Source organism: Aulostomus chinensis, chromosome 11 (genome assembly GCF_037954235.1).
Source record: "Aulostomus chinensis isolate RoL2024-O1b breed Wild chromosome 11, RoL_Achi_v1.0, whole genome shotgun sequence".
NCBI classification, from domain to species: Eukaryota; Metazoa; Chordata; class Actinopteri; order Syngnathiformes; family Aulostomidae; genus Aulostomus; species Aulostomus chinensis.
In genome coordinates this window covers 6490243-6559904 of record NC_141330.1, presented here as the reverse complement: position 1 = coordinate 6559904, position 69662 = coordinate 6490243, and the positions used below count along the sequence as shown (strand labels likewise).

At 42.3% G+C, this 69662-nt stretch overlaps 6 protein-coding genes and 2 long non-coding RNA genes across 12 annotated transcripts in view; 1 reads left to right on the top strand and 7 right to left on the bottom strand.

The window, feature by feature from the left end:
- LOC147253018 (uncharacterized) overlaps window positions 1-12278 on the bottom strand; it is a 173716-nt gene extending 161438 nt beyond the window's left edge. For both annotated transcript variants that reach the window (XR_015118398.1, XR_015118399.1), the window contains exon 1: window positions 12144-12278. This is a non-coding gene — a long non-coding RNA (uncharacterized LOC147253018). The remainder of the gene's footprint in view (window positions 1-12143) is intronic.
- Window positions 421-1611, bottom strand: LOC147253019 (uncharacterized). Its single transcript, XR_015118400.1, has 3 exons — window positions 1567-1611; window positions 1297-1458; window positions 421-909 (listed from the first exon to the last, which is right to left on the bottom strand). It is a non-coding gene; the product is annotated as an uncharacterized LOC147253019 (long non-coding RNA).
- A 9841-nt stretch (window positions 12279-22119) lies between the features above and the next one.
- rragca (Ras-related GTP binding Ca) lies at window positions 22120-34950 on the bottom strand. The gene is made up of 7 exons (XM_086217995.1): window positions 34552-34950; window positions 31275-31478; window positions 29173-29372; window positions 25638-25752; window positions 24808-24950; window positions 24468-24616; window positions 22120-24086 (listed from the first exon to the last, which is right to left on the bottom strand). Exons 1-7 carry the CDS (start codon window positions 34732-34734, stop codon window positions 23932-23934), a joined length of 1149 nt encoding a protein of 382 aa, XP_086074121.1. The 5' UTR covers window positions 34735-34950; the 3' UTR covers window positions 22120-23931.
- Window positions 34951-35860: 910 nt separating this feature from the next.
- Window positions 35861-38159, top strand: LOC147253016 (c-Myc-binding protein-like). Its single transcript, XM_086217996.1, has 5 exons — window positions 35861-36029; window positions 36571-36643; window positions 37294-37342; window positions 37468-37597; window positions 37714-38159. Exons 1-5 carry the CDS (start codon window positions 36015-36017, stop codon window positions 37759-37761), a joined length of 315 nt encoding a protein of 104 aa, XP_086074122.1. The 5' UTR covers window positions 35861-36014; the 3' UTR covers window positions 37762-38159.
- A 203-nt stretch (window positions 38160-38362) lies between these two features.
- gja9a (gap junction protein alpha 9a) lies at window positions 38363-41793 on the bottom strand. The gene is made up of 2 exons (XM_086217994.1): window positions 40603-41793; window positions 38363-40388 (listed from the first exon to the last, which is right to left on the bottom strand). Exon 2 carries the CDS (start codon window positions 40367-40369, stop codon window positions 38867-38869), a length of 1503 nt encoding a protein of 500 aa, XP_086074120.1. The 5' UTR covers window positions 40370-40388; window positions 40603-41793; the 3' UTR covers window positions 38363-38866.
- A 1596-nt stretch (window positions 41794-43389) lies between these two features.
- On the bottom strand, window positions 43390-49606 carry rhbdl2 (rhomboid, veinlet-like 2 (Drosophila)). 4 transcript variants are annotated; one of them, XM_086217993.1, is made up of 9 exons: window positions 49179-49606; window positions 48299-48454; window positions 47842-48088; window positions 46651-46799; window positions 44887-44999; window positions 44581-44681; window positions 44318-44378; window positions 44161-44222; window positions 43390-43621 (listed from the first exon to the last, which is right to left on the bottom strand). In XM_086217993.1, exons 3-9 carry the CDS (start codon window positions 48070-48072, stop codon window positions 43442-43444), a joined length of 897 nt encoding a protein of 298 aa, XP_086074119.1. In that variant the 5' UTR covers window positions 48073-48088; window positions 48299-48454; window positions 49179-49606; the 3' UTR covers window positions 43390-43441. The 4 variants fall into 4 exon arrangements, with proteins under 4 accessions (XP_086074119.1, XP_086074117.1, XP_086074116.1 ...); XM_086217991.1 differs by lacking the exon at window positions 48299-48454; XM_086217990.1 differs by lacking the exon at window positions 48299-48454 and having other exon boundaries at window positions 47842-48083.
- A 1244-nt stretch (window positions 49607-50850) lies between these two features.
- akirin1 (akirin 1) lies at window positions 50851-60454 on the bottom strand. Its single transcript, XM_086217989.1, has 5 exons — window positions 60077-60454; window positions 53796-53942; window positions 51737-51865; window positions 51529-51600; window positions 50851-51418 (listed from the first exon to the last, which is right to left on the bottom strand). The coding sequence occupies exons 1-5, from the start codon at window positions 60279-60281 to the stop codon at window positions 51408-51410; spliced, it is 564 nt and encodes a 187-aa protein (XP_086074115.1). The 5' UTR covers window positions 60282-60454; the 3' UTR covers window positions 50851-51407.
- Window positions 60455-62765: 2311 nt separating this feature from the next.
- Window positions 62766-67295, bottom strand: cnr2 (cannabinoid receptor 2). Its single transcript, XM_086217113.1, has 4 exons — window positions 67268-67295; window positions 65407-65452; window positions 64655-64715; window positions 62766-64522 (listed from the first exon to the last, which is right to left on the bottom strand). Exons 3-4 carry the CDS (start codon window positions 64689-64691, stop codon window positions 63450-63452), a joined length of 1110 nt encoding a protein of 369 aa, XP_086073239.1. The 5' UTR covers window positions 64692-64715; window positions 65407-65452; window positions 67268-67295; the 3' UTR covers window positions 62766-63449.
- Between the last annotated feature and the right edge of the window lie 2367 nt (window positions 67296-69662).

Sequence of the window (69662 nt, the reverse complement as noted above, 5' to 3'; positions counted from 1 at the left end):
GCGGGACGTCTATTAGGTCGTCAAAGTGAATCTGATTCATGATATATGACAACATCCATGTGTAACAAGGCAGTGTTTCATTTTTATTGAGCATTTAAGAGTGGATTCCATGAAGTAAAGGGCAAAAGGTAACTTGTTATGTATGAAAAAAAAAATCAGAGACGAATTAGAATTTAAATAAAAAGTCAGACAAGACATGAAAAAAATTATGTAATTATTTAAGTTAATGACCCCACACACATATTTATAATATATATATATATATATATATATATATATATATATATATATATATACATACACACACACACTCACACATATACATACACATACACAGTATACATATATATACACACATACATACACATACATATACACACTGTATGAACACATCACTTGCAATTGTTAATCATTTCTTTTTGTCTTAATCATATTATATTGTATTAATCATGAATATTCATTATCAATAACAAGCAACTTGTTTCTGTCAGAGCCTGCAAACTTTGAAAAATGACATTTTGTCACCGAGCTGGAACAATATTAACTATACAATCACAAGACCAATTAACACATCCAAACTGTCAATATTCATTCAGTTATTATATCTATTTTTACAAAGAAATTGTGCAAAAAAAAAAACAGAGACTTTTAAAAGATTTCAGAGAGAAAGGAAGGCAAGAGGCAAATGCTGTCAACATCTCTATTTGTCTTTCCTAGTGTGACACATTCTTTATATTCCAATCGAGAAGTGGGCAGAGACACAACACAACCTCATGAATTCAAATGGCAGAAGCCCGGAATGCCAATGTTTTGGTCCTTCCTGCTGCTACCAATTTATATTTTCCATATGGGTCCTTAAACGACAAATGGAAGTCAGCCAGTGCCCTTCTTTCCCTCCTTGCTTCTCCCCTGGAAACAAAGGTGGTCAAAAGTCAAGGAAATTTTGATTCCTCAGCTCAGCACACCAAGGGCACCTAAACACAAACCAAACAGCTCCCACAATGCCTTAGTGCTAGCAAACTTGGACTCCCTCCCTCAGCGATCTGCTAGTATTCTAAATGGTAATTATCACACACCCGCACACACACACACACACACTTGCCAGCATGCATACACACTGCCGGGACTGTACAGATGAAATGCAAAAGGCAAAGAGAAAAAGAAGAGGAGGTACGGTGAAAAATTGAGGAAGTGTAGCAAAGCAAGAGAAAGCATGGAAAAGAAGAAGTGGTGGATATGTAAATGCAGAGTCAGAGAGTTCAGGAGGAGAGAGGATTTATAATGTGCCAAGCTGACCTGGGGGCTGTGGGGCTGAGTGTCCAGGGGCCAGTCGGGGGATGGTGGCCATATCTCAGCGATTATCATTACGTTGAGGGGGGAGGTCTTCACCGTCTTTTACTCAACCCCCCCTCTTCTGACTCAGACTCCATTTCACTCTCAGGGCAAAGGTGAGGCAGCCTGGGGAGTGGTAGAAGGTGAAGGGTAACGCCGGGCGAGCGAGGGGTCGGTGGCTGTCGTTAGCGATGCAGGTTGACCTGCTCACCCGTAACTTGAAGTTTTACTTACTTTTTTTAGTGTGTGTTGTGCACAGTCTCACTTTCTCACTGCTACTAGACAAAGCTGGAACAGAAAAATGTACCCTCCTGAATTTTAATGGGTCAAATGTTTCATTGAAGGAACACCTTGGACACATTCTTCTGCTTTTAACTTGGAGGATTTCAAACCAAGAAATATGATAATGTCAGATCATCTCTGAATAATTATTTATGTATCTTGCTGACTATACATGGCTGAAAAGAACACACTCTTCAAATGATGTATCCTAGGACTTTTGCAGCTTCAGAGGTTGTGTATCCCAGCAGGACTGATTAGAGATGACATTTATCACATTTCATCTCATCTCATCCAGATCTCTCCAAACAGTTCTACAGATTCTGGAAATGGTGAAAGACCAGGGAAGAGAGAAAAGAAGGGAGTTCAAGTGGGAGATGAGAAGGTAGAAGGACCCTTGCCACTTAGATCATGGGATCAAACACACATGCCTGTCTGAAACACATGGCACTTTCCACAGATTAAAAATCATTTCAGTTTACAAAAGCCTTGCACCACAAAAGGTGTTCTTTTCACAGAGACGAGGCCGCCTGTGCAAAGAAGAGCCCCGAACTGTTTTATTGTCAAGCTCCATCTTTTCTTCTCCTTGCTGCCAACAACACCACCTCTTTATCAGTGCAATTACACCACAAACAGACTCATCATTGGCCCAACTGTCCTCTCCGATTGCCTCCATTTCCACAAGCAACCTAATTAGTCCTAAAGAGAGAAAAGCCGATGAGCTGAGTAAAGAGGTAGAGAGAAGAAAAGACCAGCTATCATGTCCATTTGTTTGGGTTTGCTACAGAAATTGTATGTGTATGGGTGTATTTTTCCTCTCTCTGTTTTTCTCCTTTTTGTTGTGGTTGTCCTCACTCTTTCTATCTCCTTTTTTCCAGAGAAAGAAAGCCTTCAAAGGAGCGATTGTGCAGAGCGGCTGAAGTGGTCTGTTGGTAAGCGGACAGCAGAGCAACACAACAAACATGGCTGGCACTAATCAGGGCCCCGGCTAATGTAAACAATGTCATTTTTTGCCCTTAATGAGCCAATTTTCCGCAGATATGAGAGGGCTAACAATTGGGGCAGCGCCTTTGATGTGATTCATCTGAAGGTTTGTTTGTGATCACTTGGCACTTTTTGTTGGAAGCCCTGCGCCCAGCTGCTTTCATCTACCCCTGAAAAGGGAGAGCCACGACTCACTTGGGTACGGGGGGGGGGGGGGGACAAAAATAATAATTTTCTTTTCTTTCCCTTTTTTTTTTAAAAGACAACCACCCTCCTCCCTTTTATTATAAACTAGTCCTAATCAGATGACCAGCCCCCTCCTTCTTGTTTCCCTCCCATTTAGCCCCACACACACTTGTGTGAACACAGAGCGAAGGAGCATCATCCAGAAGGGATAAAAAAAAAAAAAAAAAGGACCATCGTGTCTATAGTGATCAAATAGCGAACTCATTAAAAGGCGCCCTGGTGTGCGTTCGGTGGACACTGACAGGGACTTCATTAACATGGTGCTGACAAAAGGTGAGACAGACCAAAGAGGCAGCCGGCAGGCCAGGTGTGTGTGCCGCGGCGCCTTTCAAGATGGAACCACAGCCAGAGGCAAGCGGGCTGGGAAGCACAGTCCATCAAATACTGACCAAAAACAAGCTTGTTCTGGTGAGAGAGAAATAGAGACAGGCTGTAAGACAGATAAATAGTTTTTCAGAGTGGAAAAAAATCCTCCCATCTGCTCTACGTTGACTATTCCTGACAAATACCTTACAAGCAATCATCCACTTTGTGAGGTAGGTCACAAAGCAACTCTTTCCAAATAGACCAGTAAAAAAAATGAGTGATAATCATAATAAAGTGAACTTTTCAAAGTCCAGGAAAAGGCCACAAGAACACACAAATAACAGAGGAGAGGGGTGAGAGGGAGGGATATTGATGTAATGAAGGTAGTCAAAGGTAGTGACCAAAGGCAATACATGGGCCCATGTCCAGGCCTATTCCAATCAATCACGAGAGCTGAAGTGAACTCAACTCCAGGCTAGTCAGTCAGCCAGGGCCCCATTACACACACACGCGCGCGCACACACACACACACACACACACACCTCTGCCTGCCTCTCTGGTCATGAGTCAGGGGCCCTCCGGGAGCCAACCACAGACACATACACACATAAACACACTCTGCACCTGCTGGGCCCTGCAGTTACCAGCTGTCAACTCCACGTGTTCTGTGCCGTCTGGTGTGTGTGTGTGTGTGTGTGTGTGTTAAAAGAGTAAAGGGTTGCAGCAAAGTTATATACCTCAGCTGGGCCATGAACAGAGGATGAAAATGAAGAGGGACTTTTGACAGCATTTACCTGCAATCAACTAACGTGTAAGTGAAAACCTAACCAAGTATGAACATTGGCATATTTGATAGACTTCTGTGTTCATGATAAATGGATATGAACAGATTTGTTCTAACTTGTAAGAAATCACCAAACTTAAAAAAAAAAAATCCTTTACATCAGACTAGCATAGAACGATTAAGCCAATTGATCAAAGAGTTGTTTGTCAACAATTATAACACTTATTACCATATAATAAGTAAAAATGTTAAATGGCAACTGGTTACAGCTACAAATGTAATATTTAGCCGTTAGTCACAATTCAAAGACATTAAGCCATCAGTCACAATTTAAAGACATAATCTATGTCTTCTTTGTACTCAAGTCACTTGTCTGCAAATGCTGGATGCGAATTCTGAATTAGATAACAACAGTGCACCAATGACTGTTCTTAAAAGACAGCAAACTGTATTAGAGCTCTTGTGTTTCACTCGCTTTTATGAGTGATTCATTTCATCACTTTTATATACCATCCAGCACTTCCTTTCAAGTTAATGGTTGCTCTTATTTGATCCCAAATTGTGAAGCACTATGTAAAGCCAGTTTTAATATGAGCTCTATTAATGTATCACTGAAGTTTAATAATGAGGAATGAGATATTACTGCTGTATTGGTTTACAATATTTGTTAAAGGCAAACAATAAATAGCATGTTAGATTAAATGTTGTGGTGCTGCAAAGATGTCCTACCATCATGTCATCTGCTGGTGACTCCAAAAATATATGTCTTCTAATTTCATTTAATACTGTTTAGGGAAAGAAAAAAAAAAACAAAGGCGACTTTCTGCCACTGACTAATAATATACAATAAAATGGCAAAAAAAAAAAGAATAACCGATGCACCGTGTAACAGTAACAAATAACCATTAACCAAAAAAATTGGTGGTTTTGGTGGAAAAATCTGAGACACATTATCGTGTCGGTCTAGGGCATGACCTTAATCCTGCGCTCCCTCCCCACCTCTGTTATGGACATAGAGATAGGAAGCCAGGTTCTGGCAACAATGAAAAACATGTCTGTTTTGGGGGGAAAAAAAATCAATAATGTGTTGTGATGTGAAACTGATTCCCCACTGGATTTGGCTGTGCTCTGTGAAAGCCTATTCTCTGTGTGGCCCTGAGGTAAATAGTGTACTTTGTTACAGTGTGTAGCAGTAAGCCTTGGAGACCTGTGCACCGATTAAGCCGTACTGGAGCAGATTAGCCCAGGCCATGTCATGGCAGGCTGAATCAGCCCTGGCATGGACAGGAAAAGGATGAAGAGTGGGGTATACCAGAGGGAAAGAGAGGAAAGAAATGGATCAAAATAGAATAAAAGAAACAGAAACTTGACATGAGGACAGGGAGGGAAGAGAACATATGAGGGTGGAGCAGAAAATGTGACAAAAGACCGACAGAAAAATGACATTTGTGTGACTTTGTCATACAGAGCTTGTGCACACATCATCATACAAGGCGTCATTCGTATACATTTTCACATCCAGAGACGACTAGATGCGTAGCGAACCCAAACACATCACTGTGTCAGTGCTGACAGTAAAGAGAAAGACAGTAGGGATGGCTAACAGGAGCGACAGAAGAGCGGAACAGGATGGAGCGAGTATGGAGAGACAGGACTGGGGTGGAGAGAGTGACAAATCCCCTGTTGATGGCTATTTACAGGCTATTCCCCCTCACTACTGAAACCAGAGGCCTCAACCCCCTTTCTCATTTTCTCCTCTTTATTTATCCCTCTTGTCCCCTTTGTGGTCAATTTGTCACTTTTGCATAATGGTGCTATACTGAGGTGCGGAGGAGAGTGAGGGGCTGGTGGGAATGGAATAGCAAGGTGAGCAGATGAGAAAGTGGGGATGGTAATGGAAGAGAGGACAGAGGAGAGTTGATAGCATCAATTCCTTCTTCAATCTCTGAAAAAAACATCTCTGACCACCTTTCCTACACCCCCCCAACCCCAGCTCTTGTTCCGTCCCCCTTTGCCCCTGTCACCCACCTCTCCCCTCCATCCTTCCCAATCGCACACCATCCCTCCTCTTTTTCACTCTCTCCCATTTCTCTTCTGCCCACCCCTCCACCCCCTTGTCTCTCCAGGAGGCAGATGTCAATCATGTGCATCTCCCACAATCCCTCTGGAGCTCATTGTGCCCGCGGTCGCTGGCGGAGGCAGGCGTTGCGAGGCGGCAGAGAGCCGCAGATGGAGAGAGCGCTGTCAATCATTGTCACTAATTATTAATTTCTGTCACTCAGACCCCCGTGGCAGCCACATAGCAGGGGCCTCTCATTCCCTGCCTCTCCCTTCCTTCTCCATCCTCCTCCTCCTCTCCACTTATTCAGCAGTCGGTGTGTCCCTCCCATGTTCAGTCCCTCTCTACCTCCCTTGTCCCTCGTTAAAGTCTCTGCCTCTCATTCGCCTCTGCCTCGTTCGTTCAGGTCGCCTGTTGTCTCTCTCCACTCTCCTCCCTCGCTCTCGCCACTGCGAGGGTGAGTTGATTTGGTATGCCACTGTGGCCACAAAAAGTTCAACCTTTCATTATGTGGTGCACGTGTACTCGGAACAGCCCCCTCTCTCCTTCTCTCCGCTCCCATCACCAGGTCAGTCCCCTTGACTCCCTGCTCCCTTTTAATTGTATTCTGCCCTCCACCCCCCTTAGTCTCTCATTTTCCCCATCTGACCCCCCCAACATACCGTGTCTGACTTTCCTCTAATTCCTCAAGAATCCCAAAAAGACATAAAAAAGACCTGCTGGGCTTTTTTAAAAGCATTGACTCACCGGGTCCCTGCTAGGTTCTGATTTGATTTGATGAACTTGGTGTTTTCAATTTGTACACCTGCGCTTTCACCTGTGATGTCACTGTGATGGCGGCTAATGAGGAATGCCTGACCCTCATGTAGCTGTGACTGAGCACTGGGTCGGTCCACTCTGCTAAAGGTTCTGATCCGCTCCCACCTTCACCTCATTACCAAAGGTGGTGGGCTGGGAGGCAAAGACAAGAGACAGGGAGAGAGACCAAGTGAGAGTGTGAGAGAGCTGGTGATTAGGAGAGCGAGAGCGCGCACACACACACACACAGCTCCACATTCATGATATTACATTGCATACACACAGCTCCACATCTAAATATTCCAATGCCATGTATGCACACACAAACGCACGCTCACTTCTACTAAGCCACAAAATGCACCTACATCTCATCATTATGCATAAACTCTGTGTGCATTCCTATTAAATTCCCAAATATCCTTAAACATCATATATTTATGCCTACGTGCTTTTTTCAGTAATGAGTACCACAAATTGTGGATGTTTCATGGATGATATTTCTTGCAATATGAAAAAGTTGTATTGTTAATTGAATGTGGATCCCCATTAGCTGCCACCTTGGCAACCACGACTCTTCCTTGGGTCCATAAAGGTCCCATGAAATTAAAAATGCCTTTTTCTCATTTTAATCCATTGATTTGTATGGACAACCTTAAATACGTACAAGACACTGACAGTTTAATTCATTGTTAATGATTCATTTATCTCTTGATATGTACCAAATGTGTCAAAAACATTTATTTTTACACCAAAATCCCTTCCTTTTCTGTTTCTTTTTAAACAATGAAAACGCTTGATGACTCAACCTTCCCTCAGGGGTGTACACATTGTGTCCTATGAAAATGCTCTCCCAGTCATGTGACACACTTGCGGCCTCATGAGACTTTTTGACAGACACATTGCAAAAGAAGTGGCTGATAAATGCTAAATTGTTTAAAGTGTCACACGACCCTGGTGATATGACTCGTTTCACTGTCACAGTTTGACCCATTTGGTCTGATCACATTTGGAAAGGGTAATTAATTTAACCACATTCGGCAGCAGAGAGCGAGCCATAAGCAGCCAGTTTGGCTGGTGGCGGCCTCTCGTGCACATGTTCCCTTATGTGAAGACAGACCCAAGTGTATTCACTGTCTCTAGATTTACACATAGCTGGAATGACATGGACACAGTCAGGCATACCCACTTCTAAGCACACTCACACTATATTCATCTTCTGCTCCATCTCCTGCAGGATTACTATTTGCAACAGACCTATGCTGTTCTAATGAGGACCAGAGTAAGAGGCCAGCTGGACACCAATGATCCTTCACCTCCTTCCATCAATCCATCTATACATCTCTCTGTCCAACCCGCCACCCACACACCCATTCTTCTGCCCCATAATCCTTTGCTGGCCTCACAGTCCTACTCTGCATACAGCCATTAACGCCCCTCTGCCCCTTACCTTCTGTCTCCTTGCACTCACCAGTTCATCCAGCATCCTCCCTCCCAGTTCTTGTCTATCTACCTTCTTTCCCCACCGTCTACTCTCCTTCTTGTTGCTCTCTTTTCCTCAGCAACTGTCACTTTTCCTTTCACTTTTTCTTGTCTTTACCACATTTCTCTTCCTCCATCTCCTCTTTCTCATCTCTGCTTACCCTGTCACTGTCTTTCTCTTCCCATTTGATTGTCTCTTTACTCCCTTTATCTATCCATCCCTTTCACCATCGTCAGCCTCCTTTTCTTCAACCCTTGTTTTGTGTGTGTGTGTGTGTGTGTGTGTGTGTTGGCATTCAGCACCTCAGTGGAGACAGGGTTTATTGGGGTAATGCATTTATCACTGCTGCGATCCAGGGCCTCACCTCCTTCTTTGAGCCAGTGAGTAATGAAAATGGGATCACTTCTGACAACACTCTGCATCACACACAAAGTCCTGCACAAATGCACTCCTGCACACACAAACACAAAAACACATATCCATGCTTGTCGCTACAAAATGCTCAGATTTAAGCACACGAGCTGCTCTCAAACGCCAAGACAAACCAAGCCTCCACATAAACAATGCTTGTATCATCATCGCCTCCTCATGAATCTGCAGTTTCTTGGATGGCATTTTGTTTATTCTCTTACATAGCACTACTGATTCTCTGCGTTTGGAATAATTGCAGTGAAAACAGTTGATTTATCATTGATTTGCCAATTACACAGGAACGACACAATCCCTGTTCCCCTCTAAATCTCTATAAAACAACATATATTTAATTGTTGTAAAGTCAAAATTATATTATTTTCTCATCTATCACAACAGGTTCAGTTGCCACAACCCATAGGAAAGCTTTCTTCAAACTTTAAACTAGGGATCCCACCAAAGCATTGGTGTCAAAAATTACACCCGAGGTTGTACAAGAAAAGAGATGTTCACTTATTAGGTGTCGAGCTCGGCCCTGCCTGCGATCGTCTAACCTTTGCTCTGTCAGAGTAGCTGTGATGCTGACCCTTTCCAAAGCTATGCCGTCTATCAAACCCCGTTAGCATGCCTGTCACCTGCCGTGTGACTTTAAGCCAGACACACTGAGAATAACACATTAATGTTGTGCAGTCCACATAATGATTGATAACAATTATAACAGGTTGCTAGCTGGCCTGCAGGCATGCTGAGAGACTTTTAAAGATTGAGAGCAGCCACGAAACAAATTTTGAAACATGAACAGAAGCCTCACACATGGAGGTTTGGATAATAAAAGGATCACAAACACACAGATAAAAGATGCAATACAACAACACAAGGAAAAATCCCCTTTTTTAACTCACACCCAAGCTTTGTTTTTGGTGTAAAACTGGTGACAGTGCACCACAGCTTGACTCTGCTGCGCTGTTTAATTACTCATCCCAAAAAAAAACCCATCTCATTATAACATGATGTGCTTCCTGGTGCTTCAAAACATGGTGAAAAATGCAGAAACAGTTTTTCCAACGAAGTATGAATCAAAAGCTTGAAATTTTACTTATTCTATATACTGTACATATTCAAATGACTAAAATGGTTTATTTTTATTAAAACAATCGTTGGGGCTGTGGGTGATGGGTTGGTGGACTGTCGGTGCAGTAGCTGAGTTATGTAAGCAGTCTGTACTAAGAATGAGTAAACCACATAACAGCGAGCCTATCTGAAGCTACTCTCAGTCCGTCACAGGTTTTCCATAGATGCAGGGTTTCACTCTGACAGTAGATAAATTACAATCATGTCACCGTATACATCATTTACTATGGCATTTCTGTAATGCAATTTCTTGTAACATGTCAGCTGGCACAAACAAGGGGACTTATATAAGTGATGAGAAAATAACAGTTGATGTTCATGAAGGGATGTCCTGTTAAGTGAACGGATTTGCTCTGATCCAAAGCAATTTATAACTTCACCCATTCACATACAACAGTGGCAGGCAAGCGAAACCATCAAGAACAATTTTGGAATTTATGAAAGTGAAATTGATTGTTAAAATATTGTCTAAAGTAATCCCCACAGCCTTAACTCAACTGTCCCTGATCGTCTTCAATAGCCCCAAACCACAAGATGAGCACTATAACTTGTGCATAAGTTATAGTCTATTAAATTTAAAACCAGAAAATTCCAGAGGAATTTAGAGGCAACGTTTCCAACTATTTCAGCAGCGATCTTTTTTTTTCTAAAGAGACAGAAAACAAATACGGGTCAAGTGCTAATGGCCAGGGGTGCCTGTCTAGTCCCATTTGATCTGGTAGTGTCAGGAGAGTGGGGGAGGTCTTTACCAGTTTAAAACGATACCATCACCACAGGTACTCCAGCTCGGCTCTGACTGGCCTCGACAGAAGAAAACACCACTGCGGCAAACAACTCAAGCACCTCCTCCGCATCAAAGTTGAGAGGGTCAGATCAGCAGTGACAAAGTTTAATCGTAGAAAACAAAACACTGTTAAAACTCCTCTTAAAAGCAGGCTATGGTAACAGAGGACAGCGTTGCTAATACACCAAGTGGTGCGTGGAGAGCCCAAGTCAAAGGACTGCTGACTAATGTGCCGAAATGGCTGGAAATGCTCTGTGGTACTGCAGATGGCAGAGGTATTTGTTATTCATATGACCCTCAAGGTGCATCCACAACGCTTGTGTGAAAGTGTGTGTCTGCATATGCACGTGTGAATGTCTATGTGTCTATGCTTTAGTCTGTCGGTGTGTGTCGTGTGCTTCATCCGCACTGTTGCGGATGCCATTAATGCTTACCGCTGATCGCCCTCCTACATTTAAATAACAATAGTGTAGTCAGAGAAAGCATTGGTGTGAATCCAACCCACAAAACACCCAGGAGCTGCAGGCCCCACTCCTATACTGTGTGTGTGTGTGTGTGTGTGTGTGTGTGTGAGTTAACGTGCATTTGCCTGTGCTCAAACATTCACACGTGTATCTAAGAAGAAAAAAAAAAACAGTAAAACAGAAATGGAGTCGGTGAAGAAGAAGGGAAGACATCCAAAGACAGAGAGGGAGGCTAGCAGGGAAGACTAAAATACACAGCGTCAGTGTGTGATGCAGATCGGGTGTGTGACGGGAGACTGGCGGTCCAAGGAGCTGGCACATTAGCATGTACTGGTAGTCCTGGATCACTGTGCGGATGAGCTGCATGTCTGATCAACTCAACACAGCACTGAGTCACAGGTGGACGGAATACTGACTGGGTTATACCTTCAGTACACACACATCATTTCACTTAATGGTGATAAAACTGTTGAAATGTTCATGCGTGGTCCTGACGGTTCATTTTCTAAGGCAAAATATTTATAAAGCTTGTTTGGAGCTGTTGTTTTCAAATGTACTTACTAAAACTAACAACGATGTAAAAACATGACATGATACTGACCATCATTACTCATTTATTTATTTTCCTAACTGTTTCCCTGAAGTCACTTATATCAGTGGTATTTCAATAGGCTTTACCTTTCCTTAATACACATAAAACATTTAGGGGCAAGTAACCCCTGGGATGAGTAGTCACTAAAAGAAGGAATACAGCTTCCTTTAAATACAGATATTCAATATTTCATTCACCTTTTAACAGAAATATGCCATGATGGAAAAAAAAACAAATAAAAATAAATGAACCCATATAAATAAACACAGCTGATAATCCTTCTGAAGCGCTCATCAAACCACTTAGCTGTTGTATGCTAACAGGTCTGGGCCATAGATGTATGGTTTGGTCAACCAAAGCTTAGCTAGTTGTTTTTAAGCTAACTAACCACTAATAAGTTATAGCTGTGGGTTCAGCAAACATGTTCCGATAATTATTGCCCCAAACTAAGTGAGTTGTGATGAAGTTTCCTCAGATAAATGTATAAACTCACCGTGAGACACCTGAACGTCTGCCTTCACCTCACCATTTCCGTTAGGACGCCATCATTAACTTCAGCTGCGCACCGGACGGTTCGGTTCTCGCCTCTCCGTTGTACATTACTTCCTTGTTTTCACGGGCGTTTTCCCGCCGAGCCTGCTGACATTTGGCAAAGAGAAAGAAATCAAGGTAAACTCACCTAGATGTGTGACGTCACTTCGGGAGGAGCGGCGTTTTGGCAAGGTTGAGTCCAAGGTTGAGTGAGACAGTCGCCCCCTTGTGGCGTTCAAAAGGATAACGTGCCACTTTGTAGGCGTCCATGTATCAGAAAGTATTGGACAAACCCGAAAAAAAAACAATTTTCTTTAATAAATGTTCATGTTTTAACTTGTATCGCTATTATAATTTTCGCAATAATTATTTATTTCTGCAAATCTTTATTGATTGACCCTGATAGGCCTACTGATTTCTATCCATCCATTTTTTACCGCTTACCCTGTTAAGGGTCATGGGGGTGGAGTGGGTGGCTGGAGCCTATCCCAACAGCTTTCAGGCAAGAGGCAGGGTTCATCCTGGACAGGTCAACAGACCATGGTAGGGCCAACACATAGAGGCAGACAACCATTCACACTCACAGTCACACCTACAGTCAATTTAGAGTATCAATCAGCCTCGTCCCCTCTTGATGTCTTTGGGCTGTGGGAGGGTGCTGGAGTACCAGAGAGAACCCACACAGGAACAGGGAGAACATGGAGACTCACACAGAAAGCTCCCCTGCTCCAGCCGGGCCTCAAACCTGGAACCCTCTTGCTGTGAGGTGACGATGCTGACCACTGCACCAGCGTGCCGCCCCCAATGCTTTAGCAATAATGAAAAAAAGGTTTAGTTTATAAGAAAGTTGATCATATAAAAAGTGTCGATCTTGTTTAGTAAATTAATGTGCAAAAACTACATTAGAAATGAGTGTTAAGGAAATCATCTATTCATTTTGTCCCCACTTTGCATTTATCTGTCAGTGTTCGCACTCTCACATTTGTGTGCCACATGTCTTATAAAGTGCAGGTGAGTGGCCAGCTAGTAATCGGAGGATTGCAGATTCGCTTTCAGCTTCCCCCAGAGACAATGTCAACTAGTTTTTGAGCAAGAATTTCAGATTGCCCCTGATGACTAGGGTGCTGCTTTACTTGTCCAGCTCCATCATTAATGAGGCAACCCTGTGAACCACATACAGGCATAAAAGTACAAAAGTAAATCGAGTTAATTGACATTATATGATTACATAACATCAAAAAAAATTGTCTTGTCCTTTCTTGAACAAATAGAACGATGCATGTGTTTTGTGGACCCGAAGGTGCACCAGTTAACATAATTGTCAGAAATGTGTATAATTTTGTACATCTGTGGTAGCAAATCTTGTATTCAGGATGCAATACAAATCCAGCAAAATTTAAAAATCTGTTGACATAATTCCTTCTCATTTTGTTCTCACAGCTTTGCATCTTTCCATCCTATTTCTTTTCGTCATCCATCCTACACATGTCTGGCTCCAAAACCAACAAGCACACACATACAAACACGCTCAGAGTTGGTCCCTTCTCACCTCTCTTCAACACTGACTGAAAATGGCTGTCACACCCACTCGCTGGCATGTATATGCTCTCGTATAATATACTGACATGTACTGAACTTAGAGATTATGTATACAGTCTGGTTGATCCTATCCCGTTTTTTTTTTTCTCGAATAAAAGTCATATCACCGTGAAATAAAAAAAGATATAGTTGATGTAAAGAAAGCTCTGGAAGTATTAGATGTCCCCCTGACGGTGGGTAAATAAATTGATGGTATTTACACTATATTTTTTAAAAATTCCAACAATTTGAGCAAGAGCGCACTTGACAAGTCGAGAAGAAAAATGTAGGAGGGAAGTAAAGTAAAGCTGGGATTCCGTGGGTGTCAATGAGTTGAGAGACTTTAGAGAGAAAAAAAAAGACAGAGACAAAAAAGACTGAGAGGCTGAGCCTAATAAGAACCAAGAGACAGTGTGCCGGTGTCTTGTGGCGTCATTTGAATACAGGGCAGCAGCAGCTGGAGTCTGTGTCGAACAGCTCTGCTCTTCACACAGCATCACCATCAGGAGAGCATAGAGCTGCTAGTACTTTGCTGGAGTCTTACACTGCTTCACGCACTCCCGCAGACCAACCTGTGTGTGTGTGTGTGCGTGTGTGTGTTAGAGAGAGAGAGAGAGAGCGAGAGAGAGAATAAGTCGGAGCTCCATGGTTCTCATTACTCAGCCACTGTAATGTGCTCGCCTTTCTAGCTCACCGTATTGAGGCTGGTGTTCCCACTGTTGGCTTACAGAAAAGGAGAGGACCAGCCTCACCCTTGTTCTGAATGTATTAGCACACATCACATTTTCAATCTAGACTTCAGCGCAGGTTCCCCAGCAAGTCAACTGAATAGTAACAAAGTGTATGCATGCAAGTCTGCAATGCAAGTGTGTGCGCGACGACGGAGAGAAAGGTTGCGACAGAGTGAAAGGTTGCTGCAGAGTTAAAAATACCCCTACTCCTGCTCGCTGCTGATAAGTTGGGTTATGAGAAACTGCCGGGGCAGACAGCGGGGTCATTAGCATGACCAAATTGAGAGGTTGAGAGGAAAGAGGGAAGGAAAGAAGGAAGCTAGGAGAGATGGAAAGTAGATGCCCAGAGGTTTCTAAAAATTTTCTGGGAGCAAGCATGCAGTTACACTCATAATCCAAAACATGATCCTCCAACCTTTCACCCTCTTATCCACCGTCTGATTTTCATCTTGGCAAATTTGAAACACTCCTCCTCTTATCTAGAAATACTCTCATGCCCTGTTTCTTCTTATTCGTCGTGACCAGCGGAGGAGTTCCTGTTCCATTCCCTCAAGTCTCTGTACACAAGTCCACTAAATCATCTTTAAGTCCACTTCCACCCAAAATTCTCTGAGGCCTTTTTGACAGCTATTACAACACTAGTCTACAGCTATGGAGTAGTTCAACACCAAAGAGCCTGTTTATTGTTTTAATAGCAGCTACTTCACTATTCTTTTAGCTGCTGTTGCTCCCTTTAGGAGCATTAAATCAGGAAAAATAAAACTGGAATGGCTAAAGGACATGCCTGGGCTGCAAAACATAAAAAAGCCAACCATTAATGGAAACACTAATAAAAACTCTGCAGTGTTGTGAGGGATTTCCTGTTGAAATATTAGAAGCTTGTTAAAGATGCAAGAGCAGATTCATGCTCAGATTTTGTTTTTGAAGAATTATCCGGGGTCCTTTTCAGTGTTATTGACTCAGTCTTCAACCTCTGCGCTACTTACGAAGTGAAAGCTTCCGCTGGAAAATAGGAGAGAATGTTTTCATATTTTTTGTTGACCCCCATAAAAGTGGCTTTACAGAACAGACAGGTGACAAGTTAAAGAAATGCCAGAAGAAATATAATGAATGCGGATGCTTGCGTGCAGGGCACAAGTGGGCGACCAGATATCATTTTTAATGGATGTTTGATTTTGCCTTAATGTGTTACCATCATCCAAAGACAAAATGTTTTGGAATAATCTATTTAATCCTCCAGTCGTGTTCCAGACACTCACAGAAGCTGTTGTTGTTTTTTTCTCTTATTAATATCTTTAATTCCTAATCTGTTTTGAAGTTATCTCCCAGGAAGCCGTTCATACTTTACAGGATGTAACACTGTGGTAGCTTTACATGTAAAGGTTTATATTCAAGAACTTAATTCACACAATGCTTTATGAGCTTTTAAATTGAGATATAAAGATTTGTTTTTGTATAGGTTGCAACATGGAGAATATTGAATATTGAGAGAAATTTTTTTTTTTTAAAAACTGCTGTGTCCCTTGAATAACAAAAGCCTACAAAACCGATTTTTCACCAGCTAAAAAAGTTAAGTGTGCACTGCCTGGCACAACATATGCCGCATCAGGTGCTTACAACTGTCATACAAGTTGTTGTGTTTCCAGTAATCTGAGAGGAAAAATAGCGTATTTTAAGTTTTACACCAGAGACGTTTCAGTTTAAATGTTGTAGACGATCAGCCTGATGGATCAGGACTAATATCTCTCTGGCCACTGCCACCTTTCCTTACAGAACATATAGAATAGTCACTTGAGGTTTTACTAAATCTGGCCACAGTTATAAACGGTGAAAAATGAAGTTGTTTTTTTTCAGAATGAATAAAAAGAGCACGTTTTTGTTTGTTTTTGGTTTATTTTTTTTCCTCCCTGGGCGGCACAGTGGTGCAGGGGTCAGCACTGTGGCCTCACAGCAAGAAGGCTCCGGGTTTGAGCCCCGGCTGGAGCATGGGATCTTTCTGTGTGGAGTCTCCATGTTCTCCCTGTTCCTGCGTGGGTTCTCTCTGGTACTCCAGCTTCCTCCCACAGTCCAAAGACATCAAGAGGGGACGAGGCTGATTGATACTCTAAATTGACCGTAGGTGTGGCTGTGAGTGTGAATGGTTGTCTGTCTCTATGTGTTGGCCCTGTGATGGACTGGTGACCTGTCCAGGGTGAACCCCGCCTCTCACCTGAAGGCTGCTGGGATAGGGTGTGATAGGGATATGAGTATCAATGAAAACACAATCGGAAAGTTAATACTTCGACTTGTAGGTGCCGATGATGTCAACTGTGGTGGATCTGTTGACTAAATCAAAGGTGAAAACAGTATATAAAACTCACTGGGCCTCATCCATGAAACGTTCTTATCCATAAATTTGCACATTCACACTGTAGGTTTTATCACCTCGATTTAGACTTACAGGCAGGGAACAAAGCCTGATCCAACGTGTCTCTCTTGTTGCATGAAGGTTTTTGCAAGTTTGGGGGACTGCCACTCACAAGAGGTGCAAAAATCGGTCAGGAGTTCCGAGTTGGTTTAAAAACTGTGTAAGAACAAATGTTGGAGATGCCAGGCATGCTGGGCAGAGAGGATGTTCATCATTGAGACGCAACAATGCACGTTGGAATAAGCTTTCACTTAAATAACAACTTCTTTAGAAAAGAAATGTTGATGCTTGAGCCATGTGGGTCATGAAAGGTTTGGTTATGAAATTTACACTTAACCCGAAACTCAACAATCTCACGCTGAACCCGGCTACAAGCACAAGGTTCATCGCTGTCTGGTTTCTCCTCTAATATTAATGAGCAAGTGAGACAGAGAAGTACCCTGATTAGTCTGGCAGCATCAGTGTCTGACACTCAGCGTGGCATCCACAGCTCAGTGTGTGTGTGTGTGTGTGTGTGTGTGTGTGTGTGTGTGTGTGTGTTACGTGGATTTTCAAGCATTTGTGTGGCTGCCAGTCTTTTCCCTCTTTGTTGCTTTTTTCATGCTATCCCTCTCTTTCTCACTTTCTTCATCATTTCTCTCTCCTTCTCTAAGCTCCAAAAACTCTGATCCTTGCGTTCGCTCAGTCTGGCAAATGACTGCAGGGGCTGACAATCCACTGTCAGCATGCGCCGCCACAGTCAATAACACTGTCCCATGTCACCGCACTACACTGGCTAAAGCTCACATTTCTTATCCCTCCAAAAAAAAAAAAACTGCTCCATAACATCGCTTCCCTGCCTTTGCCAATCCTGCTAAACATGTTGCCATATCCCCCACACCCCCCCCTCCCAAACGCCATCCTGACATGTTTTTGGTTCTCCAAATGACCAGAACATCCTTGGGTGAAGTGAAAGCTGCATATTTTAAGGCCAAGTGTAGCACTCAGAGATATTTGGGACCAAATGTGATGCGCTTTTCACTCTGCCCCTGAATTCTAAGCGAGTGATGGGTGAGTGATCTGACTGTCTTGCTGTAACAAGATGGGGTCATGTAGGCTATACTCAAATACACACATGAATTGCATACGCGCATATACAGGCATGTATGCATGCATGCATGGGTCGCAGTGAGCCTCAGACAAGGGTTACCAAGAAATTGTACTCTCCTCGATAATCCACTTCTCCACTATCATGTTTCATCAACCTCACAGTGAACACACAGGCCCTCCACACTACGCTCTCACACACACACACACACACACACACACACACACACACACACACACACACACACACACACGCACACGCGCGTGCCCGTCTGTCAATGTCAGGGTCCGTGTCATCCGGCTCCATTGTATCTGCATGAGGCTGAGATAATGGCATCTGTCGCTGCCCCTTTTGTCAGTGCTGTCCCCGGCCCCGGCCCGCTGCTGGTCCCCATTAGCTGGCTGCTGGCCCGCCGGCCCCTCTGCTCCACGCTCTGCTGCCTGAGCAAAAAAATACGGGGGACGCCTGTCCCTTCCTCTAAGCCCTACTTTGGTTATCCTTTTCCTCTGACTTCTGTCTTCACCAGTTTATTTTACTTCACTGCTGAAAGTTGTTTGGTAAACTGAGGAGGCGCAACTTGAAGCAGGGAGATTCCTAGACCAACTGAAGTCTTTCCTGGTCACTTCTCTTTTGCTGCAGTGTTTTCCAATTCTAAGTTTGAATTGTGACATGAGAGGGGCAACCAACATTTCGTCACCTTCTTAAAATAATTGCTAGTTTTTTGTGTTTGTATTTGAAAAAAAAAAAAACGACTCAGGCGATTATTTTAAGAAGACGACCATGTGTAACCTTCACCAAGGAGGTAATGTGATCACTGGTCTTGCTTTTTTTTCTGTTTGCAGAAAAACTTTAAATGTGGAGGAGAGATTTCAGTGAAATTTGAGAGATTGCTCCTTCTCCTAGGTTCTATCAATCAATTTGGTTCAGGGATTGATTCAGAACCGGATCCAGATCCGATGACCTCATGTTGCCTCAGTGAAGGTGTGCACTGTCCAAGTGCCCTCTGGTTTTCATTTTCAATTCATCTGCCTATTCTTTTCTTAACTAATCAATTAATCATTTGCCCAATCAAACTTCATAGTAGGGAAAAATTCTTCTTAAAGATTTGGGTCAGAGAAAAAAGAAAGATATTTATGGAATTATTACACCGTACAGCAAAAATTCCTTCAATTGTGAAACTTCCCAGCCCCTGCCCACAAAAATAAAGGTGAGAGAGACTTGTAACCCCCACAATCCATAATGCTTGAAGGGCATAAAGGCACACCCTTTCAAATCTAACCAATGATTACTTAAATTGTTGTAAACTGTTTTCTTTTAAATGATGTTTCGAATGTACTTAATTCCTGGAAATCCTCTCGCGACCCCTTCATCTGTCGCTTGCAGCCGCTCGAGGGGTCCCGGCCCCCACTTTGAGAACTGCTGAACTAATCAATGAACCAGCTCCCATCAGCTCTAATACGCTTCATTTCATAAGAAAAAAAACCCAAAACAATAGTCTTTGATGCAATAGAAAGAGATTTTTCAGGAGAGGGGTGTCGTAAAAAAGAAATGTGTCACAGAAATGATTCCCATTAGAGATGGAAACAGAAATACATCAAAAACAAAAAAACACAATGAGGCAGAATATCACTGTAGAAAAGTAGTTCCTCCATATTCAACAGCTAATGTGTTGAATGAGAACATGATGTAATTTTACAACTCTTGTCTTTACCTTCAGGCTTTTTCCTGGTTGTTTGCATTTTGAGATTTAAGTCAAGTGAGAATCTAGAAATTAGAAAAGGTAATTATTGCTTGTTGTAGACAGAAGTAAAGCTGCTCCGTCAACATCATGACAATAACGTTGCCAGAGGTGTGACGCTGACAGCCTTGTAGTCCAGGAACACCAGGCAATCTCTGAGCGGTTCATCTCTGTAATAACTTCCCCTCAGTGCTGAATAATTACACTCTCTGGAGCTGCATCGCTTTACAATACAACAAATGAAGTCTGTATCACATCTGTCAGCCATCTGAAATGTCTCACTTACTGAAGTCATTTTCCCCTCATCTCTCATAAGCATGGCTAATAAAATGTAAAGAGAGATAACACGCCACTGACCGAGTTTTATTAAGAACATGCCAATATCATTGTTGTAATGATACATCTAAGATGAAGGGCGGACCGACGTGCGGAAGTGAGCGTGACATCACGTGCAATAGAACCCTCTGCTCCCTTTATTTCATTACTGCTTTTACTTCCATATGAGGCACGGGGGGCAAAGCAGCGGTGAAGATGACGTCAGAGATTGAAACAGTTGTGCCAAATGACAGGAGCACTCTTTTCTACCCAACTTCTGGGCAGTTTCCTCTTTAGAAGTTGTCCAAATCTCCATGTTGCAGCACTTTGAAGCAGAGAGAGGCGTTGAGTAAAAGACGAAGAGTCAAAGAGTGGAAAACAGCCCCACCTAGCGGCTGACATGAGTCCACGTGTAACAGAAAAGACAAAACATAGTCGAGGTGCACTTTGTATTGATATTTCCTGATTGGAGGTTTGTCTGCCTGACGTTCGAACTCTTTTTTGTCATTTAGCTTCGACTGGACTCTGATTCAATGCTATTTGGTGAACAATGAAAAAGAAAGTAAATTCAGTGTGCACTATGTATCATCATCATCATCATCATCATCGTCATCATCATCATCCCAGTGCTGTCTTGCACAATGAGTCACACACTCTGGCCTTTGCTGGATCTTTTTTTTATGCTATAAACAAGAAAATCTGCAAACAAGAAACACGCAAACCATAAACCATTTTTAATTCCTTCACATGCAATTTCTTGTCTCTTTTCAGAAAGTTGTGTTTTCACCTGTGTGTTCGCAGGATTAACTTGGCGGAGTTTCGTAAAACTTTCAGGAAAAAAAAGCATTTTATGGGCAAATCAAAACCTGAGTTCATATGCTCTTTAGCAGCTGTGACATTATTCCTGAGATCTTTCAAAGCAATTTATTTCGTGCTTCTGCTGCTCTGATGGTTGAATTTTCCCTGCCGGGGATCCATGAGTTTCTTTTTTCATCTACAGTAAACTGACAATTACGAGTTTTTAAAAAAAAAAAAAATCCGTTTTTGAGTCATTTCCCTTAAGCCCCCGTGCATGCTGAACTCTAGAACCAACAAGATGACCTTCAAAACAACATAAAAGTGACCTTTCCTCCTCCTCTGAATATGAAGTGACATCCAAATCAACAGAGCATCAGGTTGACTGGCCTAACCTATCTGCCATTAGCCTGTCACACTTTGCTTTAATTCACCATCTTTCAGAGTGTCACACTTTATATTCCCTGGCATGGGAAGGCTACATGTGGATGCATAATTTATCTCAAATTAGCGCCCATTTGAGTAAGCATCAAAGCAAGACGGCTAAGGTTGGAGCAGAGCTTAAGGAAACCATTGGTCAGATTAATGCGGGAGATTTTTATAAGAAATTACCGGCTTAATGAAGTGGATAAAAAAGCTGTCAGTGTTTTATTGCATCTAAATTGTGTGGAAGTGGTGTTTAGCTGTCTCGCATGCGCGCCACATAATGGATCGCGACAGTAGCTGTGAGGCTTATTTAACTTAACTGGTGAATAACTTGCATGGTGGAGCAGTCCTGCCAGTTGTTTTTAAATGCGCTAAAACAGTAAAGAATTTGTTTGCCTCGCTTCCATTTTAAAACCTTATGAACAATGTAGGTTCACATTGAAAAAAAAAAAAAGAATACCATTATAATGATTAAAAAAGTAATGTTAATTGTTTAAGATATTGAATATTAACACATGCTAAGAGCTATATTTCATCAATATTGAGTAATCTAATTTGTTAAACCCGTAATGCAGGTTCTAACAAATGAAAATGTCTTCTTTTCATTGCTGGTAAAGAAGCTGCTGACACTTACGGTGACATTAAAGGTCGTATAATTTGCTGCACAGGTTTGGCAAATTACGCAGGCTTACTGGAAATTTATCAAGTATAAAAACAGTTATTGGGCTTGAAGAATAATGATCAATGCCCTCGTGGGTGAGACAGGAGAACAGTCCTACAGCGCCATCTTGTGATAGGTTTTTATTAAACGAGATCATTATCACTGCTCTCACAAGTCTACCTGGTGAAGGTGCCTCAACCTCTTCAGTTGGTCGCTGCCGGGCCAGTTATTACAAACATGGAGAACAAAATTTAAATGTTCATTTATTTTCACACAGTATAGTGTCACAACACATTAAAACCAATCATCCGTCACGGCTTCGATGTGCAAGTGTTAATCTTCAGTTGACTGATAATAAACAGGTCTGCGCCATGAAATCCCTCAACTGAGGAGAAAGAAGCTCTTACTCATTTGAAATGGTGACACTGACGCGTCCGTGTCACTTCCTGCTTCTGAGACGTCGCATCTCATTCTTGAACTAAAACAAAGAGGGAAAAAAAAATACCAGTATGCAAGTTTTACATGTCACTGTGATGGTTCAGAGGAATGAAATGTTTGGTTGGTTTTGGTTTTTTGCCTTCTGGTTTAATTTTCATGGTTTCAGGGTGTATGTTGTCTATTGTATAGTTTTTAAAAGAGTTTCTTCCAATCAAAGTTTACAATTTCAGTACATCAATGCAAAAAGAATTTCAACTTATATACTGGATAAACTTTATTCTTAGACTGTAAATGATCCAGCTTCCATAACATGCCGTGTTTGACAACCACACTTGAGGGATCATAAGTTGGAATCTTCTCACTCCCTAATACCAGCGTTGGCCCCAAAGCCCTGTATTGGTCGGGACCTACTTTGAGTACAATGAAGAGTTAATGGTTGCTAATACAAGGTGACAGCACACTGACGCAGGCATGCTTGGAATGGACACATTGATCTTGTCAATCGTACTGAACGGTGCCAAAGTAAATACAAACATGGGATTTTGAGCATGACTGCAATTGTAGGTGGAAAAACAAAACAAAACATGCGTCATCCTAAAATATCTTAAGACAACCAATCAGGAGTCTGGACCCCTCGATCAACAAAACCAACTGTGCTTTTTTTCTTTTCCTCCTTTAGGTGGCAACAAATAAATATTTATTTATTCACAATTAACAGTTCTAACAGTTCCTAAATCATTCTTTATTTTTTTGGCAGTGCTTTTGCAAAGACCATTTCCTCCTGCCAAACCCGATCAGAATATTGATTTGGAGTTTAATTAGGTGAGATAGTTGTTATTGAGGAGAGGGATGTTCCTCAGCAGCACAGCCCCACACACACACACACACGCGCGCGCACACACACACACACACACACACACAATCCCTTTTTATTCTGCGCACAAAACCTTGTCTTCCCTTCACAAGTGAAACCAAAAAGCGAATTTTGGGCAGCATTCAGGTGAGGTGAGGTGAGTGGTGAGAGAAAGCTCGCACTGCAGCCAAGCTTCGTCTACATAAGGCCATCTTTGAACCTGTGTGGGTAAGCAGGACACGTCCACCATCTTTTTTTCATCAGTACACAAGTGGTTTGGGTGGCTTTGTCACTAGACAGGAAAAGAAACTGACATCACAGCTTGTCCATAGTGAGATGTTATAAAAATGTTTTTACCCCCCGCGTTGGTCATGTTGAGGGACAATTGTCACAGCCTTTGAATGCAACAGGAAATCCTGTCCAGGTGCAGTTTTAGTTTCTCTCAGAGCCAACTGGGCCTTCACGTGAAATCAATACTTAAATTCTCGTTCCATCTTAGCTTGAGAAGCCAGCGCTCAAGCCCCGCTGTTCCACACCGAGCTGCTTCTCTCAGCTTGAGCAGTCTTGTAGGTGCTGGGACCAAGGAAGGATGGTGGTTGGTGCTCTGGGAGCTCCAGTTCAGTAGTCTCTCCTCTACAGGCTCCCGGCTCTTCTCTGCCTTCCTCCACCCTTGTTTTAGGTCTTTTGTTTTTGTTTTGTTTTTTTAATTCTGCATCAGTGACTAGACAGTGCTGCGCGGCGTGCCGTTGAGTGCAACAGCCTTGGTGATGGGTGAGCCCACCAGCTGGGGGCCCACGGGACGCTGGGTGGAGACACCCACTTCAAATACTTCATGGATGGCCTTCCGGAAACAGTGGAAGTTGTAGTCTATCAACCCTGATGGGGACAGAAAAGACAGCTGATCAAAAGTCGGTGACATGCTGGAACAGAACAAGCTGAAGCAGAGAAGGCCACGTCAGGGCCGACCACCGCCAGTGCGCCTTCTGTTAACGTGAATCTGGGCCAATTATTTAATTGTGCCACTCTAAAAAACAAAACAAAAACAAAAAAACTTCCCATGCAAATCTGGTGTCTTATACCAACAAAAATAAGATCATTTTAAGATTTCTCAAAGCAAAAATATAAATACATTTGGGAAAAAAAAAAAATCAGTCATAAGAAATTTAAAACAAGTTTCCTGGTGGACAACATATGACCCGAGGCTGAGGAGCAACTCCTACGAGGGGACCACACGTTTTTTTTGTCCTGACAGTTTACCTTTGCGCTCGAAGCTTTCCTCTCGTAAGATGCAGACCAGAGCTAGGAACTTGGTGACCTCTTTCAGGTACAGCACAGTGGTGTTGTTGAGCTTGATGATGGCCATGGACTCTTTGTCATAGGCAGAACCGCTGCCATCTTCCCTCAGACTGGTGCAGCACATCACAGCAATAAAAAAAAAGGGAGATAAATCAAGGGAATCCAGTTTGTTTTCAGGTATTAAATATGCAAATTTAGATAGAAAGCGAGTTTAAATTACAGCTATGTTTTAAATTCACACAGAGTTCATCTAAATACTGGGATGAGAAGATGGCACTCCAATACCAATGACAACATTTACCCGTAGATGCAGGAGACGTCAATGACCACATCGATCATATCACAGCACAGTTCGTACGACTGCATGTCCACGGGAGAGCTGTCTGTGGCGATGTAGATCTTGCTCACCACGTCAAACAAGAAGGCCTTCTCTATCCCTGAATTCTGTGGTGGATCAGAGGAGCGAGGAGCGAGAGACAGGGGAAATGTATTCATCACAACGTAGGAATGAGAATTCTACCAGATGTTGTTTCACCTGACAGTCAGAAACAGCAGGCAAAAAGTCAGTGTGAACCCGGTCCGCAAGTTTTCTCATATTCAGACAATTTAATCATTTTAAATACAACTTTAAACCCCGGAGGAGCGTAAGTGCTCCACCTGACCTGAATCTAACGAGTCATTTAACGGCAAAGCCTGATGACACCAAGTTAAGTCAGGTGCTCTTTGAAGTGCTTCTTATTATTTAATGATGAAATCGAACAGCTCGTGTTGCTAAGACGACTTCACCATTCCTGGGAAAGTAAGAACTTGTTAAATGCCTGGTCTCGAGTCCAAACACACGGTTTAGATGAACTGTTCTCAGGACTAATCAGCACTGAATGGAAAAAGTAAAACATATCAAATTAGAAGGTACTGGAAATTATTTATCAATATCACGTGAGGAAGGACAGCTTCTTTCTTCTCCATTATTCATGTCATTCAAGATGTATTTTGGGAGTTATCAACAGCAATATAAGTCCATAAATGGAGAATGTTGGGGACAAACGTGCTCTTTGCAGCGATGACTCACATCATTCTCAAACAGAAATTATGATGACAAATCCATCCCATGACGTTTATTGATCTACTTACAGAAATGAAGATGTTTAGGAGGTTCTCCAGAGTGGGAAGCTGAGGGATGAGCTTCTGCACCACTTTGCTGAAAGCCTCGAAGATGGAGTGGTCGTAAATACTCGTCAAGTAAAAGCTGAATGGGATAAACAAAAAGGAAGTGAATATGCAGTCACTTTCAAAAGCGGCTTCTCACTTCCTGAAATTCATGGAAGCAGGTGAAAACACAGATGGCCACATGACAGACGAACACTGGACTGAAGACGAGGTGTCACTGAGTGCCAGTAAGCCCCATTCAGACACGAAAATACAGGAATCAAAACAGAGTAGCAAAAAAGAAAAGTCTTCATATGACTGCTGCAAGACTGAAAGCTCCTGACTGATGGACTTCGGCTGGTGAAATGAAAGGTCTTAGCCAGAGGAAGCTCTTGGCTCGAGTTGAAATGGTAGCACACACTTGGAGGAAGATCAACTTTATGAGGAACCGCAGTGAACAAAGCACGGGAGAGCCACAACAGCTCCTCTCCTCTCTACTTTATATACAGAGCCTGGCTGGCGAACCTCCGACGCCACACGGAATGTCCCAACAGCTTCACCGTTACCAGTAGAGCTGCCGCTGAGGCAACTGGAGCGAGCCAGACGCTGTTTAATGTGGAACAAAACAATCGGAGTCTCAGCATGTCGAGGTGACGGCTGCTGTTTAGACTGGACTGAATTCCTCCATCGATCGTCTAATTGCGTGAAAACGTTCTCACATTTTAGACAAATAATTAACACTGTGATTAGCTGATGGATGCGTAAACTAAATGTTGAATTAAATGAATATCACTGCATCATAAAGTAGTGACTTAAGCACTACCTGTGTCTGAGATGAACCCTTTATTCAGGTTACATAACAGCAAAAATGTGAACTCAACAAGAAAAAAAAATACCAGCAAATATTCTCCGAAAAAACAAAAAAAAAAAAAGGGAAAAATGCAAACAAATACATAGATGTCGCAGTATGAAGAGTAAATGGGAATAAATATCATGTCATCTCAAGGTACACTTAAAGACCCACATTTACTCATTCACTGTGTTCTTTTTAAATATCAACTATTTGGGCCGAGTGGAGCGTTAAAACTGAGTAAAACTAAACTCTAGATTAAACTTACTGAAGTTTTATCAAAGTCCCTCCATTCAAACTAAAAAGGTAAAATGTATAACATCTAACGTATGGCAAATATCAGTCAAAATACTTTAAAAACTCATTCCGCCCCCTTCAGTCCGTCAGGAGGTTGGGGGAGGCCTCCTGAAGAGCTGAGGTAGTGGAAGCTCTGACGCTCACCGTGTCTTCATTAGAGGGCCGATGAGGAATCTGGGAGTCACACTACAACTCTGACGACCGCGCAGCACGTCAACACAATCACACCCCGGGACGTTTACCTCCTCGCCGCATTCTGACCGTCAACTCACGCCTCATGTAAGAATGTCTGAGTGTTCAGATGCACAGAACGTCCCACAGAGGGAGAAGCTACTTAGTGGTGACTTGTCATGGTGTGTGTGTGTGTGTGTGTTACGTTCAAACAATGACACAGTTTTTTATGCTAGTTAACATCCATTTCCTTTTGTTGTAGTTTTTAGCTGATTGACATTTTCACACCATTTCCCAAAACGCGGTTTTACTTAAATGATCTTTTTTGTTCGTTTTCTGTTTCAAGACTTTTCTTTTTCCACTCAAACAAGCTTCACGATGTAGAGATTACTGTGAATCAATTCTTTGAGATTTATTCCTTAGGTATTCAACTGCAAGGGATCTTCAATGCTCGATACTACTGAAGCAAATTGGTTGGTGCAATAAAAGTATGCAAGTTCAATCTTCAGCCGTGTGTGGGTTTTTTTGTTTTTTTTGTTTTCTATTTTCAGTTTCTTCACTTTGATCAGCAGGACTGCAAACACTATTTGGCTTGCAGTTGTAATCTGGTACAAAGTCCCAAACAGGGATATGACATTTATGTTTTAACTGTACATTTTCCAGTTTAAATTAAAAAGTTGCCAATTTATGCCACTTGTCACATGCCTTTGATTACCAGCTGTAGTGGTAAACGCGTTAAGGAAGTGGAAAGACTTCTATAAAACGCTGTCAATGATTTCCAAACTGTGTATTTAACGCCACCAACAAATCTGAACTACAACAACAGAGAGAGAGAAGAAGAATGAGTTGATCTGTCCTGTATATCGAACACTGGCTTTACTTAGCAACCGCCATTACAGGCTACTTCCTATTATGTCTGACAACGTCTTTTTCTCGTCAAAAGAAGAACAGCAGCAGGAAGTCAACTCAACAACACAATCCTCTGGTCTGTGAAAAAGGCAGAAGAAAACCACTGCAGCATCCGCATCACATGATGAGTTTTAGAAGCATTCATCTCTGATTTATAAAACAGACACACACACACACACACACACACACACACACACACACACACACACACACTGTGGGATGCAGCTAAAAGCGGATGCAGCTCAGATTTCCTGCTACTGCTTCTGTGTGAATGTGTGTACTCGTAGTTGAATGATGTCACAGCTGCAGGTCATTTGTTGACGTCTCGCCATGTTCGAGACAATCAAAGCAGCTTGTGAGATGCTTGTTCCACCACTCCAGTGAGTCAGTAAAGCATCACTTCACTTGAGAATGTACTTGGTAATATTTGTCCACTATACAGGAGAGATCTTGGTTCATAAATCTTATGTCTAAACATGAAAATGCTTTTTGTTTTTCTTTTTCACTGGGATTTCAGGTTTCTGATTAGCAGCAGCTTTGTGAGAGAGCTCATTTCTGAGCTGTGACTGCATGTTGGAATAGATTCTGGTAAATCTGCTTTGCAAAACAACAGTGTTACTGTGCGCATAGTCCACTGTATGCGTGTGTGTTTGTGTGTGTGTGCGCGTTAGTGGTTTTAAACGCATACGTGCAGCTTTGTGTCTCATTAGTTGTGCTGCTTTCTTGATGCACGCGTGGCCTGAATGATGTACACAAGCACCGCCAAGAGGTCTCTGGATTAAATAAAATGCTGACTGTTCTTGTTGTCTGTCCCTAATAATGTTATATCTTGTTGCATTTGTCATTTAAATTAACAATTCAATGCCACACATTGACCGTCTAAGAAATGCACACAATTTACAGCATGTCTATTTGTTTTCATAAAGTGTTCCCTCCAAGTTTAACACGATCCCTTTGCCCTGTCTTTACTTGAGTGCAGGCATCTCACCCATGAAAGCTGATGTATTATTTTTCACTCCTTGCGCTATAAAGCACTATAGCATTTTTATATTTGGGGACTTTGCTTCTACGAGAACAGCAGGGCCGCCTTCCCTGAATGTCAAAAGTAACAGGAAATGATATCCATGCTGAGATTAAACATGCATAGACAGAAGATAAATTAATTTTGAAAGTATGACGACATACACATCCAGCAGTACGGTATTAGGAATACATTATTTCGTTCCCTTGTTGAGATGTAGAGGGATAATTAAAAATGGTCCCATGAGCCCACATGCGTATTTGTGCACGTACCTGAGATGAAGCTTCTCTAAACTAGCATCGGCCAGGTCGTCGTTGGCTCTCTGGTGGATGTCTCTCTGGGTCTCGATCTTGTGATCGTCTGAGAGGCCGTCTACTTTGTGGATGAAGACCTCGAAATTGATCTCTGGGTTGACCCGGTAGGCCCGCGACACGGTGAGGTGAAGCCTACCCAGAGCCTCCACGTAATCATCCTAACACAACAACGACAAAGAAAAGATTAAATATTGATACACATACACAGAGTGTGAAAATACCAGGGCTGGCCAATACGTGTGTTACAAGAACTAAAGGTACATGAGTCCAGATAATAAAATTATAAATGCCAATATCGTTACTGATCACCTTCGAATTCATTGTCTTTGTTGTTGTCATACTCCAACCAGTGGAGCTGAAAGATACAGCAACTAAAATAATAACAATTATTAATAATAATAATCCATCCATCGTCTTCCGCTTATTCCTTCATTAAGGGTTGCGGGGGGGCTGGAGCCTATCCCAGCATCAATGGGCGAGAGGCTGGGTTCACCCTGGACAGGTCACCAGACCATCGCAGGACCAACACATAGAGACAAACAACCATTCACACTCACAGTCACACTTACGGTCAATTTAGAGTATCAATCAGCCTCGTCCCCTCTTGATGTCTTTGGACTGTGGGAGGAAGCTGGAGTACCAGAGAGAACCCACACAGGAACAGGGAGAACATGGAGACTCACACAGAAAGATCCTGTGATGGAGCCGGGGCTCGAACCTGGAACCTTCTTGCTGTGAGGCGACAGTGCTGACCACTGCACCACCGTGCAGCCTAATAATAATAATAATAATAATAATAATAATAATAATAATGCAGCACGGTGGTGCAGCGGTTAGCACTGTTGCCTCACAGTCTGTCTCTATGTGTTGGCCCTGCCATGAACTGGTGACCTGTCCAGGGTGAACCCCGCCTCTCGCCCAAAAGCCGCTGGGATAGGCTCCACCCCCCCATGACCCTTAACAGGATAAGCAGAAGACAATGGATGGATGGATGGAATAAATCATAATAATAATAATAATGAGAAGGGAAGTGTAAGCAATCGATACTTATCAGCGATGACATATCTGATTTTTAGGTGACCATCTCTTTGGAATTAACCTTCCCGAGCACTTATTACAAATATTTCAGAGCAACCAGAGTTGCACTTGGAGAGCAAAGAATTCTGCCCAAGTCCATGGAAAAAACAACAACAGTGCATTTAGCAGAAATCTAACCCAAACTTTTCTTTGCTTGTCCTCGGCCTGTGCCACACTCCTCCAGCCAGGCAGAAATGGCACAGAAGCTCTTCAGCAAAGGTCATTAGCAGAACAAAGCCACAGATTATTCCTGGCAATAAAAGAAGCTGGGACATGAAGAGCTTTGCTGCGTCTTACAAAGGCAGGAGAGTGACAACACTCACTTCAGTGAGTTGCACCCACAATTATCAGTGGATGTTGGAGGAGGAGAGAGTGAAATGTGCATTCTATCGTTGGGGAATGAGTGGCCCAAGATCCGATGATGTCACAATACTGTAAAACAGCCATCGCTGATTCATCACAAACATCAGCTGTTTCACTTTAGAAGAGGAAAATATCACGAAATAGTTTACAGAATTTGACAGCTGACATGAAACAACGTTAATGACAACAGGGCAATCAATTTAACGCTGGCCAAAATCATTAAATATGAAATCTTTAAGAAGTTTTAAGAGGAAATATTTTGGTACACTGATGTATCAAGTCAGTCCTTCACATCAGTTTGAAAACCAGGTACGAGGACATCAAATACTGCAGCGTCTTTAAGGACAGCAGGACTCCCGTGACATCACTGTGTGTGACGAACTGCCTAACAAACTGAATTTGTTGCAGTTGATTTGAAATAAAGGCAGTAATATTATCAGCTGTGGCTAAATACTTCTTGACAACATCTAGGATCACATGAGCAGCATCGGTATAAAAGTCTCGAACTACATGGAACATCATCAGATTCTGAGTTGGCATAAGTGAAACATGAAATACTTCCAAATGACACATTCACTTCCTTGTACCGCAGTGCGAAATAAATCCAGTCTGTACGTCACCTGAGCATCGATGACAAATATCAAGGCTCCGGTCCCTCTGAAGATCATCTCATAGTCAAAGGTGGGATCGAAGAAGTCCACCTGGCCCGGGAAATCCCAGATCTGGAAGTTGACGAAGGAGCTGCTGGAGATGTCGTCCTTGTAGATCTTGTTGGTGCTCTCCAGGAACAAAGTCTCATTCGGAGACATTTTGTGGAAAACCACCTGAAATCGGAAATGCGTCCAACTTTAAATTTGTCTTTCTAATTTCAGCCTGGAGAATTTGGAGTTAATCTAAATAGAAAAATAATCATGTGCAAGGTCAGACTAAATTTCATCCTTCAGTGTAGGTCAGGATAATTCCCATACAGAACTTGAGTCAAGTTAAAAACCGAAAGAGCAGCAGGAAGAAGAGAATTCCTTGAGTCAGATAAGCTGAGAACGTAGCGCCACTTCGCTGCGGTACATAATCACAGTGACATGGATATAAAGCAGGACATCACTTGTAGTCTGGTTGTAACGCACCAGTGCCAATTACTCCTATTTAATGCATGCATTTGGATTCACTGATACAACGGATACATTTTTTTGCTATCCTTATTCTCGTTTCCCAATGAAAATAGCTTATCACGGATATAAACAGATAAATAACTGACACAGTAATGACACACATTGTACAGAGATATTTCTAATTAGCGGCTGACTGGCATCAGAGTTATAACAGCTGAGTTTACACACCTCAACAATCTATAATTGAAGTTCTTTTTTTTTTTTTTTATTTCCCCCTGGGAATGTAATAATACTTGGTAAGTAGGATGAGTAATCGTCTGACCTTTGCTCAACTAATTCACCTTTAACTCCTTTCCAACATTAAAAAAAATATGACTGAAATTATTAAATGTTGGTCAAATATAAAATCTAAAACACCTGGATAAACAATTTCCCTCCCTTTATCACCGACCAAGTCAAAGTACCAGCTTCCTGTAGTTCCAACCTCCCCGTGAAAAAGACTTGCAACTTCCTTCAGATAAGAGAACAACTGGGGTTTTGGATGTTGGTGAGACAACAAAAACATGCAACTCAGAATGCTCAAACACAAAATCATCTGTATCCAATATGCCTTTGTTGTCCCGGGAGAACTGTAGCGTACTTATACTTGTGCTATGATTCCAGCAAACCGCTTCCACACAGACATCATCCAGATGTCACATGCACAGCAAAGAGAGCAAAGGCTGAATCATTGCAGCCTCGCTCGTCCGATGCAACATACATCACTCCACATTCAGCATTTTTCAGCTGCGTGCTAAAAGCAAGGTGCAGATGGAATCTCATGAAGAGCTACCCTTAGGAAATACCCAGCAACAGCTGATACCGGCTTACTTCAGTGTTGCAATTTTCAATAAGTGTGTGAGCCAGTGAGGTCACAGGCCAATGAACCAGCAAAAAGCCAAATCACATGTTTCTCAGCCCAAACTGGAGGCTTAAGAGGAACAATATTAATCTCTAACTCAAGACTGCGTTGTAACAAACATAGTACAACTGTGCACTTCAGCATAGAAAAGTCCAATTTTTACTTTTCCAGGCAGCATACAGACTGTGTCTTCTACTTTTGAATTTAACATAAATAATAAAACAACATGGAAGGCACAACTGCATCAGATCTATCCATTATTCAACCCCAGCGCCAGCCTGAAAGTGGCAGAACGCAGGAACATGGCAGATGGGGGCGGCGGAAAATTATATATATATATATATATATATATATATATATATATATATATATATATATATATATATATATATATATATATATATATATACATACATATATATACACACACACACACACACACACACACAAAAGGGTCAGGCTTCTGGAAGTTTTATTAATTTTCATTAAGAAGATTTCTGTTTCCTTGGCCCAAAAAGGTAGAGCAAATAACATCCATCTGTTCATTTTCTATAGCGCTCATCTGTTAAGGGTCACGGGGGTGGAGCCTATCCCAGCTGACATTGGGTGAGAGGTGGGGTTCACCCTGGACGGGTCACCTGTCCACCGCAGGGCCATCAGGAGCAATTAAGGGCTCAGTATCTTGCTCAAGGATACTTTGACATGGTCACCGGGGGAGGTGAGGATTGAACCAGCGACCCTTCGGTTGCTGGACAGTCACTCTACCTCTGAGCCACAGAGCAAATAACATTTTTTTTTTGTGATTAAATCCCCTGATGGAGAATTGCCACTTTAAACATTAATGTCAGCCCAAAACTTCACAATGAGTGCATCAAAAATGTACAGCGTGCGAGTATTGAAACGTTATGGGTAAACAAATCTGTGTACTTTAGTTCAAGGACTTTGATTTATTATTACTTTCCGAGGGTCAGAAACTACTAAATTCCACAAGAGACTGGTTCTATGTATTTGGTGACACTGACGTTTTGTGAAACAGGAGAGGGACAACCACCTCAGACACAGAAAAACCCTGGTGGAGATGAACCTTGTCCACAGTTTCAAGAAGATCAACATTTTATATTGTGCTCTTCTGCTACATACATCTGTAAAGCTTAAACAGATGGTTTCAAATGAAGATTAAACACTGTCCTACCTAAGCAGAGTTTAACAGCAGTATTACATGGTAAAGGTAGACCGGATGGACTGAGCAGTACCATTATAGAAATCAATACTGTTCAGGACGTCACATAAGAGATAAATAGACCAGAGGAAGTAATGTGTCAGGGTCTGCTGCTTGGCTGAGTAATCCACGGGACCACTGGGGTGGATGAGGTGCTGCGGGCATGGGCCGGGGTCAGCCATGAATCAGAGCGAAGCAGCATGCCGGCCTACCACCAGCAGGTGCAGCGCTGATTTTAAACAAGTGTTATGACTTGCAGAACGGAAGGTGTGGTCGCTTTGCTGTCATGTGAGAGCTGCACATGCCCTATGCCTCACAACTGGGTGGGACAAGGATATATTTTTGTCAACATAAAGACAAGTTGATAACCACACAGTCACATGTTCACATATCAAGGAGATGCACCCCGAGTCGCTGTCCAGCGGGTTAATCATTCACCGCTACACCTACACTTCCGTTAACAAACACAGGGAGCTAGCTAGGCTTTAGCAGTGATGGAGCTCGCTATTAACCAGTTTTTCACTCTCAAGTGGCTCCCAGTTATCCGATAGTTGTCAGCTATCGTTCCCTGCTAAATGCTAACCCACCTCGCTATAGCTAGCTTGCGCCCCATTTGCAGCTCGCGGCGAAAGGATAACGTTGCTAGATTTGCGTCTGTCTCTCCGTACCTTTTGTATCGATGATTTGCCACTTCTCCTCAAACCCATGAGCAGGATTCTTGGTTTGCTGTCAGACGGCGCCGGGCGGTCCTCGATGTCGGCCTCCTCTTCCCCATAACCGAAATCTTTGGGGAACGAGTCCGCAACCCCGTAGCTGTCAGCCAGCTGTTCTACTTCGTACTGAATCGACATTTTGACCCTAACGACTGTCGCTTCCCCTATTTCCCCCCCTTTTACTCGTCGGTCACCACACCCGTGTTTGTATCCGAATGCAGCACAGTCTAACGTGACACAATAAAAAATCCTGTCATTAATGCCCGGGATACTTCTTCACACAGAGCGTGATCCCACACATTTCCTTAGGATTTCCTCTCCGGTAGAAAATTAAAAAAACAAAAACTGTACTTTGACCCCACCCCTCAACCCTGATTGGCTGCCTGGATTATAATATGAAACGTGACTGGTCTAAAAGTATGTCACTCTATTAAGCCTTGACGCTGTCACCTGACGAGTACTCAGACTTGTTTTGTGACCTATCACCCCAATGAGAGACAAATACACACTGGCTTCTCCTCAGCTATTTAAAGTTGTTTCACTTTGAAATAAAAAAGCATCAAAATTTGCATAAAAATGCATAAAAATAACAAGAAACAAAAACAAAAGGCAAATAAACAACGAAACAACGCTGTTCAGAATCAAACCAAATAGAGAAAATCGGCGGCTGTGGTACTATCATGAGTTGCCAGGAGATGGCGCCAATGGTCCTCCACAGTAGGACTGAAGCATTCAGGTCTATCGAAAATATCAACGTTGATGTCGTCATTAAATAGTGTAATCCAAACCATCGGGTTGTTTTCTTTGAAACGGGCTTTGCTAAAGATTGTAAACTCAAAATCATCTCTGGTCATTTTAACAGGTATTCTGCACATGGCAGACATGCAGATTTTTTGTTTTGTTTTGTTTTACTCCAGCAAGAGGATATGGAAATCGAGTGAGTGATTTAACTTTTGAAATACTGACAGAAAATATCATACTTTGAACATCCATTGAAAATATCAGAGGATTCTAATTCCTGTTTCAAATCAATCTTCACATGGAAAAACAAAACATTCTGATGGGGAAATGCTGCATGCATGTTGTTTCCAAGTTCTCCAAAACAGTGAGTCAAGCGTGTAAAAAAAAATCGAATCAATTCAGATAATAATCCAAAATGAGGTAATGATTATGGGATGCAAACGTCTTCGTGGTTGCTAAAGAGCCACAGACCACTATTCAAATAGTTTAGTTGATGGCGTTTTTATTTTAACGAGGAACACCTGAACGCAGCATGAAAAAACGGCAATAAACGAAACTGATGTCTTCTCCCGACCCGGCGACAGCTTACCTGTATAATAAACTCCTGTGCTGTGGTATCAAGCTGTGCATACACGAAGACTTTTCGTCACCGACTTGGAAGCCAACTTGACTCCGTTATGGCGCATTATAAAGTGAGTTTACGGTCGTCGTCTCTTACAGCGAGAGTTCTTGAGGAAGACCTGAAAATGTTTCTTGGCTAGCTAAGCTAACGCTAGCGAATTGATTGGCCGATGGACCACCTGTGACGACTTATGTTTGTTTAGTGACTGCAGTTCCTAAATGTTTTGCGGTTTAACCCGCGCTTGCTTCTCATACATCTGTGACTAAAGCTGCGCTAGCTTTTCATATGAAAACAATAAAGTGAGAGGAAAGGATGGTTTGGTTAATTTAAATCTGACTCAGGTTAACCAGCTAACCTAAGGACTACAAACCTAACTAGCTATTTGTAACTTTTTCGACCTTTTCTTGTAGGCAGGTAATCCTATTTGCCAGGTTTATAGCTAGAAGAAGCTAGCTTTTGGACTCCTACCAGGACCTGTAGCTAATTTACTAACTAATGGGAAAGTAAGTAAATCATATCTACAGTAAAACCAAATAGATACCTTGTGTGGTGAACCACCGACCTCTTGTAATCTGTTAGCTGTAGTAAATAATAGACTTGTTCCCCTGCAGGGAACAGACCACAAGAGGGAACAGTTCCGGAGATACTTGGAGAAAGCTGGTGTTGTGGACAGCCTTACAAGTGGTATGATGATTTACCTTTGACATGACGTCATTTCTGTCTAATTTTACAATGGACAAGAGATAACCTTGTATTTTTTAAATTTTCTCTAGGGCAAAACATGAGTGGTGGCTTGAAAATTATTAACAACTAATCAGTGTGGTTTAATGATAGCACCAAGCTATCATCTAATGGGCCCTCCGCTCAGCAGCCATTTTGTTCTTTTCTGTGCTGGGAAACAAGGCTGTAATTAATAACATTAAATACAAAACCAAAAAAGAAAACCCAAAAACCTCTATATTAAGGAATTTTCAAACTGCCCAAATGTGTCAGTGCATAGCTTTGCCATACACTCAATAAGAAAAAGGAATTTAAAATGGTTAGGATTTGTTTTTAATATTTTTTTTTTAAAGTTGAGTCTTCTTTGCTAATTGTCAATGATGAAGTTGATTGGCAGAGTTCTTGCTCCGAATAATCTATGTTGTCCCTTGTAATTGCTCTGGAAAGTTTTCCAAAACCAACATGCAGTCACTGGGTCATGCTCCTGTGTGTACAAGCTGACAGTGGCTCACCGAGGAGGAAATTTCATGAAGCTTCAGTCAAGCTTGTACATAGCCTCTCCGTGTGTGTGTGTGTGTGACTTCATTAAACTTTTTTTTCCTGTGGTATTTCAGTGCTGGTAGCTTTGTATGAACAGCCAGAAAAACCCAACGATGCTCTGGAGTATCCTTCGCCTTCATGCCCCTGACCATCAGCATCAACTGAATAGAATAAAGAGAGAGGTTCAGAAATCAGCTGGTAAAAGAGACAGTTGCTTGCTGTAGATTCTTTAATCCACTTCTTGCCAGATTTGTGAAGCAGCACCTCGGTACAGCCAGCCAGATTCCTGCAGACGCTGAGGCTCTGCAGCAGGAGGTGATCGATCTGAGGCAGAGGTGCGCACGTCTGGAGGATGAAAACAAAGACCTCAAAACAAGGGTAAACTTTGTGCTTTGGCTGTAAATAAGTATTTCATTCCAATGACCTGAAGAGTTGGTAATTTCTTACAACATAAAGATCCAAAACTCGACTCCCACTCTTCTCCACCTTTACAGCTCCAGCGTTTTGAACCCACACCAGAAGATGGAGCCATGGCTGACTAAACTCCAGCTGGCACAACCAGTAGTTTTTGTTATGACCAGACGATGCTGTTAAGTAAAGGCCGATAATTTTTTACATAGCTGCTTTTGTAAAACTTATTTTCTTCTGTTTCCAAGAATTTAACTTATTCTGTACATGTATGTATATACATTTTTTTCTTTTTCAGTCACTTTAGTATAGAGTTAGAGAAGAAGATGTCTTCCTTTATAACACGGGATGTTTCTGAGGTCTCCATGTGTGGAAATATCTGATTGTACTGCAGCTGTGTTTCTTATGAACACAGTCACCCTGCTCATATCTAAATGAGTGTGACAGCTTTATTTCCAGAGGTCTGGTATAAGACAAACACTGTAAAGTTCAAAAATACAAATGGCTAAATAAAGAAAAGGCTCGTAAGGAGGCTGTTGTGGCATCATTGGTTTAGTTGATGTGTCATGGAATTAATTACGTGGTCGGATTTTGATCAGCGGCTGATGCATCCCTAGGTGCTTATCGTTACGCTCAGGAAACTGTTTTACACGTTTGTTTTTTTTAAATTATGGATTAGAATACGGCTAATGATTTCTATATTCATCTGCACATTTCAACTAGCTACTAGGTCTGCACAGTTAATCAAAATTCCAACATAACCTATGGAAATCTTCTAAGTCATGGGCGGCTGTGATATTTGTTAGTTACATTGTCAAAATACAACTATAATTGATACAGATCCCTACTTAAATCATATCTTTATCATTTTATTGGATTTTTCAGTGAAAAAGACTGATAATTTTCCATCTCAAAATGGCGTCCGTGAAAGGGACCGATTTGTTGAAATTTATTATTTTATCATTTTTGTCAGCACATAAATGAGGTCATAGAAAAGGTTGAATTCCACCTCTAGGAAATGCACACAACTTGCAATCATCTGTTGTCCTGTTTTAGTTTCTCTCAAAAATGTGTTTTGAAATCAGTTCAACTGCAATATGTGTCTTTGAGCAGAGTTCATAAGTCAATAAAATACAAATCAAACATTTGTTATCGTCACTGCTTTCAAGGCGGCGAAAGTAAAAAGAAAAATCCATGAGTGAGCTTCAGTGTAGAAGTGATAGATGGTGATTGGGCAGCTCAGATTTGCAGGTCCGGGGCTCGTCTGCTGCTTGTGGTACTTGCCACTGATGCTTTGCAGGTAGAAGATGGTGGTCTTGGGTTGTGTGTGGACCCTGAGATAGAATCATCCAGTGACTCTGGGGTGGAGGGCTGGCTTTGATGTTTGCTCTCTGATCTTGATTGTGTTTGAACCAAGGGGGGTCTGCTGCTTGCATTCTCACCCCCGTATGAATCCGTATCTGAGCTTTTACCCTCCAGCACTGTTGCACATTTGAACGAGCCGTGGGCCCTCCACGGTCTCCTTGCCATGCTCACCGGCAGCGTGGGGAAGGAGGGGGCATGACATGCCCTCTGTGGGCACTTAGGAGATTCTTGGCTGCTTCTTCCACTACTGTCGTCCTCCTTACTGTGTGACGGTAGATGTAAAAATTCCTCCTCCTCCTCCTGCTTTGGATTAACCGGAGAGTCACAGCAGAGTGAACATGGCTCGATTGTAGTTAAGCCGCAGTTGTACTCTGTGGGACTTAGAGCTGTGCATCTGGAATCCTCTAAATCTGGCTGCATTGCCAGCTCCCCCTGAAGAGGTAGAACAGTTGAGGGTGTGATAAGGTTTGGGTACATGTTTGTTTCCTGCATCCTCTCCAGTAAGAGGTTGTAGTCACTGCGTGTAGAAACTATTGTTTCCTTTCGATTTGCACTCGTGCATATTTGCACCACTGATTCTTTCTTACACCTGTTGGCGTAATAATCATCAGATTCATCTCTGTCGTCTCTCAAGTGAGAGTAGAAGTCCTGGATGCCCTTTTTGACCTTCTTGTAACCCAGGTGCATGATTTCCAGGAGGTTAAGGAAGAGTGAGATGGCAGCTATGCACTGCATGAATACCATGAAGACGCTTTTCTCTGTAGGTCTGGAAACATAGCAGTCTACAGCATTTGGACAAGGATCCCGCTCACATTTGAACAATGGGTAGAGGTGGAAACCATACAGGAAGTATTGTCCTGCCATGAAGGCCACTTCAACAATAGAGCGAGTGACAACGTGTGCTACATAGGTGCGGAGCAGAGACCCCCTCAGAGGAGCTTTGTTCAGCTTCCCCTGATCGAGCTGTTTCATCTCCCGCTCAATCCGCTTCCTGGCTTCTGCTAATTCCACATCTACTAACTCCAGTTCCTTCCGCAGTAGCGCCTTCTTCCTCTGCCGTGCCTTCTCTAACGCTCGGAGCCTGTAGAGAGCGTGGCCCATGTAAACTAGCGAGGGAGATGACACAAAGATGACCTGCAGCACCCAATAGCGGATGAGGGAGATGGGGAAAGCCAGGTCGTAACACACATTCCTGCATCCAGGCTGCTCTGTGTTGCATATGAAGTCGGCCTGCTCGTCATTCCACACATCCTCAGCCGCAACCCCCAGGACCAGCATACGGAAGATGAAGAGGATAGTGAGCCAGATCTTGCCCACCATTGTAGAATGGATATGCACCTCCTCCAAAATCCCCCCGAGGAAGTTCCAGTCACCCATCTTCACTCTGCCATTATGACTGGTAAGAAGTAATTGACATAGATTAAATAATTATAGACTAAGATCGACTAAAGTAGGTGTTTCCAGTCAAGTATTCACAGACGGAACGCTTTGCTGAACTGAGAAGCATTCAGAGAATATGTTCCGCCTTTTCCACTTAGCAAAAAAACACTATTAAATCATCCAATAAAGTGTATTAAAATCTCATGACAATAATTGGAAAATTACAATACCTCTCAGCTGGAAGAAAAAAATGAACAAGTAGGACACTGTTACATGTCACATATTTGCAGGAACAGTACAACTAGCCTACATGAGGACTGGTGAGAAGTTCTCTTAGCCAGGCAGCGATCCAGTTTCATCCTAATGAGACCACAGAGAGTTCTGTGTGCTTTCCATTTACCTTGCAGCAGCATGGACAGACTGCCGGTGGTGACTTAAATCTCCTCGGGTCATGCAGGCCTGACACAATCACCAAAAAGTTTTAAAAATCGTTAGCACCCTCCACATGAGTCCCTGCACATCACCTAAACCTCAGTGACCCGCCTCTGCTTTAGTGCTGCCAGAAACAAAGTGATCTGTTCAGGGACGAGTGCCAGCTCAACTCTGATCAGAGAAAGTCAATAGCAGCTGCTTCCCAGATGCATTTAGGTCATGGCCCAACACTGATTGGGTTTTAACAATGATTTTGACCTCCATCCCAGCAGGTCAGACCCATCCCCCCAGTCTGCAATTCCGTGTGTTTGGCTTGATTTACCTGCTAAGAACGTTAAATACTTCACTTTGATTGCATCACCAGTACACATGGTACCAACTCCGACCGAGCATATTTGTGCCGCTTCTCTTGGGCGTGCGTCTCACGTCTGGGTGTAAATAACAATAACGCTTCCAAATAAATGTTTTAGAAGTCTTTATACGACATGAAATAGAGGAATAAACACAGCGATGCTTTTTTTCTCCACATGAACCGGAAACACAGATGCTCCAGTTGAATTCCTCCATCATTGATACCAGTCAGTTATCTGCACAGGCCTCATCCAATCAATAGTTTTCTGCTATGGTAGCGTAATCAATTTGTAATCATGTCCAATTTCATACCCCGCTGCTTCTCGCTGGATGTAATTAAATTCCCCATCACTTGTCACATTATTTTATTTACAAGAAATCTATGATAATAGATCCAGGCTGCTGCCAGCTGCTGGTTGCTCACGTCCCAGTCTTCTAAATAGCTTTAAACGCCTTTGTGACACACCGCTGTGGGTCTCTACAAATCCTAGGTAATGACTTTGGGTTTATTTTTACATTGTTCTTTAGTTAAGCAGCATTACCTCTGCGGCTGGGAATATTTCTTATCAACAGGAAAAAGCAAGCTGTTGAGTGGCCACACAATCCGGCTCTAGGTTTGTCCACTGGTGTCCATTGGTTGCTATTTGAAATTGAACTCCCCCCCCCCCCCCCTTTGCCTTAAAACCTCTCATTCTGCAGAGCAGGATTGATTTAACCAGCCTGCTACAAACACATTAGGCACATTAAGGGTATAGATGGTCACGGTCAGGTCAGTGTTGTATATACATTTCCTATCTTTCCCTGTATGATGAATTGCTTCTCCATGCTTGTACATAGTTACCAAAATAAAAAAGATCCTGCACAGAATGAATCTCTGTGTATGGAACGGCTCTGTCCTATACAGGATTCTAAAATGCATATTATCCACTTGTTTTAATTAGAAACTTGTGAACTGTGCCTGTCACTTTACACAAATAAATCATGGCTAAGGTGTCAGGTTGACTGTTGTTGTTGAAAGGTGAATTTCGTGTAATTGACGTTCTTTTAGAGCTCAGCAAGACCCTCATTAGCTCCTCGCCATGAAGTTACACAGTCGTGGCAAATTGACTGGTTGTCCGCTGCCGTCCAATCGCATCATTGGTTTCTAGAACAGTCCGACACATGACAACAAAGCATTTCCCTCCATGTCACAGTGGCAACAAACGATTTATAATAACTGAACATTGATACACTAAGTTGTATTGACGGCTTTGAGTTAGGAAACTATGGAACTTTCCATTTTACATACAACGGCAGATAAAAATCAATACTCCTGTTCCATTTCTGTAGATGTTCTGGTTTTAATTTAACAAAACATACATAAAAAAAAATGAACGACCCCCCCCCCCCCCCAAAAAAAAAGCTACAGAAATTCAAGACCAAGTATCGGAAGTCTCTGATCTTTGGTTACAGTTTACCTAGAACCTTTCAAACACTGTGTTCAACAAGCTTTCTCAGAGGTGTGACCTCTGGGGGGCATGCAGACTTTTACTGAACTACATTTAAAAAGTAAAAACAAATAACAGCAGAAATTATACCTTACAGCTTGATATTTGTGTATAAAGGCAACATTTGGATTTTTTTTCCCCCAAAGATAAAAAAGCAATTACGTAAGAACATAAAATGCAGTGTTTTAAATTTGAGTGAAGTTTAAATGTGACCAATCGCCTGTTATCGCAATGTGGCATTCGACTAGAGCCTGATGTTTTGCTGATACAAGGAGGCGCTGGTGCACATCGGTCACTTCTTCAATGTCCCTGAGACTTCTCTGCAAACTTGTTAGCATTATCACTTTCTGATTAATTCAAATTTTGTATGAGGAATTTCACATTTAAAGGCACTTTATAAAGAATACTGGAAGTTTCAGAGAGTCTTGTCATTTTTTTTCTAGCTGTGCAAAACAAAATGAAATGTGTTTATTGCCTGACACTCAAACAGAAAGTTACAGCAAGGATAAAATCACAAATAGGAAAATTCTCTATTCTAAATGCAAAAGCATATTTTGATTGTATAAAACTTATATCAAGTCTCCTGCTATGCTACTTATGAGCAGCAGGGTGCACCCTTCCACTTTCAAACTCACAAATTCAGTTTTAAAAAAAAAGATATGATACTCAGCAAAATTTATACAACAAACCCTGTATTCACAGAGTCCCTGGAGGTGACCGTGAGCTTCCTGAGTTTGACTTTAAGACTTTTAGTGTTGACATTAAAAAAAAAAAAAAAAAAAAGTGTGCTAGTGCAGCTTTATGGTGCCGGTGAGAGGAAGATATTGAACAGCACAGCGAAGATCAAAAAGACAACATAGCCCACGATACAAAGCCAGAAACGAGGGTCTTTCAGTAGCTTCTTGTTATAATCACTGAAGAAGACATAGCCGATTGTCATACCGGCCACGATGCCTCCGAAATGGGCAACGAAGGACACCTGAGGGGACAAAGAGATCTATTCAGATTCCAGGTTTAGCGTGCAGAAACCTCAGCAAATGTCATCCAACTGATGAACGTGGTGAACACGTAAAAAACCTCGCAGGACCAGTTTAACCACTAAATCAGAGGAGAGGATATGTGGTGGGTGGGGGAGGGCATAGGAGTCAGGTTTCCTATCATAAACTGTAAAGGCACAGAAGAAGAGCCTTCAGGATTTGGGTTATTATTCAAAAGTGTAACTATCCCATGTGTCAGCGCTGCTGAATGCGGACTGTTTCTAAAAAGTAGTAGTTTGTGTGGAAAGCGTGCCGGGTATCGTTCTATCGCTGGACGCCCATACACAGAGGTGGCTGTGTATCAGCATGATTTCTCAAGCCCCAGCATGAGCAGCTGATCTTGTCTGCAACGAGAAAATTCATCAGGAACCACAGGCAGGTCGGGGGAGGTTGGCTGGATTAGCTCCAGGCTCGTGCTACGCTTGACAAAGTTTAGCTCTCAGTTTGTCTGCAGATATCAGCAGGAGAAAGGAAATCCTACCTTCAAACCATCCTCGTCGCTGACAAATCTTCTGTAGAAGGCGAATCCAAAATCTACACCGACTGAAAAAGAGTTTTAGTCAATTAATACGTCCCAAACATTATTTGAATGAGATCCCACTAATTGAATGAAAAACAAACAGGATAAAGAAACCTACCAATTACGACAATGGCGAGGATACGAAACACTCCCAGGAGAGGAATCATCTCTCTGAAATTCTGTGAATTAAAACCATTAACAGCTGTAAAGACTAATGTCATTTTTACAGCAGGCAGGTCTCTCATAAATACTCCTGCAAATATGAAGTTCAAAAACAAGTTCATATCTATTAACTCAGACTAAACGGCACTTCAACATTACATTCCAAAACCAGCACATGCAGCTCAATAGTTGCTTTTATTAGACTGTATGTAAACTTACCACCACTGCGTTCATAAAATAGCCTCCTATTAGAGCATAAACGCCCCCAGAGGCCCCCACCAAGGCACTGACAGGATCAAAGATGGAGCTGGCCAGGGAGCCTGAGGGGAAATTATCATGTTTACCATCGGTGGATCCTGCTTGATCGAACACAAACTGGGGAAAAACTTCAAGATGAATAAGAAGCAGATGTCTGGGTGCATAACATTCACACACTGACATCCTGGGATTTGAAGCCTTCTTGGAATGCATGGACCAATCAGCTTAGTTTTAGTGGAGGAGGAAACTTCATAAGCAACAAGTCACCTGCTAAGACGCCAGCGAGGTAAACCATTCCCACTTCAAATCCTTTATGGACCAGCTCTAATGGGATTCCCAGCAGCAGCTGCATCACCAGGTTGCCCAGAATGTGTTCCACACTAGAGAGGCGGAGGCATGTCATGAGCTGAATATGCTTCACCATCCAGGAGAAATGTTACACTCCTGTATTTGCGCAGGAGGGAGAACAAAATAACATATATTTATAGAGGAGTTCAGGCAGCTGGGTGTCTATTTGTAGAGTGCAAGAAGCTGGATTGAGGAAAGTCCCATTTGGGCTTTCACATGACAAACCCACAGGAAATGTGCTCTATTCCTGCTATCAGGAACAGAAAGTGACAAACAACAGCGTCATCGGAAACACAAGCCAACGCAGGACCAAACTAAGCTCAAGAGGTCCACATTTCAATTGATTTCCCGTTACCCGTGTGGATTATTAACGCTTAGCTAATGATTAGCCAGAGAGCTAACATGATGTTAGCTACGCAGCCAGGACGAATGCACTCGTGTGGTTTGACTTCAGTCACCCACCTCAAGAGTTTGACCTAACAAAGCAACTTAACATGTACATTTCTTATATTTTCAGCACAAACTAACCATGCTGCCATGTCACATCACATCTGCTCCTCAAAGCTTGGGAACGCTCTCTCTTCTGGTCTAAAGATTTGTTATTGTCTCTAAGGAAAAAGGTTCCTGACCTGTAAATTAGCTAATCTAGATTAGCGCCCCGTCCCGTTTGAGAGCGCGTAAACGGACGTTATTTGACAGTTTTGCTGTTGATAGCCGTCAGTCACCATTAGATATAAGTGGCCGGCTCTCTCTGCATTATTAAGTGCCAAAGAAGTACTGCAGTGTTGAAAAACATCTTTTTTGGAGGTCAAGAAACACATTTGTGAGTACTTGAAAAGCAAAAAAAAACCTTTTTGGGTGCAGCATCACTTTAAAATATGAAAAAAAGTTTTATTTTCCACAGCCCTGAATCAGTTCCTTAATATCTGGAATCACGTTAGCAAAATCACGCTGATGGATCTGCAGAGGTTGATTCCACCTGTTAATAAATAAGCAGGGATGATGGTCTGTAAGTGACACTTTAATTTGATTATTCTCAGCCAGGCCAGACTGTACCACGTTAATGCGGTTACGAGCTGAAACGGACCGCACCTTTCCAGGACTCAATCACAGCCACGTTCATTTTGTCTGATCCTGTCTTGAGATTCCCGCTAACGTCCATCCTCACCGTCCCCGGCTGCAACACTCGGACCTGCTGGTGTGTTTTTGAACAACAGCGAAGGTGAACGTTGCAGGGGATGTAAGTTTTAGCCTTTTTTTTGTGGGATTTGTTGAAGACGGGACAGAGTGTCACACCACTTATCTTTAAAACAAATATCCTGCTGATTGTCGGTCAGTTGGTGTTGGCGAGGGTTTATGACCACAGTTCCTCTTTGATAAAGCGCCACTGTTCTGGCCGCAAGTTTTAATTTCACTGTGATTCCTGTGCTTGAGAGATTTCTTATGACGGCCACAGTGCTTTTTACAAGGGTTCTACCAACCACAATTAGCTCGAAAAGCTAACAGCAACCTTTGAAAACTGTTATTCATAGAAGTTCCAGCAGTCACAGTCATTAAGGAGGAAGTATTGATGACATCAGAGACCGCAACATGGGACAAGAAAACAAAGGTGTTTACAGTAAGGTGTGTGAGTCAACCTTCTTCCACATGACTGATGTATCTAGCAGCCGCTCCCACACTCACCCGGCGTGGGTAAACATGTAGGAGATAAAGCGCCATGCTTCCTGCCTGCGGTCTGGCTTGTATGTTAGGGGGCTGTTCCAGATGCCTTCTTCCAGGGTCACCCACTGCTTCTGTGGCTTCCACACGGCGTAGTAGATGAACACTGCCAGCTACAAAAAACACAGACAAAACAAACAAACTCAGAGGAAAGATACCAAATATGTTCAATCTGTAATAATAATAACAATGCCGCTGTGACGGGGTGGCTCTCCTGGGTCTCAGACCATGAAGGCCTCAGGCGTGCTGGGGCCGTCGCCGTGGATAACTGGCTTGTATGATATCCTATTACAGTTCCAGTTGTTGCAATTCTTGGAAACATTTCCGTTCAATTAAAAAAGTATTGCCCAAAAGTCATGATTAAGTTTTTTTGGTTTTTATTGTATGGAAGAAAAAAAATCAGGATTATTCAATTTAGATTAGGGGTTTTAATACTCTGAGACAGGAAGCCTGCATGAGATCCCCATTGTTTTGTTGCTGGAGGCGTTAATAAGTTATGTTAGCCACTCAACTATAATACTGCTCTTTCATAGAACTTTACAGGACACCAAATACATGAAAACAGTGTCAGACTCCTGAAAAGTACAAAAAAAAACGCACAATTCCCCCGAAAACTACTTCACGCTCTTTTACAACTCTTTTGATCGAAGCCTGAATTTCGTCTTTGGTCAGTGAGATGTCTAAAAGTTTGCTGCACCGCCATCTTTCTCTCACCCTTGATGAGAGACAGCTCACATGTCACCGCTCACTGTATCTGTACAAGCATGGACACACTGACAAAGACGCTTCGTTCATCTACACTGAGAAATAACACTGGATGTCTGTGAGCCACCAACAGTGAGCTGTTGAAGAAAAGTGCTTCGTAGTGAGAGAAGACCTCAACGCCAAGCCTTCAATTAATTCTGACAGCAGCACAAAAACAAGCAATGTTTCACAAACTGATTATTCACGGGGAATATCTGACCTAAATAACTCGAGTGCACCCCCACCCCCCCCCCAGTTTAACAAATATAACACTTTCATTACGTTTAGATTTCACACATTCCATCAAATTGTATCTATGCTTGTTTAAAATTAGGACTTGTGAAATAGCCGAAGTCTCTTCTCCCACCCGAACCTCCAAAATCTGCACTCCTGGTTACCACAAACCCTCACCTCTCCGATACTGATGAGGATGATGAAGATGGGAGGCGGGCAGCAGTTGGCCCGTTCCAGGTAGGTGCTGCGGGCGTCTTCTGGCAGCATCCATTTGGAGACAGACTCTTGAAACTTCTCGCAACACGTCCTCTTGCGCTTCCCGTCGAGCTGATCTGCTCCAGCACGGATCTGCCTCCCGTCTCGGTCCACGGGGAACGGTTCCTGCTGCTCCAGGTCCACGTCGTCCATCGCTGCTGCTGCTGCCCTGCACACAGTCAGACTTACAGAGCCTGGCAGCAAAATGCATTTGTCCAGTACTTCTCTGAACTTTCAGTTACTTGATATCAATTTACCAGTAATTTGAATTGTGTGGAGTCCAACTTGCTTGGAAAGCCTAAAATATTGCTTCTTGAATCCACACTCATGCTGTCAGTGCAGTGATACAGAATGACAGATGTTTCTCTATTCTGACTACCTGGAACTACAACAGGTTGATCCCCTTGTGCTTCTCCCACAGACAATAAACGGAGTCTCAGAAGGACATGGGGGGGGGGGGTAAAAGAATTCCCTGTAAGACTTTCATGGAGCATGTATGTAGTTCCAGGTAAGTTCACCAGCCAGCGGATGTAGTCTGGGGTCAGAAAAGTGATAGCAAGAAAAAAAAAAAAAAAACAACTCTTCAAATATCTCGTCAGACACTCGGGCCAACTAACAGTTATGGATTTGGTATCTTTACATTTCTGCTCAATCGAGAAAAAAAAAATCAGTTCATCAAGCAGATCCAGCCCTTTAAATTCAGATATCGATTACATTCAAGTACAATGAATGAAATCTGGAGCGGGATCTTGAGTACTTCTACCTCCTCCTCTCCTAGTACTCTTTAGACTCAACTAGTACATACTTGCGCACGGGTATTTATACTATTTCAAATATGTGCATTCTTCTAAAAGTAATGGACTTCATGATTCTTGGAGTTTCTACAGTCTGCATTTCAGACATTTCCTTTCTAAACAGACGCAGTTCAACTTACCTGTCGACAATAAAATCAAACGAATTACAGGAAAAACGCGCTTGCGACGCATGGAACGTCCATGATGAAGAAGATGATTTTGGAGGTAACGAACTACTCCAGTCTACCCCACAGCTCGGATTCGGTGTGGGCTCAGTCCCAGTAGCAGCTGACTTAATTTGATGCTTCCTGTTTGTTTGCTGGGCGTCGCTGCTGACATGCTGACTCCCGTTCTGACTACAATTACAATAAAAACGCTTGTTTGGCGCTTTCAGTAATGATTGCAAACTAGAATTATATTTATTTTTTACCGATCAATTAGTTGATTTATCTCAAGCCGACTCACCTAAACCGTCAACAGGAAGCGCGCCGGTGTCTCCAGATGATCCCAAACACATAAATATCTGTCAGTCCGGTTTATTCCTACAGCCCGGTGAGAGGTGGAAGCCGCATTAACCGCTGCCGGGTTCCAGACGCTGCACATCAACACCGTCCCTCCATGTTCTCTTCTCCGTCGCCGCGGTGTCCCGTCTTCAAACCGACCGTCCCCGTGAGAGAGGAAGGGAAAAAAGCACTTGAAGATAATTATAGCCGTCAATGGGTTTTTTTTTTTTCTTCCTCTGTAAGCAATTTCCTTTCCGGAGCCAAACAAACCGCGGGTGCGCGCTCGCTCGGTTCACTGCGGCCTAGTAAAACGGTGAACGACCCCTCTGATTGTGGCGGCTACGACAGCCACCGCATCTACCTGTTTCCCAGCGCCACACCTGGGATCAGTGACGTCACAGACGGACTCTGTTGCACGGGGGGGGGGGGGGGGGCGGACGGGCGAGCGATTTCTTCCCTTTTAACTTCCATGTTACAGAATTCACAAACAATGAGCGCATTTGATTTAGTTTCATGTATGAAAAAGGTTATACAGGTATAACAATTAAATGTAATCAAGGGATGAAGGTGAATTACCTACATTTGCCACACGGGGGCACTGCAGCCCAGAATTACAGACAACGGACCAGTTTGGGGTGGAATACAGCGTGCATATGTGCTAGTGCTACCCAACTACAAATTCTCTTTATATTGTCAGAAATATCTTAGAAAATCACAAAATGAGTATCTTTTTGTCCTTTCTTGAGTATTGAAATTTAAAAAATACTATTAACCTTGATGTAAGTCTCAGTATCTTATGTACTTGCTGAAATAGATGCAAACAAGGTATAAATATAAGTATTAAAAAATCCTTCACATACAATAAATATTAAATATACACTATTTAATGGTTGACTGAAAAGGGGAATCATACATTGGTGTTCAAATGTAAATTTGCAATAACTTGTAATCCCTGCATTCTAGTTACAACGCACCTAAAAAACAATTTTGTCATTTCAGGCCATGATGAGTAAAAATCATCCCCGCATTTCAGGTGCTGCTTCAAACAGGTAACACAGGAGCTCACAAGGCCTCATCCAAGGCAGAAACATGAATGTGACCAAAAAAAACCAAATTCAAACAGTTTTGTTCGGACGCACGCCGTTAGAAAACGCACATCAGTTGCTCCTGTGATGCTTCCGAGGTGATGCTTCAGCCTCTTCCACCACCTGCTGCCCTAAAAGAAGAGGCCAAATGAAATTCAGACCATCTGCAGCAGTACGCCAACTAAGAATAGTGTTGCAGAGCTCCATCAGTATTCCTACAGAGCAAAAGCAGACTGGAGTCCCCCCCCCAGTCAAAAAGCTTGTCAGAAATGGAGCTGCTGCAGTTTCACATCACACCTTGACATTTGGTTCCTGTTGAAATACTTTGGAAGAGCGCCGTCACCTAAACACATCTGCAGGTAGTACAAGTGAGTGTATTATCTCTCAAATCTGAGGGGTTGGATGATCAACAGCCTCCTGTGTGAGTCAGAAAACCCATCCTTTATGCTTACATGTAGAAAGTCAGTGAGGAATCTCCTGGAAGAGCTGGCGTCCCCCCCCCCCCCCCAAAAAAAAAATCATTTAAAATTACAACACCAACAACAGGACTTTAATCACAGAACTTTTATTTTTTCAAAAGGGAGAAAAACCCACATTGTCAGGTAACGTGTGGTGGGGGAAGGAAGTGGGACAACATGAGAAGCAGGAGCCTTTAAATACAGCTGCTGAAAGGTTATACAGAATGATCACATGAGCCAATAAGCTTTTTCTACAGCGCCGGCAAGAGATTTGACACAGATCTGTTTTAGTCAGGATTTTCAGAAAGAGCATATCAACAAGGAAAAAGGGCAACCAAAAAATAAAATAAAATTAAAAAAAAATACCAGTGGGTTTCATCCATAGTTTATCTTTCAGATTCTTCAAACTTTTGGCCAGCCGCAATAGTTTTGAAGACAAATCAAATTTTGGATTAAAAGTGGATAAACCATGGCACCAGAACAGTTTGAAGTGTGTGTGCAAGTGTATGTGTGGTATGTATGTATGTATGTGTGTGTGTGTGTGTGTGTGTGTGTGTCTTTCTCGGTTAAAATGAAAATCAAGTGGAAGAGGGTGGTAGAAGAAGGGCAGCCATCTTGTGAGAGGGAGCTGGAATCTCATCAATGAGTTCAAGAGACATCTGAAAGACATGAAATGAACAACTGAGTGCTAAAAATTAGACCAAAAAAACATAAAAATAAGATCACATAGGGATGCCTACGAATGAGAATATGCCGTTTCAGTACTTACAACTAGCAGGCCGGGCCCCGTATCTTCGCATGATCTGGTCTTGTGTGAATTTCACAAACGATTCATATTGTTCTGAAAAGACGAGAAGATGCAGGTGAGGCTTGGTGGACGAGGTGAAAAACAGCTGCACTAGAATAGTTTTCCCTCTCCCTCCAGGTCTGGACGTTTCAAAGCATATATAAAACAGAGCTGGGATTCTCCTTGTTACCTGCGAGTTTTGTGTTAAGGATCTGTTCATACTCCTCCCGGATCTTCTCCTCGTGGTCTTTCAGCAAGCGCTCGCACAGGTAGCTCACCTGCCTCAGTGTGAATGAGGGCTGGTCCTTCCTTGAGGCACCTGGGAAACAAAAATCAGATCAGCCATGAAAACGACTGCAATCAGACGTCTGCATGGCAGGAAGTTAAGCTGCTTTAAAAAGGCACGGCAACCATGAAAGGGTCTGATCTTGGAGGACCTGAATGTGTGTACAAAGCTGATTGATGCATATCTGAATAGCACAGGTCATGTCTGGAAAATTCAGAGGGTAGGTGTGTGGGCGACATTTCTACCACGCAACTAAACAAGAGGAGCCGGAGCCTGAGGGGGCCATTTACATGAAGATGCAGACAAACATGCTTAACTGAAAGGACAAGGTTTAAGAACAGGCACTGACCACAGCACACATTTTGGCTCGTGCCCCGCCCCTCACCTAAACCTACCTGAGGGCTTCCACGAGGTGAGAATGTGTCTCCTACATGCATCAACCTCTGTAAAGTCCACAGCTGAACATCCCACACTGTCCAGATTTTAGAAGAGAAAATGGCTTCCACTCTGGAAATAGGTGCTCAGCCTGATTTACAGCTCTGCTTCCTGTCCGCCCTCACCTCTGCCAGCCCAGCAGGGTCATGCAGCGCTAATATGGTTCCTTTCTGAGTTTCCCCAGCGTCTCCCTCACACTGCAACTGCAGCATTTATGTCGAGGTGATTCATTACCCAGCAGCCTTTGAGGTCTGCTATGATCCGTTTAGACTCCGATGTAAATCAGTCGATGGTGTCAGAGCAAAGATGAAGGTTTAATGGTAGTCTGAGACGGGAAGAGGCCAGCTAATAACAATGCAGTCAGTGTGATGTACGAGACGATCCTGACGAGTGAGAGGAAACTATGCACAGCAGCCTGAAGACCTCGGGCTGGGATTACATGTCATGCCTTCACTGGAACTGCTCCCCACAAATCAAACTGCACTGGTATTATCCAGCACCACTGAGGTTTCACCTGCTCGCGGCGTAGTTTGTTATCAAGTCTGTGCTAATTTGAAGTGGTAGAAGAGAATCATCAGTTGGCTTTCGCACATTATGATTGCTTCGGATGGAGGCCACTGTGTACACTTCACCAAACTTATACTTTTTTTTAAACAGAGTCCTAATTGATGATGAAATATTTAAATATTATTATCACAAATATTTCTCTGTAAATTTTCCAATATAAATGTTATATTAATTTTAATTTTTGTTTCTTATTTCATACATATTTTTCTCTCTTGTTTATATTATTCTTTCTTCTTCCCTCTGTAAATGCTGCTGAAACTGTCTAAATCTCCCCTGTGTGGGATTAAAGTATTCTTATTCTTACATATGACATTTAATTAATAAACAGACAGTTACTTCACCTTTTGAACTCGCCAAATCACACTTCTTACCTCATCTCCAAAGACAAAAACTCTTCATTTTGGAGCTCTCTGTGCGAATCATACAAATGATATTTGCAACTCAAATATGTTATTAAAACAATTTTGACTGTGGAATTTTTGCTCATTTGAAGTTCCCTCACAAACATCTATGACATGACAGCATTGGAGGAAATGAAAATGACTGGAGCATGCTTTTCACAAATTTAAACTGTTTGACATTTATCTACAAAGAGGCATTCACTGACTATTTGGCATTTCTCAAAAAAAAAGAAGAAGAAAAAAAAGAAGAAAGAAATCCCTCATTACCTCATTATTACTTACTGTTTGGCTACAAGTTAACCCAAAACATAGCTTACAGATATTTGATTTTTCTCTTTTTGGTTATGTCCCAGCTGACTAAAACAAGGCAGGCAGCTTATCTGATCACCTGCTGACGCTCAAAGCCCTCCTACATTTCAAAATTCTCCCATGTCAGACAGAGACTGCTTTTCTAGAGACTCAAAAACGTATCGGAGTCGTAAACGTTCCGAAAGCTCCAATATGAAGGGGTCATGCAAGAGATAATAGGTGTTTGTTTGGCCTACAGTCAGCGCTCCTACCTGGTGGGGAGCTAGGAGCGTTGAGGGAGGAACTGGGACTGGGGACGTCGCTGGAGCTGCAGGGCTCAGCCTGGTTGAAGGCCCCTTCCAGCTGCCGCCTCCTCTGGATCCGGCTGTACTCCTGGCGGAGGTTTTGGAAGATCTGCTCTGTGGGGAGCAAAGACAAAGGGATAAAAATGGTTTAAAAACTGAAATCAGAGTTTATGAGTACATTTATAAGCACACATTTTTCCTCTCTCCATTTCAGCCTCCAGTATAAACAGCCCGTTTATTTTCCCAAAAGAAAACACTTCTTTACCGAGTTTTAAGACTAAAATGCTGGTGTGCTTAGGATAAACAATAGTTTTGCAAAATGATAATGCAAGACGCCCAGTGAGTTGATCTGTGTGGTAGTTTGGACAACCTTAAGACACCCATGAAGTTAAAATATATAGACTCCAATACACAGCAACAGTATTGTTTACGAACTGCAAAAATACTATATCTATCCCATTTTCTGACAAAGAAACTACATAAAAAGAAAACACCTAAATGAGAGCAACTACATTGGGAACCTTCTGCATTATAAGAACAGACAGTAAAGTCTATATTATATAAAAAAAAGGGGAAAAAAGTTAAATCTATGCAACATTTGTTGTCCCAAAAACTGGGATATTGTTTTATCCATGTTCTTGGAACGCAATACCCATGACAACATCAATAGTGGCTATTTTTTTTTAATCACGGAATGAAAAATGATCACTTTCTCTGTAACATCTCACCTGCCATGCTGCAAAAAGCTGGCCAACAGGAAGTACAAGTTTGAAATAAACATTCCAACTGCAGCTGTGACATGTTTGTTTGGTTTAGGTTAAGGAGGACATTCAATGAAGACGTTAACATGGATGGCAGCTGTCACATACATGTAGGTTACACGTGTTTAAATACACCTAAACATCATGCTGTAAGGATACAGCCCTAGAAAACGATATGCAAGAAACTGTTGAGGGGGATAACACCCCCAGCATGGCCTCTCTCAGGGCTAAAAACTGAACACAGGAGACTTTATCTAACTCAATCCCAACAGGGGGTGAAGCTGCTGTACATGTTGCACTTCTATCTCGGGAACCATGCTTCATTTATCTTAGGTGGGGGGGTTAGGTCATGCAGCTGTCTATTCAGCCTGCTGATCAGTAAGCTGGTGTGGATGGTGAGGAAAGCAGGATCTTGTCTAGAAGAGCCATTTTAAGAAAGCCATCTTATGTGGTCATGCATTATTGAACTGGTGCCCTCTCTGAGACCCCTCCTCTTACTGTAACTGGCCCCCGAAACCTTCTAAGAGTAACACAACAGCACCCTAATCTGCCAGTTCCAAATAAAGCCACATCACTGCTGGATGACATCATGTCCCAAGCCACAACTGGGACAAAAACTATTTGATGACTGGTCAGCAAATTCAAATATAAATACATTTCATAACAATCTTTTAAAGAAATCTATGTAACGTTTGCTGAGCAGTGGCAACAGAAGTCATGGGGTGTTACAGGAGGCTGGTAAAAACAGCATTGATGGGGGCGTTGTAAATGGGTACCCCCTTTTAGTACAACTGCAGAATCCCACCGGGTCTGCGTGTGATACAGTGGGGCTCAGACGCAGCTGGAGGGGCAGATAGCACCAATTCTAGACAACTGTTTGGATTACGCTGCAGCACGTTTCACAAGAGTCTCTCAGCTCTACTTTGAGAAGATGTGCCTGAGCAGGTTAAGAGGAACGCTGTCAGTTAACACAAAACAGAATAATATCTGCTCAGTTTGCGTTGAATCTACCTTCCTGAAGGAGCTAAGCCACAGCACCAAAACTAAGGAAGAACCACAACCACCACAATGGAAAGATAACAAAATGCCTGTCCAACTACGTAGCCTTCTTATTCACGATAAAAGCACAGAATCAAGGGAAAACTACCAAACGAACAAGTCTGGGCAGGTCAAACGCGCCCACTTCTGAAACGCTCCGGCTAGCGGGACAACATCTGAACGAGTTACTTCGACAAGAGGATGCATGAGGAAATAAACGCACCAGAAAAGCCAGCTGATGCGTTCACTGAAATCAGAGTTTGCGTCAACTTGGAGTTGCTTTTGGATATTTTGGACTTTTTTTCATTTCAGTGAATCCCTTCAGTGGCATTGGTGACACTGATAAGAGAGTTAAAAATGATCCTGAAGGCCCACCTTAGTCTGCTCTGCCAAACTATGCTGGGGCAGAAATACACTGTTCATCACACATTATTACCAAGCTAAAATAGGGGGGCTGAATGTGTGACTGGTTTGAAAATGAGATCCGATACCATTATAGTTCTGTGGATTGCCCAGCCAGTAATGATGACAAGTCATATCATTTGGACCAGCTGGAAGAATTTTGTGTGGGTATAAATCACTGATGGCATTTTGCTGTTTTTCCTGCGGCAATGTCCCAGAGCTGACAACCTTCCTTCCTGGGGGAGCCCCTGTATGAGAAACAGGAACTAACCCTATTCTAATAGACCATCACACAAACAGTGCAGAGTGGCTACCATGAAGAAAGTTTCTTAAAACGGAACCACAACAGAAACTTAGGTTCTCTATGGAATTCCATTATATTAAATTGAAATGCACGAACAGAGCAGAGGTGAGTTCCAGAATGTTGTCGAGGGACAAACTTGTAACTCAAAACATACTTTGTATGAACAGTCAGGCAAACTCCCCCCTGGAGACAATCTGAACAACTTAAAAACAACAAAGGCTGACATAGCTGCATGTGATTGGTTGAAAGTGTGTCTAGTTTCTGAGCCATTTCTAACTGCATCTCCATTAGACATGTTAGGCATTCACACTGCTCACTGGAAATATTATAAAACTCTACATAGCAGTTCTCCTGTATACATTTGACTTAAGAGTGACCCCCTCAGAATCTCCGCCATGGATGTTGCCAAGCAACATCCATGGCCTGCCACAAGCAGGCCATGCAATCAATCACAGAGACTTCCGGGAATAGGGAAATGAGTGGAGAAAAGCCTGAGCTAAAAGGATTAGGCACTGACCAAACACTGAATACGACAAGAGATCGGCTAGATACATTTGACATGGTGGTGAAGAAAACAAAGCTGACTCATTTCATTTCACCCTCCACTGCCAAAGGATTGCGGGGGGGGGGGGGGGGGGTTTGAATGTCCCAACTGCCAGGAAGTAGCTTTTGATGCATTATGGGTCAGTTCAAGTTACCGTTCTACAGTAATGAATTCAACAGTGACCACCATTAGTTTGAAATACAGCAGAGAAGGGAAATAACGACTCACCATCAAGAAGCTTTCTACTGAAGAATAAATAATCTCCTGACATGTTTGATTTCATGTAGTAAGATCTAAAGGGCGATGTGCTCACTTTTTATGGCCACAGCAATCCCTGGGCTATGTTTCCAGACATACAGATGATCCCAGGAGGCTTCTGTGTAGTGAGGTGTAGAATTTATTTTAGGAGACGAGAGGGCACTTGTATTGGATCAGTACTTGATATTCATCGACTGGTAAAAGGAGAGAGAGAGAGAGAAACTGAATCCGGGCTGAGCTGTTGATGAATTAACCCAAAAGCACAGTGATGAAGAAGAAGAATCTTCCCTAATTGGGGGTGGCTGATTTTTCATGTAATCACTCCAATCAGAATTGCTTTTTGCCTTGCTTATGAAAATAGGTTTTATAGAAGTAAGTCACTGTTTCAAAAAGCAACTCAAGAAGTGAAAATCCCCACTGCAATAAACATGTAGCTTTTGCTTTTGTTAAAGCCAGCTGTGCTGCAGACGGTGCTGAGAGTGTTGTAAACGATGGAGTCAAGGCCTGCTCCAGCTGACTGCCTACATGATGACACCATTTCTGAATGACCCCAAAAACATATTTTTCTGCATTATGTTCTGTACAAAAAAACAAACAACAACAACCTGCAAACATACGCAGACGCTAACATCCCTGAAAGGGCGATATTGGCCACCATAGAATGAACAGCTTCCTTCGCTCTTGCAGCAAAATCCATTTGAACTTTAACCTGCACAATTTTCTGTTTAAGTTGTAAACCTGCCATGCCTTTGGAGGTAGCATCAAGCCCCAGGAAGTCAACCAAACGCATCTGTCATCTGGGGGAGTTACACCAAAAGCACAAGCCCTGACCTGTAGCACTGCATGAGCCAGGAGAATGGAGTGCGAGATCCTAACTACAGCACAAAATAATTGCCTGAAGATACCTGTGCAATGTCACCTCTTTGTGTCTCGCCTGCACATACACAGCCCTGTTCACCAAGCCAACCAGACAAGCTGGTGTGTGTATAAAGACAGCTGGGAGGGAGGGCATCTCATTTTTAGCTAAATACAAAAATGCTTTCACTCACCTAACCACAACAGGAAGGCAGGGTTACAGTACCAATCACATGAGGGGCCCCTTTCTGGGTGAAGGTGAGCATAATACCTGGTATCTGAACCTCGTGTCTGCAACAAACATTGCTTCAATCTTGCAGCTGCTGTGCTGTAATTCAGCCAGCCAGAGTCTGGATGAAATTGAACACACGAGACGCCTGTTGGATTCTGAACATGGAGTTCAGGCTGGATAAGCCTAGTTAGACCAGACAACTAGGAGCAAACTGATCCTCATGATTCTTTATGTACTGTTTATATGCAACATTGCTACACCATGAACACCACATGGTAGAGGACACTAGTCAGATTGCGTATAAAATGGCATGAACCATTACAGCAACAAGAAAATGTCTTCATCTCCTGGCTTCAGCTATCTTCATGGAACTGACCAGTACCATCTCAGAAAATAAAACTCCATGACAATTCTGAATCTTTTGTTTTCCATGATTAGCTCAACATTAGCAGATACAAAGGAATTTCACAGGATGCTAACTGCACTGACATCTCTTTCAACACCAATTTGCATGTATGCCATCCGTAAATTTTCCAGAGTATTCTCCGTGAAAGATGTACACAACTCCAAGAGTCATCTTAGAGTGACGTGCAACATGAAGCATCGTCTCTCTAACGGGGCAAAAATGGTTAAAACAAAGACCTTGTAAGATTTACACTGTAAGATACAGAAGGAACACAGGATGGACTCTCCAAGTTACTGCAGATAAGTGTGTTGTTTTAACAGGCCTGGACAATACTGCTAAAAAATCTGGATGCACTTATTTTCTTCCGCTTAACCTAATCCCTTCTGATACCCATCAATGCAGTATCGATGTAGTAGTCAGTAGAAGGTTCAACTGTCTCAGACTTTAAGTCCTTAATTTCATGTCCAGAACTTTCCAATCAAATTAGAACAACAACATTAGTTTCATTTACTTGATCTCTGGAGCTGGCACATTTATATAAACCTAATTGGGCCGCAGTGGAGACATCCAGGTAATTATGTCTGCTTTTGCACCTCACCTTTCCCATGCTGCATATTCTAGTCACTGGGAGAGAATAGAATATGTATAAAAGGAAATGAACAATGCCCTCTAGTCCCGATGAGGAAAAGGGAATGTTGTGGGGAATAGTGGCATCTCCCTTACCTCAATGCAGACAGTTGTGGCACTGAAATTGAGAAACATTGCCCAGGAAGCTTTTAATCAACAGCTACGAAGATGTGCTTGCTGCTGCGAAGCCATTTGTCTTCTTTCGAAGGCAAACAGGCCATATAGTCACCCAGGTGTTTAATTCGACACAAGCTTAATACAAAGACTCATATATATACATACATACACACACACACACACACACACATATACATACAATGTGTGTGTCTGTGTGGTTTAATTTCAGTGACTCATTTGCTGAAAACATGAACTTAAAACAATGGCTGCGTATTGTAATGATGACGCATGTAGGGACGTATCTTTGAGTAGTTCAGTAACAGAAAGAAGAGCCATTGAAACTTCGCATCTTAATTTTATATGAGTAAATCAATTACCAGTGTAAGCTAACTGAGTCTACAAGAAATGCAATTGAGCAAGATGTCTCCAAAGAAGAGCCACATAGCCGCTACTTCAATTGGGCTTCTACTGTCAAAATATTAATAAATACCAGTCAAATTATAAGTGCTGGCAACTTAACAACGACGTTCCCCTAAACGGCGTTATTTGGGCTTAGCTAATGTTTAGCCTCCAACCCCCATTCTGATTCTAGCAACTAGCTAACTAGCAAGCAAGCTAGCTATTCCACTCCACCCAAACCCCCTCCCCCATGACACCCACCCTGAGACGTAGAAAAACCATCAAAAAATATTTGAAATTTGTACCTGGAGTGAGTCTGTGTTCACCTCCCATGGCTGGAGGAGACATCGAATGCGTTGGGCTGTCGACTGGGGGACGGAGGTTGCATCTTTGAGGAGACGGAGTGCTGGGAGTCCCCGGTAAAGGATTGCACCTTCGCCGCTTAGGAGACTGAGGACTGAGGAGGGCCTCGAACTCCATCGACCGCTTTAACGTAGCTCCACAAGCCATATTCGCTAAACAGCAAGGAAAAGCAAGTTGGAGAAAAAAGATCCGCGACAATCTGGCGGTTAGAGCGTTGAGAGTCCCTCGGATTCCTTGAGCCTTTCTTCCTTTCCACAACAACGGATTTCTTCTCTGAGTGAAGAGCCAACTGTCGACCCTGCCTGCTGAATTTTTAAAACGTCACAATGGCAGGTCCTACCATTTGAGAATGGAGGGGTGGTTGTCACACTTCAACAACTACGTATTTCTGATCACAGGTTGATTTGAAGTCAAAATGTCATCTGGACTAAATTTTAAATGTAAAATGATTGGATTTTGTAATCATTTCTTATTTTGATACTCTCATTATGTCTTTTACGCTATGCTTTTCCTCCTGTCACACCCTATTTTTGATGTTTGTTATTTCGATTGAACCCAATTGACTAGTCTTCTAGTGGTGGCAAGGTAAATCAGGTAGGTTTGAAATTATACTAATCCCCTCTAGATCTAGATCGTATCGTGATCTTGACATTGACGAAATACTTGTATTATATTGTCATGTTTTAAAGAAAGTTCGTTACAAAGTTCATTAATGGAACAGTCCAGTAAGTGAAATGTCAGGAAATTGTGAAAACACCCTTCATAATTTCCCAAAACCAAAGATGATGACTGCGAATGTGTTATTTGATACGATCAAAAATAAAACAAAAAGAAAAAAAAGAAATAATTTTTTGTTCTTAATCAAAAACACAGTCTATTTTCCCATTCCTTTCAATTCAGTGATCAATTAAGTAACTTATTAGTTGTCAGGGGTTTGGTTTCAAGGGTCACCATATTTGAAATGTTATTACTGAAAAGATGCGTTTCAGCTTTTTGGGTTTATGTATGAAAACATTCTTAATCGACTTTCACTAAACTCATCGAAACATGTTGGATTGAGTCAATCCATCTATTTTTGTTTGTACCTCATTCTTCACCAGTGGATGTTCTCCTTTAATTCTTCACATGTAACAATGACTTGAACATGAACTAGAATGCATTTGCTATAATACACTGGTTGATTGATTTCTGACTGTAAAAACAAATAACTTAAACAGTCACCGGTGTTATCGAATCACATCGCTAAGCTTGCATATAGGAAATCCATTCCTGATATTGATTACCAAAAGGAAGTGTATAGATTCCACATCTGCTGCATTTTTGAAACATGTTATTTTATTGTTACGTGTAGCATTCTGAACGCACGTCTCAGCTGCTTGATGAAATCCATAAAAGTGACATACCGTACATATTTCCTGTACATATTTCCTGTAATAATCCCTCACATTATTGGATTCGGGACAAGGTATGCATAAATGCAGCTGCACACCCTCTGTTCACCATCTGGCATCTATTCCCATCAGACAATCCCATATTTTCCACCCAACACTGACTGATTTACTTTTTCTGGCATGGTTGACTTACAGTGTTTGTCTCCTCTAGAGTAAAGATTGATGCAGAAAATGGGATTCTTAAAAATGTCGGATCTCTGAATGCTTTGCAATACCAGCCGGCTTTACCTGTGAGGATGTTGGAAAAGTAGGTTTCACCACTGAAGAGTCAAAATACAGCATTATCAAGTAGAGTTTTAATCGTAGTGGTTGAAATAAGTATTCTGACTGTCAATGACTCATCCATCTTATTATTTGTTCCTGTGAGTTTAAGTGCACATCAGTATGTGCTTTAACTGCAGTCAGTCTTTAACTGCCAGTTGTCACTATGCAAAGAGTGTTCCAGTGTCTGTGCTCGTTCTCCTCCTGGCATGTGCCCCATTCACCTCAGCACACTGCTTGGATTCATGTGGTGAACATTGTGTGGAATCCTCCTATGTGTGGGGCCTTTGTGGAGTCCTGGCATTCATGTGCAGATAGGAAAGGCAACCCACATAGTTCCCTATTCCTGCACGTGGGTGGACGAACACTCATATACAAGCACGCTAACAATAAATCCACCTTTCTACTGTGTTGAACCCAAAGGTCAGCACTTTGGTTCACAGGTTTAATAGGTATGAGAGCTCTAAAGTTTTGACAAGGGAGGCAGAGAGGTTAAAGGTTACAGGTTAAATTTGCTCATCACATCATCCATACTGAAAAAAAAAAACTAACTAATTTTGCACAGCCTGACTTTATTTTCACTGTTTATTTATCATTAGTGAATTGTTCTTCCAGTCCTAATCATAATCACGAAATAAACTAAACGTGTCTTACCTGCGAATAAATAACTACATTTTAAAACTGTTGCATGTAAAACATATTGGTTGTAAATTTAAAAAAAAAATCAATCAAAAAAAGCTGACATGCCAACATAATGTAATTACCTAAACTTACAATATTTTTGTAAGAGTAAATGTATGCTTCTCATATGTGTGATCTGATGTTGGGGACCATCCATCCATCCATCGTCGTCTTCCGCTTATTCCTTACTAGTAAGGGTCACGGGGGGGGGGGGGGCTGGAGCCTATCCCAGCATCTACGGGCGAGAGGCGGGGTTCACCCTGGACAGGTCACCAGTCCATCGCAGGGCCAACACACAGAGACGAACAACCATTCACACTCACTTGTTGGGGACCTATTGTTTCAAAACATATTGTGGCAATTTTGTCTCCATCATCTGGCTGAAACAGGTATTACAGCCAACAAGTCCGTCATTAATATTTTTGTCTAAAAAATGATATATATATATATATATATATATATATATATATATATATATATATATATATATATATAGATAGATAGTTTTGAGTATTTTGCAACTCCTGCAAAATTATTTGTTTTACTATCAGAATTTGATTAATATGACCAGAAAGCATTTGGAAAGTCTAAAATAATGGCTCAATTACATTATTTATCGACCTTCAAAGTAGCAGAGGGCTAACAGGGAGGAGCCAGGTCTGCCCATAGAGCATGTGCAGTGTCATCCTCCACAGATATCCCTCCATATAAAATGCAGAGAGATTTACACGATGAAATGAAGGAGCAGTGAGTGAACTCGCTTGTCAAGGGCTTGAATGTGAGAGAGGTTCACTTATGTAACAGTGCTGCACTATGACTCCTACTCCTAAGAAACAAATTGGGTTTTGAATCTGCTGAGATCTGTGCCATCTATTGTCCCTTAATTTCTTCAAGACAACATCATATTAACTCCCTAACAACTTTACTTTCTGTGTAGTTGTTGCCTGTCCACCATTCCTGACACAGAGTAGAGTTGGGTGGTTCTGGTCATCTTGTCCTCACAGAAATCGCTGCAGTTGGTCTCCTCTCCAGAGGGTTGTCTTGGAGTGAAATCGGCTGATTTTCCACATCTTGCACACACAACCTGTAACAACTGCAAGAGAGCAACTCTCAGCTCCCTGCAGCGCAGAGCATACAGCAAAGGGTTGACCGCAGAGTTGAGAAGACAGAGTGTACTGCAAAAGGCAAAGGCCCTCTGTTGGGTATGGGTCAGGAGCACAGAGACGTCAGCCAGCATGAAGGAGAGTGCAGGAAGCCAGCTGCCCACCAGTATGAGCAGGATTAAGCCAAAGGTGCGAGCCAGACGGATATCCATCCTCATGCGGGCCTGGCCTGACCCTGCTGCCCCCTGGAGGCTGTTCATGGACGATTCATGGCGGTGGGCCTTCCACAGGATGAGAGTGTACGCCACCAAGATGAGAGCCAGAATTACAAAGATGAAGCTGATCCAGCAGGCTTGGTAAGCCTGGTTGATGTAGGGAAAGAGCCGTGAGCAGGGTGGAGAAAGACCTGTAGAACACCTCCAGCCCATCAGCGGCAAGAAGGAGATGAAGATGGTGGCGCTCCAGAGAATCAGCAGGCTCAGCAGGGCTCGACGGCGCGTCAGTACCACCTTGTAGGTGGAGGCTTGGTGTATACAGAGGTAGCGGTCAAGGGCTGTCAACAGTAAACTCCCCACTGAGCTGGTGAATGCCATGGTGACACCACCCAACTTGAAGAGGTAGGCAGTGGGGCCGTCGCTGCGGCGGAAGAGGTGAAAGTCCAGGAAGCTGGTGGTGAAGAAGCAGCTGGCAAATACATCCGCCAGGGCCAGGCTGCCAATGAAGAGATAGGAAGGCCGCTGTCGCAGGGTAGCTGTGGCTGTGATCACACTCAGGACAAGAGCGTTTTCAAGGAGTGTGAGGGGTCCTGCCAGGAAACAGATGGAGCCAATGGCTGTCTTCTCTGCATCCTTCAGGACCATGAAGCATTCCAGATTCTCACAAGAGTTGTTAACTGTGAAGATTAATGCAGGAGTGACAATGAAGATACACTGCAAATATAAATACAATCAAAGAATAAAATCTAGTGAAAGAAAAAATTGAATGATGTTGCAATAAACAAGATAGTTTATTGTTGACCTCATACCTATTGGTGAAGAAGTGGGAACCTCCCTTTCATCCATTTCAGCTGTTACTCAGGCAAAATCCTGAGTGTAATTAGGAAATAAAGTGCATAATTTAGAGATTATATCAATTTAAAAATAACAGCAAAACTAGGATTAATAGAAGAGTAGATTAGAGCAAACATCCTTCATTTTTTAAATCTTCCATCATCCATCCATCCATCGTCTTCTGCTTATCCTGTTAAGGGTCACGGGGGGCTGGAGCCTATTCCTGCAGCCTTCGGGCGAGAAGCGGGGTTCACCCTGGACAGGTCGCCAGTCCGTCGCAGGGCCAACACATAGAGACAGACAACCATTCACACTCACAGTCACACCTACGGTCAATTTAGAGTATTCAATCAGCCTCGTCCTCTCTTGATGTCTCTGGACTGTGGGAGGAAGCTGGAGTACCAGAGAGAACCCACACAGGAACAGGGAGAACATGGAGACTCCACACAGAAAGATCCTGTGATGGAGCCGGGGCTTGAACCTGGAACCTTCTTGCTGTGAGGCGACAGTGCTGACCACTGCACCACCGTGCTGCCATTTTTTAAAATCAATTATCCAAGAAAGTGCTTCTGTCAAAATTCTAAATTCACAATTTGTATTCCTTTATTTTTAGATAGCAGTCATTTTCATCCAAGTAGACTAAACAACTAGAGAAAGAGAAATTGTGACATCTCACAGGAAAAATAATCAATGAACAATGACAAACCTCATTTGAACAATGACAAACCTTCTGCTTGAGGTTTCTATGTTGAGCAGCTGAGAACGTGGACTTCCTGTGGAGACGAGACATAATAAGAAAATGTAGTTAAGTAGAAGATGTGATTACTTTTCCTTACTGTGTCAATATTGAGCATAGACCTCAATAGAAACATTAACATTTTGTGAGTCAAGACAGGAAGTCATTTAGAGCTCAAGACGAACAGACAGTGGTCATTATAGTATGGTCTAATGTTGATACTGGAGAGAAGGAGCCTCGTAGAACATAGCCATTAACTCCTCATCCAAGGAAGAAGAACTATTTATACAAGTTAATCCTTTTCAGGAAGAAGAGGACCTGTGTGTACACAATGTGTTTCTGGATTCTTAAATCATGTGATGCTGAATTTCAACCGCATGTAAAGTTTAATCATTCAAGTTGCAGTTTAAAACATGGACCTTTGTATGACCAGTGCTCTTGTACCGACCGAAGGGAAGGATATTTGTTTGTGTGTTTGATGAACATGTGACGATGGCATAATCTGTCTTTGTACCTTGAGTGCAAGTGAGTCTTATGAAATTGTCAAAGAACCTCTAATCTGAAATGATCCAAATGATACTAAAATTTTCTACACCTTTCCATCTGCCGCTGGGTTTTATGATACTTTAACCATATTCAGCTTCTTTTTACATATGCAATTGTTTTCGGCTGTTGAAAATAGTGTGAAGAAGACTGCCCCCCTTTGGAATTAGAAGGAATTTTTATTGTGAAGGGTAGTCAATCAGTGGGTGAAGGTCAGGAGTGAATTAAACAATCCCCTCTATAGAGCAGAGCCCCTCCAATATGTAATCAATAGATTAAACCCAGTTTGAAAAGCTGATGTAATCAGATTTGACAACAGTAGATAATGTTGTGATAAATAGGAGTGGTCATCATGATTTGTTTTTTGTGCAGAGCGAAGCTGAGAAATATTTTATAGACGGTCATTAGACCTTAATATGAACACGAAAAAAAAACCCTAAAACCCAAGAATCCTGCAGGAAGCATGATTTACGCATAGAAATATCAAAGAAAGTAACTGAATCCTTCATTAATTCCTTTCATTCATTTGCAGTCTGTGTTTTAATCAAAACAAGCAAAGAAAGTATGTCAGGAAATAAGTTACATCCCACTCACACTTTGTCACTTGGTGCATGTGCTGTTGATAAGACACCACCTCAGGCTTTCTCCCTTGTGCAGAAGACCCTGAGTGACAGTTCTGACAACCATCCATCCATTTTCTATACTGCTTATATGTGAAGGGTTGTGGGGTGGGTTGGTGGAGCCTATCCCAACTGGGATTGAGGGAGAGTCGGGGTTCACCCTAGGGGTTCAGTATCTTGCTCAAGGATACTTGGACATGGTCACTGGGGGAAGTGAGGATCAAACCAGTGACCCTGGGGTTGCTAGATGGCCACTACCTCTGAGCTGTGCTGCCCCTCTTAACAACCAGTCATTCTTTAAAAAATAATTGTGCATACAGGAAAGTTCATTTATAATACAAAACATTCACTTCAGTCACATCCCTGGCGACATCCACGCTGAAATATGATGTGTCAATAACCCATTGAGTCACTGTTGCATCCTACCACATTGTTTCAAAATGTCACGTTATTCTGGTAAAAAAGTAGACCTCTCGAAGTCTCTGGTTTTCGTAGGAGCAGTAGTATCAACAGAATAAATACATCACTAAAGAAAGGATGCAGAGTATAAAAGTTATTGCGGAAGATTAAGAAGAAATAAAGGTTCAATATTTACAGAGAGAGAGAGAGAGAGAAAGAGAGAGATAGAGAGAGACGTTTTCACAGAGACAAAGTGGGAAACAAATATACAGTTGAATTAAAGAGCTTACCGTTATGTTCTCTTGGCTTAGTGGCTGTTTAAGGTGATGTGAGAGCAGGGCAGACACACCGTGACCACACACACAAACAAACCTGATGAGCAGCAGCAGCAGCGAGGAGAGGACTAGATGGGTGTGATGACAGACTCGAGAAAGAGAGAGAGAGAGAGAGAGAGAGAGTGAGAGAGAGAGAGAGAGAGAGAAATGATGATTGCCAAATTATTTTCTTTTGAAGCCAGATGACGACAGCTGCAGTCTCTGATGGCAATGTGGTAAAATAACAGAGGTAAAGATGTACTTTTTAGTTCGACTGTCCTTCACAAACTGCAGAAATCCTTGGATGGTAAAAGGAACTGAGGTGACGATCACACATCTCAGTGGTGTGTCCTTCTTGCCTTTCCCCAGGCAGACTCAGGACAGAGGAAAGCACTTAAGACAGCTATTGAGTGCAAGTATGAAAAAGATATGAAAGAAGCCCCTGCAGCTACCTCAGGTTGGGCCGTAACAAGATACGTTGGTGTTGCTGCTCTTTCTTAATGAGCAAAAACAGATTAAAACCAAACCACAGTTGGAGGTGACTAAAATAACGTCAGATTGATTTTTTTTTTTTAAATTTCATTACATTTTTTTATTTGTTAATGTTTTGTGTATGTGTGTTGGAACACTCATTCTGAATTTAAAGAGGAAGAAGAACAACAACACACACACACACACTCGTCGTACTTTTACTCACACTTGGTCGCTTTATATCTCTATCTTTTTTAAAAATGATGTTATTTGTACACACACCAGCCAACCTGCCGCCCCCCCCCCCCCCCCCCCCCACACACACACACACACAGACACTGTTCTATCCACCAACATGGATCCCACCTATGGATTATGCCTATTTGTGCAGCCACATTTTTCTCCCCCCTCTCTTTTATTAATTGCTTTCCACTCATCCTCATTTGACTGACACGCACGTCTCTTCCTTGCTATTTTTATAACCTATTGCTTGAAGGATTAGAAGAATAATCTAATTTGCTTGCCTTCTGTATATGGGAGGGGGCATCAGGATGACGGTAACACAGCTTTTAATTATGTCTGCTTTGTGAAATTAAAGATTATGAATGAGTGTATTTGAACACTGCAAACGAAACAGGTTTTGCTCCGAGTGTCACTGTGCAGAATTCTCCTGAAACAGGTGTAGGAACTCTGAACTCTGTCTTACATATTCATTTGGCTTTATTAGTTGTTATGCTTTTTACTGTCTTATTACAGCAGCATGCTGACCAACATTTTTACAGATTTTGATAGAAAATAACCTTAAAAAAGTGACCAAGATTCTCAAGGTTTCACATTGTTTTCTGTTTTGCACTGTGGTTGTGCAATATCGTGTTTAGTCCAACAGAGGGCGGTGCTAAGCAGCCATGAACGAAAACGGGCAGTGAACGTCAACATTGGGAGACAGGTGAAACGGTTGTTGAGTGATTTAATCTTCCAAATGATTCTCAATAGATACAAATACCAACTTCCCTCTGCTTTAGACACTGTGTGTGTGTGTGTGTGTGTGTGTGTGTGTGTGTGTGTGTGTGTGTGTGTGTGTGTGTGTGTACGCCCCACTAGAAAAAGTACATTACTAGTTCAATAACAATTTAATCAGGACAGCAAATGACATACCTGGGGCATTCTTAAATGAGTTAGCATCCTATTTTAGCTCCTCAAATTAGAGAAAAGTATGACATGAACTAGGACTAACAAATATTTTAGAAAAATAGGTCACAATTATTTTCTGATGACATGTTTGTACTGAGCCAGTATTCAAGTAGAATATGACTGAAACACTCCTGTAAGACGGAGAGAAACCATGGTGCACTGCTGAATCTTCTCTTCCTGTGACCTGATAGAGCAGACCAGAGGCAAGAAAATGTAATTACAGGCCATCAGCACGTAGGTCCAATGAGATTTCTTCTTATTCGGTGTCTGGCCTGATGTAACAAAGCAGAACAGACCGCAGGCTAGAACCAAGCCTCAAATGTTCAATTATCTGTTGGACAACAACATGTCTTTTTTTCTTTCCTTTTTTTTTTTTTTTTTCCTTTCTCAAATCAAGCTGGGCATGAAGATCGGGGCTTCCTCTCCTGTTTCGCATTGAGCCAGCTTGAATCCATTAATCAGATTTCATGTCCACACCCACAGACATTGAGCAGACACAGAGAGCAGAGGCTGATGCCCGATGTGAATAGGCAGGAAAACATGAACGGGGCAAGAATCCAATACCTTCATGTTTTACTCATGCTTGGCGATTTTGGTTTTCCCGCTGATATGCGACAGTGTGAAAAGAAAAGACGCAAGATATAACATCTCTGAAAGTAGAAAAGTACATCTGAACCGATCCTCTCCAGATATGTATAATGGTGTATAA

What these genes read in the sequence shown, in the direction of transcription:
- rragca (XM_086217995.1), bottom strand. Translation starts at nt 34,734, where the DNA reads ATGTCGATTCAGTACGAAGTAGAACAGCTGGCTGACAGCTACGGGGTT. An exon ending in TATTTGTCATCGATGCTCAG is followed by an intron (nt 29,373 to 31,274) that starts GTGACGTACAGA and finishes TTGTTGTGTTAG; the next exon opens with GATGATTACGTGGAGGCTCT. An exon ending in GACGTCTCCTGCATCTACGG is followed by an intron (nt 24,617 to 24,807) that starts GTAAATGTTGTC and finishes GTGCTGCACCAG; the next exon opens with TCTGAGGGAAGATGGCAGCG.
- LOC147253016 (XM_086217996.1), top strand. An exon ending in TGTGGACAGCCTTACAAGTG is followed by an intron (nt 36,644 to 37,293) that starts GTATGATGATTT and finishes GTGGTATTTCAG; the next exon opens with TGCTGGTAGCTTTGTATGAA. An exon ending in AAACCCAACGATGCTCTGGA is followed by an intron (nt 37,343 to 37,467) that starts GTATCCTTCGCC and finishes ACTTCTTGCCAG; the next exon opens with ATTTGTGAAGCAGCACCTCG.
- akirin1 (XM_086217989.1), bottom strand. Translation starts at nt 60,281, where the DNA reads ATGGCTTGTGGAGCTACGTTAAAGCGGTCGATGGAGTTCGAGGCCCTC. An exon ending in CGCTCCTAGCTCCCCACCAG is followed by an intron (nt 51,866 to 53,795) that starts GTAGGAGCGCTG and finishes TTTGTTTCCCAG; the next exon opens with GTGCCTCAAGGAAGGACCAG. An exon ending in CCTTAACACAAAACTCGCAG is followed by an intron (nt 51,601 to 51,736) that starts GTAACAAGGAGA and finishes TCGTCTTTTCAG; the next exon opens with AACAATATGAATCGTTTGTG.
- gja9a (XM_086217994.1), bottom strand. Translation starts at nt 40,369, where the DNA reads ATGGGTGACTGGAACTTCCTCGGGGGGATTTTGGAGGAGGTGCATATC.
- cnr2 (XM_086217113.1), bottom strand. Translation starts at nt 64,691, where the DNA reads ATGGATGAAAGGGAGGTTCCCACTTCTTCACCAATAG. An exon ending in TCCCACTTCTTCACCAATAG is followed by an intron (nt 64,523 to 64,654) that starts GTATGAGGTCAA and finishes TAATCTTCACAG; the next exon opens with TTAACAACTCTTGTGAGAAT.
- rhbdl2 (XM_086217990.1), bottom strand. Translation starts at nt 49,230, where the DNA reads ATGTGTTTGGGATCATCTGGAGACACCGGCGCGCTTCCTGTTGACGGT. An exon ending in CCTCGCTGGCGTCTTAGCAG is followed by an intron (nt 44,682 to 44,886) that starts GTGACTTGTTGC and finishes ATTTCCCCTCAG; the next exon opens with GCTCCCTGGCCAGCTCCATC. An exon ending in ATTTTATGAACGCAGTGGTG is followed by an intron (nt 44,379 to 44,580) that starts GTAAGTTTACAT and finishes TTTAATTCACAG; the next exon opens with AATTTCAGAGAGATGATTCC.